At 42.9% G+C, this 72,089-nt stretch overlaps 4 protein-coding genes across 9 annotated transcripts in view; 2 read left to right on the plus strand and 2 right to left on the minus strand.

Moving 5' to 3' along the window:
• dgkza (diacylglycerol kinase, zeta a) overlaps positions 1–8,848 on the plus strand; it is a 90,343-nt gene extending 81,495 nt beyond the window's left edge. For all 4 annotated transcript variants that reach the window (XM_077006170.1, XM_077006005.1, XM_077005913.1 and 1 more), the window contains 3 exons: positions 983–1,019; positions 2,120–2,219; positions 4,162–8,848. In XM_077006170.1, coding sequence (XP_076862285.1) covers positions 983–1,019; positions 2,120–2,219; positions 4,162–4,278 — 254 coding nt within the window. In that variant the 3' untranslated portion in view covers positions 4,279–8,848. The remainder of the gene's footprint in view (positions 1–982; positions 1,020–2,119; positions 2,220–4,161) is intronic.
• A 7,434-nt stretch (positions 8,849–16,282) lies between these two features.
• mdka (midkine a) lies at positions 16,283–27,373 on the plus strand. Of its 2 annotated transcripts, none has more exons than XM_077006287.1 (5): positions 16,283–16,441; positions 22,428–22,510; positions 22,773–22,940; positions 25,572–25,727; positions 27,019–27,365. In XM_077006287.1, exons 2-5 carry the CDS (start codon positions 22,429–22,431, stop codon positions 27,045–27,047), a joined length of 435 nt encoding a protein of 144 aa, XP_076862402.1. In that variant the 5' UTR covers positions 16,283–16,441; position 22,428; the 3' UTR covers positions 27,048–27,365. The 2 variants fall into 2 exon arrangements, with proteins under 2 accessions (XP_076862402.1, XP_076862485.1); XM_077006370.1 differs by having other exon boundaries at positions 16,309–16,352; positions 27,019–27,373.
• Positions 27,374–28,995: 1,622 nt separating this feature from the next.
• chrm4a (cholinergic receptor, muscarinic 4a) lies at positions 28,996–56,967 on the minus strand. The gene is made up of 2 exons (XM_077006504.1): positions 56,361–56,967; positions 28,996–36,881 (listed from the first exon to the last, which is right to left on the minus strand). Exons 1-2 carry the CDS (start codon positions 56,413–56,415, stop codon positions 35,398–35,400), a joined length of 1,539 nt encoding a protein of 512 aa, XP_076862619.1. The 5' UTR covers positions 56,416–56,967; the 3' UTR covers positions 28,996–35,397.
• Positions 56,968–60,765: 3,798 nt separating this feature from the next.
• LOC143526112 (uncharacterized) lies at positions 60,766–64,072 on the minus strand. 2 transcript variants are annotated; one of them, XM_077020779.1, is made up of 3 exons: positions 63,882–64,072; positions 62,415–62,837; positions 60,766–62,279 (listed from the first exon to the last, which is right to left on the minus strand). In XM_077020779.1, exons 1-3 carry the CDS (start codon positions 63,969–63,971, stop codon positions 60,888–60,890), a joined length of 1,905 nt encoding a protein of 634 aa, XP_076876894.1. In that variant the 5' UTR covers positions 63,972–64,072; the 3' UTR covers positions 60,766–60,887. The 2 variants fall into 2 exon arrangements, with proteins under 2 accessions (XP_076876894.1, XP_076876888.1); XM_077020773.1 differs by having other exon boundaries at positions 60,766–62,837.
• Between the last annotated feature and the right edge of the window lie 8,017 nt (positions 64,073–72,089).

A 72,089-nucleotide genomic window follows, 5' to 3' on the forward strand; every position in this document is an offset into this window, starting at 1 on the left:
CTGCCTGGAATGATACTCCAACAGTCCAGTATTCCCAACCCTCTCGACAACTCCGCAGTGTTGGATGTCAGCATTACAGTGACCTTTGTGGCTTTGTGTTGTTTTTCACATGAAGGATCAATTAACTTGACTGCTGCAATCTAAACTTCCTTATTGCACATTGAAGCAGAGAAGGTTAGAACTTATTGAGAAAACCATTTTCTTTTGTCAAAGTCAAACCTGTTGTGTGCCATAATGTGTTGTTTTTTTATTGCTAAACTGCAGTTATGCACAAGATATGTCTTTCATACTGTGCACTGCACCATGCCTGTATGTATTCTGTGCACTGCACCATGCCTGTATGTATTCTGCCCATAGGTTCCCAAATACAATGACCGCATTCCCAATTGTAGACTGTTCATAGTTTAACTTCCTGACTATGAATAATTAATACTATATATAATTCAGGTTTTATAAATTTTCTGTAAAATTCTGAAATGTTTAAATAATATTTATTGTATAAATGTTTTTTTATGTTTTGAATGTTTTAACTGGCCATTTATTGAATTATAGAATTTCACATAATTAAGATGCTATCCTGAATTATCACACTCTTAAATATGGCTTTGGTTTTAAATAGTGAAACATTATAACCACTCACTTTGAAATTATAATGGCAAGTTTGTTTTTTGGTATTTTTTTGTATCTGTAAAATTTCAAATTTTGACATTTTGGTTTTAAAAGACCCCCTGCATTCCATGGCATACAGGGAGCTCTCTCTTTCTCTTTCTCTCTTTTTCTCTATCTCTGTCCCTTCTTAGTGTTCTAAGCAGCCCATGTTGTTTGTAAATAGTGCCTCTTAAGGTAGTTTTATGTCTGCTCCTCTTTTCCCCTAGCTGAATATTTACAGTTACTTCTACACAAATCCTCTGTTACCATGTGGACACCATGTTTACTACTTACTAACAACACTTTGTTTTGTTGATTTTCTCGTCTACAACAGCCCCCACTGACATATTGGATGTGGCAGAGACAGAAAAGTAAGAAGTTCATGTTTTGGTTTCATCCTCTCATTTGTTAAGGTTCTGTTTGCCGCTTCGATTTTGAGCGTTCTGGCGTTGGCGTGCTGCTCTCTCGCCACATAGCCTGTCTCTCTCTCTTCTATCGCCACATAGCCTGTCTCTCTCTCTTCTCTCGCCACAGAACCTGTCTCTCTCTCTTCTATCGCCACAGAGCCTGTCTCTCTCTCTTCTCTCGCCACAGAGCCTGTCTCTCTCTCTTCTCTCGCCACAGAGCCTGTCTCTCTCTCTTCTCTCGCCACAGAGCCTGTCTCTCTCTCTTCTCTCGCCACAGAGCCTGTCTCTCTCTCTTCTCTCGCCACAGAGCCTGTCTCTCTCTCTTCTCTCGCCACAGAGCCTGTCTCTCTCTCTTCTCTCGCCACAGAGCCTGTCTCTCTCTCTTCTATCGCCACAGAACCTGTCTCTCTCTCTTCTCTCGCCACAGAGCCTGTCTCTCTCTCTTCTCTCGCCACAGAGCCTGTCTCTCTCTCTTCTCTCGCCACAGAGCCTGTCTCTCTCTCTTCTCTCGCCACAGAGCCTGTCTCTCTCTCTTCTCTCGCCACAGAGCCTGTCTCTCTCTTCTCTCGCCACAGAGCCTGTCTCTCTCTCTTCTCTCGCCCTCTCTCTTCTCTCGCCACAGAGCCTGTCTCTCTCTCTTCTCTCGCCACAGAGCCTGTCTCTCTCTCTTCTCTCGCCACAGAGCCTGTCTCTCTCTTTTCTCTCGCCACAGAGCCTGTCTCTCTCTCTTCTCTCGCCACAGAGCCTGTCTCTCTCTCTTCTCTCGCCACAGAACCTGTCTCTCTCTCTTCTCTCGCCACAGAGCCTGTCTCTCTCTCTTCTCTCGCCACAGAGCCTGTCTCTCTCTCTTCTCTCGCCACAGAGCCTGTCTCTCTCTCTTCTCTCGCCACAGAGCCTGTCTCTCTCTCTTCTCTCGCCACAGAACCTGTCTCTCTCTCTTCTCTCGCCACAGAGCCTGTCTCTCTCTCTTCTCTCGCCACAGAGCCTGTCTCTCTCTTCTCTCTATGGCAGTGATCCTCATGGCTGTGTAGCCAACCTCTCTGGCCGTTCTTTGTCTCTTGCAGTGGGGAGACCGTGTTGCACACAGCGGCTTCACTGTGCCAGAGGACCATCTGCCATTACCTGGTGGAGGCAGGAGCGTCGCTTATGAAAACAGACTTACAGGTGAGAGACTCCACATCCATCTTAGCAGCACCATCACCCACACCCACCCACAACGCAACACCACTTATCGTAAAATAAGACATGCTGTCTCATTCAAATGTGACTGATTTTCCATAGCTACACTTTATATAACCTGAGGAACTAAGCAAGCCTAGTCTACAGGCCTTGATTGAAGCGATTGTCTAATTGTCCACTTTCCTACATGCGTCACTGGTGGCGAACGCAGTGGTGCTGATGCCAACGTTTTCCCACAGTGAGGGCTTTGATCAGAGCTGGTGGCTCTCTGAGTCAGCTCCACATGACAGCTAACAGCTAGCATCACATTCCTTTGCTTGCCCCAACAGCTCTTTTTTTCCCCTGGGCATGACTGGCCATCTCTGGCTGTCTCATTCACCTTCCCTCCCAATCCCGCCTTCAAATGGCTTTACCATACACAGCAGTGGTTCTTGTGGAACTATTCATTACCACATCAAATCATTAAAACTACATCATTACTGTCTCTCTTTTTTATCTGCTCTACCCAGCAAGAGATTATTCTTGCTGTCCCCCTGTTCTCTGGAAGGCTTTCTCTCTCTTTTCATCTCCTCTTTGTCTCATTCATTTTTGCTATCTGTCTCTTCTTGCACTCAGACTAATGAACATTTCCCATGTTTTCATGTCTTGCCATTGTTGTGTTGGTCTATATATTTTTTTCTACCCTCAAGGTCTTTTTGAGTTACAGTTTAATACAGTGAAAAAGTCTAATAAGACAATATGGGCAAAATTGTGTTCTGAGAGGTTCTTCTATCAGAACTCTCACCATAACGTTGAACGTTTCTCCTCCATCAGAATGAAACATTTTTTTTCTTTGATGACATTGTGAACATTTCCCATGTTCCTTATTTTCTATTCTTTTTGCTTTATGCTCAAACACTAATGAGCACTTTCTTATTTAAAAATAAGTGTGGCAAAAATAAATAAACAAGCAAATAAATTAACTGTAGCCCCACGCAGGACGAGTACCTCTTGCTGACATTTTGACATTAGTACCTCCCTGTGTAGTGCCTCCCTGTGTAGTGCCTCCCTGTGTAGTGCCTCCCTGTGTAGTGCCTCCCCGTGTAGTGCCTCCCCGTGTAGTGCCTCCCTGTGTAGTGTCTCCCTGTGTAGTGCCTCCCCGTGTAGTGCCTCCCCGTGTAGTGCCTCCCTGTGTAGTGTCTCCCTGTGTAGTGCCTCCCCGTGTAGTGCCTCCCTGTGTAGTGTCTCCCCGTGTAGTGCCTCCCCGTGTAGTGCCTCCCCGTGTAGTACCTCCCTGTGTAGTGCCTCCCCGTGTAGTGCCTCCCCGTGTAGTACCTCCCTGTGGTCCTGGAGTCCAGGGAAGCTATGGATGCATCGGGATCCAACAAGCACCATGGCAGCTCAGGTCTAGGACCTTTGTCGAAACCAGTATGTAGGGTTATTACGTTTAATAATGGTTAAAGTGGTTCACAGATCATGTTGAAGGAAGTCGGGCAGACTGGGGCTGTATGCAACAATGTGTGGCAGAAGAATGCAAAGGTTCCAGGTTCTGGGCTGCCGGATGAGACTCATTACTAAAGAGTTTCTGGCTAGCAGCAGGAACTAATTAAATGTGATGTGCAGGGGAGAATAACAGGACGACTGGATAATGGAGGAGTAGAAACTTCACCAGAAAGTGAATCACGCATTTTCAGTAAGCCTCGAAACTTGCCAGACAGCATGTTTTTACTCAGAAAATGACTCTGATGGGACAGACTGTGTTTTTTGTAAAAACTCAATTTTATTGCCATCAAATCTTGTACAAGTAGTGTGCCTTTTTTGTCTAAAAAACAACAGAAACAGTGTCTGTCTTTTTTCCCAGGCAGCAACAAAAGTTTCAATCATTGAACTTTTGATCTAGGATGTGAGCCACTTTAGTGTGTTTAACACGTCCACTTTGCGTTTTCAGGGTGAGACACCTAAGCACCGTGCAGAAAAAGCAGAGGACCCAGAGCTGGCAGCGTACCTGGGGAACAGGCAGCACTATCAGATGATCCAGCGCGAAGACCAGGAGACTGCTGTCTGACCTCTCACCTCTCACCTCATAGCACCTGGAGCCCTCTCCTTGTGCCAGACCAACAAACAAGCCGATAAGCATTGACTGCCGTACACAGGAGGGCTTTGTAGGCACATTCCTAACGCCTAACCACCTTCAGACCCAACAGCAGACATGTGTGCACATTTTGAACTGAACCCCACACATACACACGTTAACAGACCACCTCACACATACACACGTTAACAGACCACCTCACACATACAGACGTTGACAGACCACCTCACACATACAGACGGTGACAGACCACCCCACACATACAGACGTTGACAGACCACCCCACACATACACACGTTAACAGACCACCTCACACATACACACGTTAACAGACCACCTCACACATACACACGTTAACAGACCACCTCACACATACACACGTTAACAGACCACCTCACACATACACATGTTAACAGACCACCCCACACATACACATGTTAACAGACCACCCCACACATACAGACGTTGACAGACCACCCCACACATACAGACGTTGACAGACCACCTCACACATACAGACGTTGACAGACCACCCCACACATACAGACGTTAATAGACCACCCCACACACACATGGTAACAGACCACCCCACACATACACATGTTAACAGACCAACCCATACATACACATTAACAGACCACCCAACACATACACACATTAACATACCACCCCACAAATACACACATTAAGAGACCACCACACACATACACACATTAACAGACCACCCCACACTTACACACATTAACAGACCACCTCACACATACACACGTTAACAGACCACCCCAAACATACACACGTTAACAGACCACCCCACACATACACACGTTAACAGACCGTAACAGACCACCCCACACATACACAGGTTAACAGACCAACCCATACATACACACATTAACAGACCACCCAACACATACACACGTTAACATATCACCCAACACATACACACGTTAACAGACTTCCACACACACACACATTAACAGACCACCCCAAACATACACACGTTAACAGACCACCCCAAACATACACGTTAACAGACCACCCCACACATACACACATTAATAGACCACCCCACCCATACACACATTAACAGACCACCCCATACATACACATGTTAACAGACCACCCCACACATACAGACGTTAACAGACCACCCCACACATACAGACGTTAACAGACCACCTCACACATACACACGTTAACAGACCACCTCACACATACACACGTTAACAGACCACCTCACACATACACACGTTAACAGACCACCTCACACATACACATGTTAACAGACCACCCCACACATACACATGTTAACAGACCACCCCACACATACAGACATTGACAGACCACCTCACACATACAGACGTTGACAGACCACCCCACACATACAGACATTAACAGACCACCCCACACACACATGGTAACAGACCACCCCACACATGTTAACAGACCAACCCATACATACACATTAACAGACCACCCAACACATACACACATTAACATACCACCCCACAAATACACACATTAACAGACCACCACACACATACACACATTAACAGACCACCCCACACTTACACACATTAACAGACCACCTCACACATACACACGTTAACAGACCACCCCAAACATACACACGTTAACAGACCACCCCACACATACACACGTTAACAGACCGTAACAGACCACCCCACACATACACAGGTTAACAGACCAACCCATACATACACACGTTAACATATCACCCAACACATACACACGTTAACAGACTTCCACACACATACACACATTAACAGACCACCCCAAACATACACACGTTAACAGACCACCCCAAACATACACGTTAACAGACCACCCCACAGATACACACATTAATAGACCACCCCACCCATACACACATTAACAGACCACCCCATACATACACATGTTAACAGACCAACCCACACATACAGGTGTTAAGAGACCATCTCATACATACACACATTAACAGACCACCCCACACATACACATGTTAACAGACCAACCCACACATACAGACGTTAACAGACCATTTCACACATACACACACGTTAACAGACCATTTCACACATACACACGTTAACAGACCACCCCACACATACAGACGTTGACAGACCACCTCACATATACACACGTTAACAGACCACCTCACACATACACACGTTAACAGACCACCCCACACATACACACGGTATGAACAGATCACCCCTCACATACACAAGTTGAGACCACCTCACACATACACACATTAATAGACCACCCCACCCATACACACGTTAACAGACCACCCCACAGATACACACATTAATAGACCACCCCACCCATACACACATTAACAGACCACCCCATACATACACATGTTAACAGACCAACCCACACATACAGGTGTTAAGAGACCATCTCATACATACACACATTAACAGACCACCCCACACATACACATGTTAACAGACCAACCCACACATACAGACGTTAACAGACCATTTCACACATACACACACGTTAACAGACCATTTCACACATACACACGTTAACAGACCACCCCACACATACAGACGTTGACAGACCACCTCACATATACACACGTTAACAGACCACCTCACACATACACACGTTAACAGACCACCCCACACATACACACGGTATGAACAGATCACCCCTCACATACACAAGTTGAGACCACCTCACACATACACACATTAATAGACCACCCCACCCATACACACGTTAACAGACCACCTCACACATACAGATGTTAACAGACCACCCCACACATACAGACGTTAACAGACCACCCCACACACACATGGTAACAGACCACCCCACACACACATGGTAACAGACCACCCCACACACACATGGTAACAGACCACCCCACACACACATGGTAACAGACCACCCCACACATACACATGTTAACAGACCAACCCATACATACACACATTAACAGACCACCCCACAAATACACATGTTAACAGACCAACCCACACATACAGACGTTAACAGACCATCTCACACATACACACGTTAACAGACCACCCCACACATTCAGACGTTGACAGACCACCTCACACATACAGATGTTGACAGACCATCCCTCACATACACACGTTAACAGACCACCCCACACATACACACGGTATGAACAGATCACCCCTCACATACACAAGTTGAGACCACCTCACACATACACACATTAATAGACCACCCCACCCATACACACGTTAACAGACCAACCCACCCATACACATGTTATTAACAGACCTGCAGCCCACACATAATGAACAGATCACCCCACACATACGCATGTTATTAACAGACCACCATACATGGTCCACAGGCATTAGAATCCCAGACTAAAGCCCCGCTGATCAACATGACTAAATGTACGTCCGTTACACTGCCAAAAATGTTTATTTGTGTGTGTCAGAATGCATGCAGAAAGGTGGGGGCCCTTTTCATTACTGCATTCACTGATCGGAGCTGCTTTTACAAAGTGGCACAGTAACAGAGTGTGTTGAAAGGCACCCAGAGCACGACTGAAGGGGACTGATGTGAGCAGGAGAGCTCGCAGTGTTGGTCATATGACCAAGAATCTCCATTTCAATTTAATTTGTTGTTGTTGTTTGTAATGAGGCTAGTATAAACAGTAAGATATGCTGTAACTAGCAGTCGTCATTATTGCTTTATTGGTTAGTGGTAGGGACCCCACTGTAGAGCAAAAGGACATTTCAGACATTTAAAGACATTGACAGAGTTTGTTTACTCAAAGAGGCGCGCTCGAGGCTTCCATTAGCAAACGGGGCCCTCGTTTTGAGCTTTCGCTGCACTGAAAAAAATTTGGGTGAATCAAGAAAGCTTTTGACTATGGTAGCTGTTCCATAAGAGGGTGTAGCTTCTGTCTTTGAATTTTTTTTGTCTACAAAGGTTTGCTTCTAACAAGAATTTTTGGTACTGTAAATGTATGTTGGTAGGTTTCGGTCGGAGCTGTTATTGCCTTCTTTCCACTCTTAATGTTTTTGGATTTCCAGACTACCTGTTGTGTATTACATTTGCTTATTTCCTGTTACTTTTTAAAAGTAAATAGATGTTTATATAATATGTAGTTAAAACAGTTGTGTGTATTTGACTTATTGTATTATATAAAACACTGTATATTTGATTTTTGTTTCTTCATAATACAGCTTTGATTTTGTTGTTCACAACTCCCTGCTGTTGTTTTATTCTGAAAGGTCATTTTATAACCCAAAGTGTTTATTATTCTGATTGATTGAGCGTGTTAATGCACCAACTATTTAAAGTTGATATTTATTCTCCGTAATCTGTTCAAATTAAATTGGGTTTGAAACCAAGCAATTCATTATTGAAATATTTAATTTACAATGAATGGATTTTGGTAAATTGTCAAAAGAAAACGTTCTTTGGACTCAGCCACTATTTTTACTGCAGTAATTTATAATGTATTCATTCTGTTTTATTCTTTTTTGTTCTATGTCCATAAACAAATATATTTTGTCTTTTCTCATGGTTAGCTCTTTTGAATGTTTACATATACACCTTCAAAAAGTAAAAAAAGAAACTGTTGTACATTTATTTTCAGTTGAAAGTCTCATCTCAGTGCCACAAAAAGATTTTTCAGATACAGGTTAGGGAGATATTAAATTCACATTCTATAGGACAAGATACTGATTGCCTTTTATTGTTATTGTATTGTTAGGGCTTATTTATAAATCTTTTATAACTATATTATTGTTGTAAAGTGGTGCTGTATCTCTTCTGATAACATGCCAAGTTGTATCATGGGTTAATTTTTCTTTATTCTTTTTGACAGTCTATGTAGATGATCAATATGGCATGGTATGAAGCTACACTTGTTCTCTGCTTGGGGTTCAGAGAAAATCAGCAGAGAAGGGACTGTATCACCTGCTGGTTGAATGACAGCCGATAGTGGTTGTGAGGTTCAGGAGACTCGGTTAAGTACTCCAGGTGATGTCTGTCCTTTTACAGTGATTTGTTTTGAAGAGGTTAGCGCTATGACTGAAAATGCTTTTGTTGTGGATTTATGGTGAACATTCCAGTTTTTTTTCCCACAGCAGAGGAAAATATATTACTGCAGTTAATCTGCCAAATCTATGAAATGACTCCAGGTTCTCCTGATAATGCATCATTACAGCAGTTTTAGAGACAGCATTGACACATTTGCCTTAATGTTGTGTGTGAGAGAATTCTTCCCCATGCATTACAGACAGATCCATTATAGCAGTGGCGATATCATTAATTTAATATATCAAAGACATTTACAACATTTACAAAAAGCTTATGACATGTCATCTGTAGTATGAGCTTTCAGCAGGACAGAGCATACAACATAATGGCATTTGTAATATCTTAAAATATGAAGGTTAGATGTGTACATCAAGCTTTGCTATTGTTTCTGTAAGGTCTGACATTGACAATTTAAAACTTCATCCTTCCTACAAAGCAAAGCAGTCACTACTGCTGTGGTCTGATTGTAATTATTTTAGCCATATATGGTTTATAATGCCAGTACTGGCTGTGGTGCCTGTGTTCGTGTGAATGTGCTCTCAGGTACAGTAGTACGAATATCAGCAGATAGAGCTGCACACAGTGCCTTTGTAGAAAGTGGGTTTTTAAAAATAATTACATTCATATATCTGGTGTGTTGCTTGCTGTTTTCAAGCTCGACTCTATTGAATGGCTTGTTCAGACATAATCTAATGACATTTTGTGCAGTTGACAATCCACCTGGCACATATACAACTAATGTTTGAACCCCCCCGAGGAAAGAATACCTCACTTCCTGACACACATTTGTTGGTCATTGTTATCTTCATCACTTAATGTTATCTTCATTTGTCATGTGTTCTCTTCTGTATATATCCTTTGAAATTAAATTGTAGTATTTGTATATCTGTTGAGAACTGTTGAGAATGCTGGTCTGTTTTCTAGGCCACGTTAGCAGAGGATGAGCTTACAGAGAGGTCACAGAGAGGTCATTCAGCAGCCTGGGAGTGGAGCGAGAGATTTACAAACCATGGGGATAAGTCAGCTGCCTCTCGCGATTACTGAGGAACTCCGTACATTTTCATTTAGTTTTGTGATGCATATATATATATATACATACATATCACCCAACATATCAGTGGGGAACCGTCAGGGCCCTCTACGCCCTCTCAGAGGGCCTAAAAATATTCTTAAAACATAAATATATATAATATAATTTATCCAATTTTATTTTATCTACTTACAATTTGACAATCGACATCTAAACAATTACAAAAATAGATGCAAATAAATTATTCACCCGTGTCTATTCAATCTGTGTTGGAAGGTGAGGGGTTAAGTGGAAGCCTGTGAGCCTGTGTCTCCCCCTATCAGCACTGTGATGCCCGCTGTTCGTTTACAGAGGGCCTTGCAGTTATAATTCAGTGTAATACCAGTTTCAAATGACAGCCAAATTGACCAATCATATCTTCCCTCTTAGTGGGCGGGCTTAACTGTATGATAATTTCCGCCCGTTGTGGTGATGCTAGCTGTCATTAGCGTACCACTGCTAGCTAGTTTCGATTCATTCCTTTGATGTCCTCGTGCGCGTTGTTTACATATTCCGCTCCCGAAGAACACGGAGCTGTGAACCTTATTTTGCTGTACTGTCATCTCAGTTTTTTTTTCTTTTCTTTATTGCAGTTAATTAGGAGAGGAAACAAATTTTTTTCGGGGGGGGGGGGGGGGGGGGGGGGAGCAGTGATGGGAGCGGGCCCAGGTTTAATGGACACGGTTCGCTACTGAGATATATATATACACACACAGAAGGTCCTCGGGTTACGTCAGTCCTAAGATACGATGTTTCATGGTTATGACTCATCTCCCATTTACTGTATTAAGCCTTGTAACGATTTAACCAACTTGGCTGTTACTATCAATATACTGAGAACCAATAAGGAGAGTATAAACCATGCAAGTGCCAGTACGATACCAAGGTTGCACATGATAAGTTTTTATTCAGCCCAGCCCAGCCCTCACCCCTTGCAGCAACATCTAAACACCCAGAGCCACAATGAATTTAAGCTCAGTCAAAAGTCAATGTATCGTCCTTTGAATCCCAACAACAAAAAAGAAAAAAGGAAGGAGTAGTATAAAAAAGGAGTATATCATGTCCTCAAAGAGAAAAATCCAAAAAACCAACCCCAGCAGCACAATGGTTCAAGCCAAAGTCCAAAAAACAAAAACATGGGCCCAGCCATACAAAAATTAAAAATATCCCAAAAGGTAAAAAAAAGAAAAATTGGAATGAGCTCACCCAGTTCCTTGCGATTCCTGGCTTTCAACAAAAAAGGGTAATCCGCTTTCTTCTTTTGAAGGATAATCCAGAGGACAAGGACAAGGTTGTGAGAAGGTCGATACTCATTCGTGGCTGCGCAGCCTGCCTCCCCAGGCCTTCCTTCTTACACATTACCCTCCCCTCTTTAAGATGGCTGCCATACTTCCTTTTCCTGTCCTCACATCAGGGTTCACATTCATAATAAAAGTCTTACCCTCTAGGAACTAACAGGAAGTGATATATTCTGAAATACACCCACCCCCAATACCAAAGAAACATCAGGAAGCTACACCTCCTCCCACCACATTCCAATGAACAGTCTAGGGTACTGAAGGACTTATTCCATGGGGTCACCCATATAATCCTACCAGGAATGTAAGCATTAATACTTAACGATAGGGATCCCATGGGTCTCCTTTATGTGGCGGAGTCACAGCCTTGTTTCGACTTAAGCGCTGTACATTGTGTCAACTGATGTAAGTTACGAACTGCCGTCCAGAAAGACAATGTCAAAGAAAATCCAGCAGCTGTATGATGAGGAAAGGGAAGTAAAACAGGTTATTGTGAAGAGCGCCACAAATGTGGCTCTGACTGGGAATCACGGGACCTCTGTTAGCAACAAGAATGATCTTGGTGTGACAGCTCATATTATAGATGATGAATCTATAGATGATGAAGAACCAGTCATTTGCTTTGAGCATGCAGAAGACCACTTCTAGGCACTATGGAGATGCCTGTGGCAGAGGCCTGGGAAATTAAAGAAAAATATACCATCTAAAATGGTATTAAAAAACATCTTCTGATTTACTTCAATTTTCCAATATCCTGAGCGAAACTCCCAAAATTAAAAAACATTTTTGGTCAGAATTTCCAGTGTTCTGAACTGTTTTCTGCACTCATCTATTGGTCTGTGTAGTAGACTGGTGGAAAAATAAACAAGATGTTGAAGTTTATGATTATGTTCATTGATTCATTCATCATTCAAACTTAAATTAATATTTCTCATGTTAAATACTGAAATACGATTAAAATGCGATTAATTTCGATTAATTACAAAGCTTCCGATTAATTCGATTAATTTTTTTTATCGCCTCCCACCCCTACTAACACATGTCATATCACTACTCATAACATAGACCAACGTCCCCCGACGCTACAATACTCTTTCAAATAAGAGTTTCTCCAAAATACACTGTATTTAATTGCTGGTGCCAAATCAGCCATACTTGCGCTATGAATCTGGCCTTATGATGTGTGTTACTATGGAAATGTGAATCTGGCCTTATGATGTGTGTTACTATGGAAATGTGAATCTGGCCTTATGATGTGTGTTACTATGGAAATGTGAATCTGGCCTTATAATGCTTTATTATGGAGCTGCTTGTGACTTAATTATTTTTTCCTTGTTATTTTGAGTTAATGAAATTTCTGGAATCTGTTGGAGAACAACCCAAACACTCTACTTCTCTTTTAAAGCCAACTTTTTGGGGATTGTAATTAAGATATAGCTTACAGTATTTATGGCATGCATGGACGTGTGTACTCTGTAAGAGTATTGTCCTTGAATGTGCCAGACAGTGTAATTGATAATGGTCCTAATCCATTCCAAAGCCACGTACCCCAGTGAAAGTATACTAAACGGCTTTTGTGTGGCTTTCTGCAGATAAACAGATGGATCCGTGTGTTTGCGCAGTGCCTACAAGCCTGTATAATGGATCGCCTATACATGTGGATACAGGGTATCCATGTAGCTTACATGTAAGCTAAGACTTTCTGAAAAAAGAACTAGTGATATTGGCTGTGTTTCCGAACTGATCTGGGGTGCGTTTCCCAATAACAATCTTACGAACAAATTTACGAACAACAAAGCCAACCTCCAATTGACATAAATTTTATTAATTGGCAAAATGACAATCATAAAAACTAACAACTAATAATAAGTGTTGAAATTTCAAGTATAAGAAAAAAAATGAGTAGAACTGTGACGGTGGGTGCGGAGTGAAGGACGAGACACAGAATCCTCCAGTTACAGCAAACGTCACTTTACTGATGCGCGAGAAACAGATACACTTAACACGAAACGTGTAGACTCAGACAACGACGAGCACAGGACACTGCGCGAGCGCACATTAAATAGACAAACCACATTAGCCCCGCGTGATTACGAGACGATGCACAGGTGAAACGGATATTCACAAGACATAACCGCACCCACAGATATCCACAGACGCAGACGAGTACACGTGGACAACGTAGACACACGCTCAAAAGGGAGGGGCCGGGGTCCTCAACGTGACAGACGCCCCCTCCAAGGGCACTACCCGTCCCGGGGTGCCAACAGGACCGAGTGCCCCGAACCCACGACGATGGGCGGATCCGACGCGCTCAGTCCTGCGTCTGGGAGGTGACCACCCACGGCGAAGCGTCCGCCACGAACCGCCTATAACACCCTCCCTGGGAATACCAGGGATTATTCCCATTATCCGTATTAGTCCGTATTTCACATCCTGTCCCGGGTGTCCCAGGTCTTTTTTTTTAAGTGAGGAAATGTCCCCCCATCCCGGCACCGACTCCAAGGTGTCCTGGTTTTCCCAAATGTCACGCTAGTGCATGTCCACCATCAAATGCACCGTCCCTAGCCATCTGACACACTCCAGAATTGGCCCAGATGAAGGAGTCATGAGTACTCCCAGGCCACTTGGCCACAATGTCCATAAAGAGGCCTTGGTGGTTGCATATTACTTGGATATTCAAAGCAGAGAAGCCTTTACGGCAGATGTAGATTGGGCTCAAGAGGCTGGGAGTGTGTATGGGGATCAGAGTGCCGTCCACTGCACCAATAACTCCAGGAATGTTTACAATTGCATAAAACCAATTTTAGCTCCATGTAATACATCCCTAGTCCTTGGAGATTTGATGTATGTTGCTGCATGGTGAAGCAATGCTTTGGTAACAGCTTGCACACATTTACGGCATTTGGCAGATGCCCTTATCCAGAGTGACTTACATTTTTATCTCTTTTTTTTTATACAAGTGAGCAATTGAGGGTTAAGGTGCCTTGCTCAGGGGCACCTCAGTCATGGCCTCGGGTTTGGGGATCGAACCCACGACTCTCCGGTCACAAGACCAGTTCCCTAACCACCAGCCCATGACTGCCCCGTTTAGATACTGCAGCTTTGCTTAGTCTGTGTGCATCACCAACAGTCTGCAGAAACACACCTGTGGCATAAAATCGGAGGGCGGTCAGTAACTGCATCGTGGAGCTAAGGGCAACATTCTTCATTCAGGCTACATGGCTTCGTGTATTACGTCATCTTCTTAAATTATGTCTTCTATTCAAAGCCAATACTCTTTGAAGAGCTACCATGTTCATCACACAAGCACAATTGCTAGCCTTAATGAATAGCCTTACGTAATTGTGGATTAATTAATATGTTCTACTGATTAATCAATCAATTTTATTGGTTAAGTTAAAGCAAGCTTAATAGACCAACTTGTAGCCATTTCTTTGCAAAGAATACATTAATTGTGAAAGTCTGAAACGCTATTAACTGCACAATGATGAGCGGAGAGATTAAATAAAATATTGGGAACATATCAGCTAATGCTAAATAACTCAAAGTAGTATATTTGATTTTTGTTGAATGTGGTATATGCGATGTAATTTCAGTACTGACTGTGTGAGTTCTACACCACCCACACATGCACTCAGAACACACACTATTCCTTCCTGCCTTTTTTTCTCTTTGTGCCCTATTCTGTCTTTTTCGTACAAATGAGAGTCGTTGTTTACTTCATCTTTTCTGACTCTGGTTGCTTGTTTTCTAGAGTAATACATGATTCCACAGAATGACACTTCAAACTGTGAATAAACATGACTGGTTTTGCCAGAGTATTTTGCTTTCTTCAGATACGACAGGCTTCTGCCTGAGAGCAGGTAATTCCCTCTCAGAGTCACACAGGTTTTCCTCAGAAGAATTAAAATATATGATAACATTTATTAAAGGGATAAAAACAGCTTTTCATCAAGAATATTTTATTAAGGTACAGAAACTACGTTATGGGCATCTTACATGATACTTGAGTGTCAATTGTTGTACTTTTTCAAAGCAACTGCACATATATTTTGCTTTTAATGTGAATAATTATATACATTATATTTTGTAAATCTTAGGAGACAGGTTCCAGCCAAACCTGTGTGGAACTTTTAAATCCAAAAGCAGGGAGAATCATCACCGTGGTCTTCCTTATCAGTCAAGTCCAGTCACCTGGTTTAATGCTATGCTCACACAGTGTGTGCTCCAAATATGATTCATGTCATCAAGCTTCTGTTAGGTTTCTTAGTCACACTCATGAATAATAGACAACCTGTCATATACAGATAATAACACAAGATAAATGGGATAGCCACTTCAGTGTCGGTCTGGTGGCATATGTAAGCGGGTTGTTACAAGTATATAAAAAGAAAAATACATTAAACACATGAAAATAAAATAAGATGTGGCGTGCACCAGTCGCATTCGCTAGGTAGTTCGTGTGATAATCCCAAAGTTGCGCTCATGTTCTTAGAACATCAATAGGAACCTGGACACGTGGCATGTGATGTCACTAGGTGACTGGTTTAAATGTGGCCCTAAGGGGACAAGATCAAACTAGTTGGTTTTTGTGGAAACAAAGACCCAGCGCGATCAGGGTAAGCAGAGATTGGATGTCGGAAAATAACTCACGGACATACGTTTTCTGAGTGCTGTTACTGTGTGTGGACGTGGACCGAGTGATCGAGTAAGTTTTAAAAAGTTCGGTTCGTTTTCCCCATAAGAAGTAACGAAGAAACCGTGTTGGAGTTTTCTGTTGTGCCATATTGCAGGCTAATTTCCGACCTCTGCTTCGCGAAAGCGAATTGCAATGAAAAACTATTATGGGAAATTCTAAAAATAGTTTACATTTTTTAGAGAAGCCTATGGCATATTGTTATCCATATTTTGATTTTCGCTCCCCAAACATCGATTCTACGAAATCAATAAACAAATTTACATGCGTTACGTTTCTATGTTTTGATTAAGTTTACGTTTTTGCTTAGAGAAAAGTGTATTTTTATTTATATTGTGAGACATTAAGGAAGACACAAGTCAAAATTAAGTACTCCATTAAACACATTGAGAGAATGCGGTATATAATGACGTTAGGCGATTACTGGCGTTTGGGCCAGATTTGTTCGAGACTATGAGAGAAGGAGAGAAAGTTCAGGTCAGTCCCGCCAACCCTTTTATTGTAAGGACAAGGTTTAAAACTTTTAGGTCTGTAATCACCACCATCTGTGGTTTTGCTGCTGAGATTCAGTTTTTGAAATAACCTTAATCACATTCAATTCTAAACTGCCCTGATATAAAATCACTCCAATTAATGAATATGACACATTTTACACATTTGACTAGTGATAAACACCAGTGCATTTGTATGCCCTGGTAGCCTACTGTAGTTTGGGATTAGTTTATCTCTGAAGCTGCCCGTAAGCTCTCTCCAAAGACTCGTGAAATTGTAGTTCTCGTGTGGGCGTTTTGATGAACAAACACAAAGAAGCTTTTTTAAGGTACTTCACACACTGAACATAATGGCAACATGTGTGTGTAAGAGAGCGAATGCGATGGGGCTTGTGTGAATAATGCTTTTGGCTGTGTTCACTCCGTCTTAACTCGAATGGAGTGTTTAGGCAAACTAAGTCAAAGGGTCAGAGTGTAGAGAGAGTGTAGCTCTCCCATTTTTTTTTTCTTTCTTTCTTTCTTTCTTTCTTTCTTTCTTTTTGAGAGCAACGCTGGTGTGGCTCAGTCCCCATGAGCGGTTACTTGTCTCGCTGAGTGCAAAAGGAAAACCTCAAAGGTGCGCTCACTTACAAAAGATGAACAGTTCAGCCCAACACGGCGTCACGTGAGCAGAGCTGGCGGGACGAGACGCTTTAAAAGTTACTTTTCTTTATTCGGTTAAGTGTCCGTGTTTCCTTTCACTCGCCTTTGCGTGGGATCGCTAAGAGACCAGAGGATCTCGTTGAGCGCAGAATCACACAGAAAGCTGGTATAAAGAACCAGAAAAATGCAGATCATAAAAATATGCAGATCATCAGTCATAAAAGACTAGGGTTAGGGTCTTTTATGGCATTATGCATCTCAAAGGCCTTGTTGTTATACTGACACTAGTTTAATAAATTCAGTAACGTTGTTATTAACTGTTAATATCGCATACGAAGAGACAATGTAGTGATATAAACCGTGACTATTATGAGAAGTTGAAATGAGCACGAGTGGTACTGAAACTACAGGGTTTGATGTCTTAGAGGTGGAGCAACATTTGTTACATTAGTACTTAAGCTTATAGTTAGCATAAGGGAGAGAACGATATTTCCAGTTAATGTATGGGTCTTTCTTGGTGTCTCTATGGTGGCTTCATTGTCTTTCCTGAGATAAGACTTGATACGTTTGGTTGTGTGTGTGTGTGTGTGTGTGTGTGTGTGTGTGTGTGTGTGAGTGAGTGAGAGAGAGAGAGAGAAGACAGCTGATTCACAAAGACCTTTTGCCAGAGAACATTTACACAAACATGCCAAGCCATATGTATGTGTTTGCGTGTGAGAGTGTGTGTACATGTATGTGCGCACACACACACACACATGCGCATAAACGTGTGTTTACATTTTTGTGTGTACTCTGGACAAAATACATGGAGGAATGGGGCAAGTCAATCACAGCATCTGTGAACTGTGGTATTAAGATTGCGGTACCAGCTGGTTTCTGTCTGCAGCATGTTCCCCACCGCCCAGACTCATTCCTCTCTGTCTGTGTCCCCACCGCCCAGACTCATTCCTCTCTGTCTGTGTCCCCACCGCCCAGACTCATTCCTCTCTGTGTCCCCACCGCCCAGACTCATTCCTCTCTGTCTGTGTCCCCACCGCCCAGACTCATTCCTCTCTGTCTGTGTCCCCACCGCCCAGACTCATTCCTCTCTGTCTGTGTCCCCACCGCCCAGACTCATTCCTCTCTGTCTGTGTCCCCACCGCCCAGACTCATTCCTCTCTGTCTGTGTCCCCACCGCCCAGACTCATTCCTCTCTGTCTGTGTCCCCACCGCCCAGACTCATTCCTCTCTGTCTGTGTCCCCACCGCCCAGACTCATTCCTCTCTGTCTGTGTCCCCACCGCCCAGACTCATTCCTCTCTGTGTCCACACCGCCCAGACTCATTCCTCTCTGTCTGTGTCCCCACTGCCCAGACTCATTCCTCTCTGTCTGTGTCCCTGCTCATCATTTCTTACAGCAGTGAGCAGACAGGGACAGCAGTCTGCAGATGTGGGGCAGTCTGCAGATGGGGGCAGTCTGCAGACAATCTGCTCTCTGGTTGAAAAGGCCTTTTTAGAAGATGCTGTATCAAGCTTTTTTTCCTTTTGAGTTGCAGCAAATCTACAATTCTAACACTTTACTGCCATCACTATGCATCCTTGTCTTAGTAAGTTGTCAAATTAAGTAGAGTCTTGACATAAGTTAAAATGAGGTCTCGGGACTGTTGGCAGTAACATAGGGTTTAGTGCATCTAATGGTCTTTCCTGAGACCCTAAGCCATCCCGAAGAGCATATAACAGTGCAGTCTAGCCCGCTAGCTATGCATAAAGTGCAGTACACACTCGGTGCTCTGAACTGGAGGAGAGAGCAATTAGGGAAAGTAGGTTAGAGAGAAGAGAACGAATTAGCCATGGATGCACGTGTCTATCTCAGTTTGTGTGAGAAGAGTATATATCCAGTAGGCTTGCATTCCTCTGTGTGTATGATAATAGCTACCCTCTACGTGTGTGTGTGTGTGTGTGTGTGTGTGTTTGAGTGTTTTGTTATACATTGTACAAAAATTTAGTGGATGAGAACTCGTTGAGCTTTTGCCATCTCGTACTGAATGGAACACACACACAGCTATTTTTTCTTCCAGCAAAGATGGAGTTAATGGTGTATGAAGAAAAAGAGAGAAATAATGATTGGTGTTTCTTATTTAAAATGCAGGAAGTGAGAGAGATAGAGAGGGAGAGAGAGAGGGTCTGAAGAGAGGACAGCAGTGGCTTGGGATACATTTAGGAAAAAGACTGAAAAAAGAAAAGAGAATAAGAGGCATTTTGAGGCTTATAAAGGAGGAGGAGCAGCAGAATGCTGGGGCAGATTTAGTCACGCTCCAGTGAACAAGCAATACTTCATTAGTGTTGTGACGGCAACTACTATATTTATTGGGTCAATAGAATATATTTATGGACTCTTCTAAAAGAGCACTAACTATTAGCCCTGACAAAGCCTCAAGCTAGCATAAGCCAAAAAGGTTTGGTGCCACAGTGATTAGAGCGGTGATGGAGCATCTCCTGGTGTGGGCCTTTCATCAGACTGGGAAAGCGCTGAACATCCTGCTGGCTGAGGTCAGAGGTGGCGAGAATGCCGCTATTGAAAAAGGACAAGCCTGCTACACCGAATGACCTTTAGGGTCATCCACGACCGGCAGCAAGAAAAGTGCTTGGCAGGTTTGCGTAAATGTTCACTGGCAGACGGCCTGTGTGAAAGTGAAGAGCTGGACGGGCTTGATGGAGAGGGAGAGAGACTGAGTTCACGTTAGTCTTTCAGTACTTCTTCTCAGTACTTTCAGTACTTCTTGGAGTCTCATGTAGAACTCAGGACTTATGCAATACTTACGTGTACACTTAAGAACATTCACCTAATATTTACATGATACATATGTAGAACAAATTTAGTTTCACTGCAATTTACTCTAGAGTAACCTGTAGTGTTATTTAGAGATGCTACTAAACATTAGTGAACATTTTTGGTTGATATGGGTTTGGTTTGGAGATGATGATGTCCTGGGTGCAGGACTGTGGTGTAGTGTCCTGGGTGCAGGACTGTGGTGTAGTGTCCTGGGTGCAGGAATCTGGTGTAGTGTCCTGGGTGCAGGACTCTGGTGTAGTGTCTTGGGTGCAGGACTCTGGTGTAGTGTCCTGGGTGCTGGACTGTGGTGTAGTGTCCTGGGTGCAGGACTATGGTGTAGTGTCCTGGGTGCAGGACTGTGGTGTAGTGTCCTGGGTGCTGGACTGTGGTGTAGTGTCCTGGGTGCAGGACTCTGGTGTAGTGTCCTGGGTGCTGGACTGTGGTGTAGTGTCTTGGGTGCAGGAATCTGGTGTAGTGTCCTGGGTGCAGGACTCTGGTGTAGTGTCCTGGGTGCAGGACTGTGGTGTAGTGTCCTGGGTGCAGGACTCTGGTGTAGTGTCCTGGGTGCAGGAATCTGGTGTAGTGTCCTGGGTGCAGGACTGTGGTGTAGTGTCCTGGGTGCAGGACTGTGGTGTAGTGTCTTGGGTGCAGGAATCTGGTGTAGTGTCCTGGGTGCAGGACTCTGGTGTAGTGTCCTGGGTGCAGGACTGTGGTGTAGTGTCCTGGGTGCAGGACTCTGGTGTAGTGTCCTGGGTGCAGGACTCTGGTGTAGTGTCCTGGGTGCAGGACTCTGGTGTAGTGTCCTGGGTGCAGGACTGTGGTGTAGTGCCCTGGGTGCAGGACTCTGGTGTTGTGTCCTGGGTGCAGGACTCTGGTGTAGTGTCCTGGGTGCAGGACTCTGGTGTAGTGTCCTGGGTGCAGGACTCTGGTGTAGTGTCCTTTGTGCTGTTCAGCTTCTGTGATGCGCTCATCTGCCATCACATGATCTGGTCAATGCCATGGAGATATAAGTCATCGCTATAAACAACTGAACAACACAGTTCTGAATAGCAGCAATATGGGAGTGATTTTTAATCTGGAACACAGTGACTGTGAGCTCAGGGAAAACATAATAGTTCAGGCAGCTACATTATGCCTACGTAATCCCTTCATGATACTTGACAAATATACAAGACATGATAATTGACAAACACTTCTAAATGCTCATTCCAAAAAGCATGTTATAAAAGCATCTGTGGCCAGTTTAAAACTTTCAAGTTGAAAAACAAAAAGGTTTGCTGAACAAATGATGTGAATGGGTGTAGTCCAGACCTGGAAGTCTATTAGCTAGCTTCCTACATGATTAATGATTGACCAGTTATTGATTGAGTTATTTTACCAGTCACTTATCAATAACAAATAATGAAAAGGCCCGTTACTATTTGATAATGACACCTAAGCAATGTGAAATGTGTATATATAACCTATTGATAGCTGTATAAGATATTGATAGCTGTATGTTGTCATAACGACCTGCCATTTCACATTGTGACGCATCTTAATGTCGGCAAACATTTGTATCACCTGACAGTTGTTATGGCAAATTGACATTAAATTTGTGAAAAGTAGCTTCTGACAGCTGTTGCTTGTTATAAAACTCATTTATGAACAAATATGTTTGTGTCTGTTGTCAGTAAAAATTTACTGTTTATTCCTCCTCAACTATCTAAATGATTTTGTTTTGCCTCCATTCGGGAGGACAGAAGTCTATGACATGAATGTCAGGATATGATCCCAGTCTGGGTGAGGAAGCATAGTCCTGTGGTTTTATTACTAACACCATGAGAGTCACAAAAACATTAACTCAGAAAATCAATAATGCTTGCGTGTGTCTATGTTTGTGTGTATGTGTGTGTGTATGTTTGTGTGTGTGTGTGTGTGTGTGTGTGTGTATGTGTGTGTGTTTGTGTGTGTGTGTGTGTGTGTGTGTGTCTGTGTGTGTGTGTGTTTGTGTGTGTGTGTGTGTGTGTCTGTGTGTGTGTGTGTGTGTGTGTGTGTGTGTGTGTGTCCTCCAGGATGCGGGGCTTGTGTTCCTCCCTTTTCCTGCTGCTAGTGGTATTAATGATTGTCACTACGGAAGCTGGTAAACACAAGAAAGGTGACTGCATATTTTAATGTCATGTGGTCACCTCATATTAAAGCAGTTATAACACCAAATCTTACCATAAATGTAGCACACAATGAGATTCTGAAGTGCATTTTAACTAAGACAAGGTGCTGATAACTTTCTGTGGCACTGTACTGTTAGAGCAGGTTAAACAATTACAAAAAGATTATATCAGATAAAACTATTATGCTACATATTAAATGATGTTTAACAAGTCTGAATAATCTGACATTATAACCATGTGCTGTGCTAGACAAAGGGAAACGACCCAGGAACAAGTCTGACTGCACAGAATGGCACTATGGCAACTGTGTGGCCAATAATGGGGACTGTGGTGTTGGCATGAGGGAAGGAACCTGTGAGGGTCGGACCAAGAAGTTAAAGTGCAGAGTGCCCTGCAACTGGAGGAAGGACTTTGGTGGTGAGTTCACTTACCTCAGTGAGTTCACTTATCTCAGTGAGGTCACTTATCTCAGTGAGTTCCCTTATCTCAGTGAGGTCACTTATCTCAGTGAGTTCCCTTATCTCAGTGAGGTCACTTATCTCAGTGAGTTCCCTTATCTCAGTGAGGTCACTTATCTCAGTGAGGTCACTTATCTCAGTGAGGTCACTTATCTCAGTGAGGTCACTTACCTCAGTGAGGTCACTTATCTCAGTGAGGTCACTTATCTCAGTGAGTTCCCTTATCTCAGTGAGGTCACTTATCTCAGTGAGTTCCCTTATCTCAGTGAGGTCACTTATCTCAGTGAGGTCACTTATCTCAGTGAGTTCCCTTACCTCAGTGAGGTCACTTATCTCAGTGAGGTCACTTACCTCAGTGAGGTCACTAACCTCAGTGAGTTCACTTATCTCAGTGAGGTCACTTATCTCAGTGAGTTCCCTTATCTCAGTGAGGTCACTTATCTCAGTGAGGTCACTTATCTCAGTGAGGTCACTTACCTCAGTGAGGTCACTTATCTCAGTGAGGTCACTTACCTCAGTGAGGTCACTTATCTCAGTGAGTTCACTTACCTCAGTGAGTTCACTAACCTCAGTGAGGTCACTTATCTCAGTGAGGTCACTTATCTCAGTGAGGTCACTTACCTCAGTGAGGTCACTTATCTCAGTGAGGTCACTTACCTCAGTGAGGTCACTTATCTCAGTGAGTTCACTTACCTCAGTGAGGTCACTTATCTCAGTGAGTTCACTAACCTCAGTGAGGTCACTTATCTCAGTGAGTTCACTTACCTCAGTGAGGTCACTTATCTCAGTGAGTTCACTTACCTCAGTGAGTTCACTAACCTCAGTGAGGTCACTTATCTCAGTGAGGTCACTTATCTCAGTGAGTTCACTTACCTCAGTGAGGTCACTTATCTCAGTGAGTTCACTTACCTCAGTGAGTTCACTAACCTCAGTGAGTTCACTAATCTCAGTGAGTTCACTTATCTCAGTGAGTTCACTTACCTCAGTGAGGTCACTTACCTCAGTGAGGTCACTTATCTCAGTGAGTTCACTTACCTCAGTGAGTTCACTAACCTCAGTGAGGTCACTTATCTCAGTGAGTTCACTTACCTCAGTGAGGTCACTTATCTCAGTGAGGTCACTTATCTCAGTGAGTTCACTTACCTCAGTGAGGTCACTTATCTCAGTGAGGTCACTTATCTCAGTGAGTTCACTTACCTCAGTGAGGTCACTTATCTCAGTGAGGTCACTTACCTCAGTGAGGTCACTTATCTCAGTGAGTTCACTTACCTCAGTGAGGTCACTTATCTCAGTGAGGTCACTTATCTCAGTGAGGTCACTTACCTCAGTGAGGTCACTTATCTCAGTGAGTTCACTTACCTCAGTGAGGTCACTTATCTCAGTGAGGTCACTTATCTCAGTGAGTTCACTTACCTCAGTGAAGTCACTTATCTCAGTGAGTTCACTTACCTCAGTGAGTTCACTAACCTCAGTGAGGTCACTTATCTCAGTGAGGTCACTTATCTCAGTGAGTTCACTTACCTCAGTGAGGTCACTTATCTCAGTGAGTTCACTTACCTCAGTGAGTTCACTAACCTCAGTGAGGTCACTTATCTCAGTGAGTTCACTTACCTCAGTGAGGTCACTTATCTCAGTGAGTTCACTTACCTCAGTGAGTTCACTAACCTCAGTGAGGTCACTTATCTCAGTGAGTTCACTTACCTCAGTGAGGTCACTTACCTCAGTGAGGTCACTTATCTCAGTGAGTTCACTTACCTCAGTGAGTTCACTAACCTCAGTGAGGTCACTTATCTCAGTGAGGTCACTTATCTCAGTGAGTTCACTTACCTCAGTGAGCTCACTTATCTCAGTGAGGTCACTTATCTCAGTGAGTTCACTTACCTCAGTGAGGTCACTTATCTCAGTGAGGTCACTTATCTCAGTGAGTTCACTTACCTCAGTGAGGTCACTTATCTCAGTGAGTTCACTTACCTCAGTGAGGTCACTTATCTCAGTGAGGTCACTTATCTCAGTGAGGTCACTTACCTCAGTGAGGTCACGTATCTCAGTGAGGTCACTTATCTCAGTGAGGTCACTTACCTCAGTGAGGTCACGTATCTCAGTGAGGTCACTTATCTCAGTGAGGTCACTTACCTCAGTGAGGTCACTTATCTCAGTGAGGTCACTTACCTCAGTGAGTTCACTTACCTCAGTGAGGTCACTTACCTCAGTGAGGTCACTTATCTCAGTGAGGTCACTTACCTCAGTGAGTTCATTTATCTCAGTGAGGTCACTTATCTCAGTGAGTTCATTTATCTCAGTGAGGTCACTTATCTCAGTGAGGTCACTTATCTCAGTGAGGTCACTTACCTCAGTGAGGTCACTTACCTCAGTGAGTTCATTTATCTCAGTGAGGTCACTTATCTCAGTGAGTTCATTTATCTCAGTGAGGTCACTTACCCCAATGAGTTCCCTTACCTAATTGAGCACTGACAGCTTCCCTTATATATTTATGTATATAATGTATTTGTGTGTGTGTGTGTGTGTGTGTGTGTGTGTGTGTGTGTGTGTGTGTGTGTGTGTGTGTGTGTGTGTAAATGCCTACTTGCAGCTGACTGCAAGTATAAGTTTGGCCGCTGGGGTGAGTGTGCTGCTGCTACCCAAACCAAGACCCGCTCGGGCTCCCTGAAGAAGGCTCTCTTCAACGCCGACTGCCAGATCACCGTCACGGTCTCCAAACCCTGCTCACCTAAGACCAAGAGCAAAGGTGAGACCGAGAAAACACGACTGCTGACGGTGTGGCTATGTTCTCCAAATTGCAAATTTGAGACATCCCAGTCCAGTATCACTACCATGTTACTCTTCTAGGACTCCTTCCTGTTTAGCATTCTTTCTAATTGCTTTTGGTTGGTTTTGAAGAGTTTCCTGTGTTATTGTAAGACTTATCAAGACTAGCTGGGGTTTCAGAATGAACATAAAGCAATGAAGCACTCTCACTCTGTCCAAGTACACACTCACAGCGACCAGATGTTTTATATCAGCCTGTGCAAGCTAATTCGGCCTGTGCTAGAGGCTTTTACACATGAGTAAAGTGAGCTTGTTGTCTTTGTGGGATCACAAGGTCCTTGGTGGGTGTTTTGAGTAGGCCGATGAATCGATGATGAGCTGGAGGAGTGATGAAGCTCAAAAGCTCTACATGCACACAGTTGCTTTGGCAGCAGAATGCCAGATTGGTGCTGAGTTTAAGAACGACAGTTTGGTGCTGATTTTAAGAACGACAGTTTGGTGCTGAGTTTAAGAACGACAGTTTGGTGCTGAGTTTAAGAACGACAGTTTGGTGCTGATTTTAAGAACGACAGTTTGGTGCTGAGTTTAAGAACGACAGTTTGGTGCTGATTTTAAGAGAGGTTTCTTTGGTATCTCAGACCTGAAACAAACATAGACACACATTTCTGGTTATTCCATAGGCTTTCTAATCTCTCCAGATTAGAAATGTGTTACTATAAATTGTCTGGTTTATTTAAAATGGGGAAAATCTAAATTGTCTACAACTCCTAGCAATTATCATGCTGCAGGAGAGTATATATGCAATTGTATTTGACAACCTTATACTCAAAACATAAACAAAGCATGTTATCAATTTTCTGCTACATGCTAATTCAAGCTGTGAGATAATGAGAGCCTGCACTTCCTTCAAACACAGTAGTCTAGTCCTGCACACATAACTGGGTGTTTATGAACTCCACAATGGCTCCATGTTGAGAAGAATTTGCAATGCATTATTCAGTCCATTACTGAAATTAATATAATTCCACAGATAAGATATAAAAAGCACTTTGGTTATTTGAAAACACTCAATGTTTTCTGAATATTTTCTGTGTTTACTGAATGAATGAACACGGAGGAAGAATTTGAATCCAGTTGCACACAGATTGGTAGCAGGGCCTGCCGTTATTCTTATCTGTGGTCTCAGACACCGTGTGCTAGTAAGTATAACTGAGGCATCAATATCAGAGTTGTGAGTTATACTGATTCTTTGTGATCTGCCTTCTCCCCAGGGAATAAAGGGAAAGGAAGAAGAAATTAGAGAAGAGGAGGATGCAGGAGAGGAGGGAGGAGTTGCCAAGCGAAACCCAGCCATCCAACCCCTAACGCTCCAAACCCACAAACCCCTAACCCTCCTCCCCTAACCCTCCTCCTCTAACCCTCCTCCTCTAACCCTCCTCCCCTAACCCTCCTCCCCTAACCCTCCTCCCCTAACCCTCCTCCCCTAACCTTCCTCCTCTAACCCTCCTCCTCTAACCCTCCTCCCCTAACCTTCCTCCTCTAACCCTCCTCCTCTAACCCTCCTCCCCTAACCCTCCTCCCCTAACCCTCCTCCCCTAACCCTCCTCCTCTAACCCTCCTCCCCTAACCCTCCTCCCCTAACCCTCCTCCCCTAACCCTCCTCCCCTAACCCTCCTCCCCTAACCCTCCTCCTCTAACCCTCCTCCCCTAACCCTCCTCCCCTAACCCTCCTCCTCTAACCCTCCTCCTCTAACCCTCCTCCCCTAACCCTCCTCCCCTAACCCTCCTCCCCTAACCCTCCTCCTCTAACCCTCCTCCCCTAACCCTCCTCCCCTAACCCTCCTCCCCTAACCCTCCTCCTCTAACCCTCCTCCCCTAACCCTCCTCCTCTAACCCTCCTCCCCTAACCCTCCTCCTCTAACCCTCCTCCCCTAACCCTCCTCCCCTAACCCTCCTCCTCTAACCCTCCTCCCCTAACCCTCCTCCCCTAACCCTCCTCCTCTAACCCTCCTCCTCTAACCCTCCTCCCCTAACCCTCCTCCTCTAACCCTCCTCCCCTAACCCTCCTCCCCTAACCCTCCTCCCCTAACCCTCCTCCTCTAACCCTCCTCCTCTAACCCTCCTCCCCTAACCCTCCTCCTCTAACCCTCCTCCCCTAACCCTCCTCCTCTAACCCTCCTCCTCTAACCCTCCTCCTCTAACCCTCCTCCTCTAACCCTCCTCCCCTAACCCTCCTCCTCTAACCCTCCTCCCCTAACCCTCCTCCTCTAACCCTCCTCCCCTAACCCTCCTCCCCTAACCCTCCTCCTCTAACCCTCCTCCTCTAACCCTCCTCCCCTAACCCTCCTCCTCTAACCATGAATCTCTACCTTTCCAAACCCAACCCACAAACCCATAACTCTCCAACCCCTAATTCTCCAAACTCAACCCTCCTAAGCCATTCATTCATCCCTCTCTAGTGTTGTCACACAGTTTCACACAATGAGAACATTGGTCTTCACCTGTAAACTTGCACAATTCTTATGATTCTAGAACACAGAGAAATGTGTCTAGAAGTGTGACAGCGGTGATGTAGCTTACATGTGCTGTATGTTCCCTAGAGAGTGAATTGCTGACCTACCCCTAGGACACTCTATGATTACACTGCCACTATCTGACAAACCTCATGTCTTGTATATGATGCAAGAAACATTTGATCACTGACGTATACACACGCACACACACACCAATCTGTATCTTTTACTTTTGTCATATAAATCCACGTTTGTAATACGTTTGTGTGCTCATGCAGTTACCTAAATAGCAGAGTTTATGATAATGTCTGTTTTGGAAAATCTTACTGCTCTTTTTTGTAGGTTGAAAGTAAGAATTATGGAGTTGCCATTTGAAATAAAAGCTATATTGAAAAGTAACTGTAGTACTGCTTTCATTGTCATTCATATAACAGTGTGCCTTTGTTACAGTTCAGGTTTTAGTGGGCAGATAACATTAAAACTGTACGAGCGCTGACAACAGGCAGCACTGGCATAATAAATTACATGGGTTCAACGGCTTCCAAGGAAATCAGTGTGTGTGTGAGGGAGGGAGAGAGAGTGAGCAAGAGAGAGGGAAACACTTTACCATTTAAGAATATAAAGTGTTTGAAAAACATATTTGCATGTATAAGTCCTAGAGCAGTCAAAGTGCTTCATTTATGTGTAACCGTAGTGATGTATTTGAAATATTTTAACATTTCCTCATTCACTCTGTCTTCCTCTTCCTCTGTCTGTACCACACCAGTTCAGACATTTCAGTACTGAAAGACTGACCTATTATTCAATTCAGGTTGACCTTACATGAGAAAGTAAATAGTAAATTGTGAACTTGCAGTCAAATTTATGGAAATTACAGAAAAAGTTACAAACACAATTATTGGCATTATTTTAACAAATCTACATAGCTACATTGCATTAATAATGTTCATTATCATGTCATCTAACAATTTTAGAATCTACTAAATTAAACATCGTTGATCACATCTCTGAGGGTGTGCGTCAATTATACAGATGCCAGCTTACCATAACTGCTCTGTAGGAACAAGACCTTTATTAAGGATTATGCATTAGAAAAAAGGAAAACATTTAACATTCAGGGGTTGGTGTCTTTCTTTTCTGTTCATAGTCCTTCATGACTAAATATGAATACCATCAATTTTCCTATGGGAATTCAGGACCATTAAATATCCTGCAGCAAATCGACTACTTACTGGCCATATATCCTGTCTTTTACAATTTAAACATGCTCCACTACAGCAGAGAATAACACATTCACTTTAAGGGATGATTCATCACAGAGATAAACATCTGCTGAATATATAGTGTCATACATCAGGGGATGACCCCATTTTATGGCAAAAGGTTAGAATCTGTGTAATGATCTAGCTAGAAAAAGGCCAGATGCAATATGAAATATGAAAGATGCAATATGAAAAAAAGGAAAACTGGTCTTTGACATTCTTTCTGCATGAGAGTCCGTTTTTATGAGGAGTATTTTGTGGCCAACAACAGCCTAGTGATCCACCATAAGTGAACAGGAGTCATGGAGAACACGGTGGAGAACGTACATTTATATTGGTGTCTTCACTCACCACAACCCAAAATCCCAGCGGAAGAAAGAAAAAAAAGAAAAAGATTTTCGAATGTCAGGAAAAGTGCATTATGATGGATTATAAGGGAAGGACTCCTTGTGACAGCATACTGTACACGAGCGTGTCCTGGATGATGCGGTTCAATGAGAGAAACAGATGTAATATTCCCAAGTCTTTCCACTTTCTAGACACCACCATGTGGTCCCTGTCTCACAACGATTTGAACAAATATACAATGCCTCCCATGTTTCTCACTATTTCGCTTGGTTTTTTCACTAATTAGAAACTATAGTAAATACATTTGCTTACAGACATCAATACATCTCATAAACCACATACAGATCACCAATTAAACACTAAAGAAGTATAAACATCCACATTTGAAATGCAGGAAGGAAAGTGGACTTTTCATGAGCATATATTCAACATATTATATACTATTTACACTGTGGGCACCAAAGACATACCTCACTCTAGTTAATGTCAAGGATTGGTCCTACAGAATTTGTCCTTACAGGTGAACATCTCTTCCATTGAGAAGACATCTCATCTCATCAGTGTCCTTTAGTGAAAACCACAGTTGTCTGTGTCACCAGGTGATGGGGTCAGCCTTTTGGACTACCTACAATGTTGAGAAGCAGGACGGTCTAAAGAAGGTCAAACCTTTAGTGTGTTTGTGTTTGACATAAGAGCAATATTCTTGTTATTCTTGGAGAGTCTTTGAGCAGTGATTGGAGTAGTCACAGCTCTGGGGTGCGTTCTCTGAAAACAATCAGTTATAGCGAATGAGAGAATGTAAGAAAGAGAGAGAGTTCTGCACGTGTTTCCCAAAGGCCTTCGTAACCGAAAATTTTGAGTTTAAAGTATCCCTTAGTCCAGTTGGGGGTTAGCTATACTAAACTGATCCACAATTTCACATAGTCCAATATACCATGTATATTTCTCGAGTTACACCGAGAAAAATCTTTAGACCTTTTTATATTGTTTTACATTCGAAGCTACTATAAAAAAATAAAACATGTGCACATGAGATTATAAGTCAACTTTATATTAATGCACAACCATTAAAACCAATCAACAACAGAGAACAAATTGCCACCCTTACACACACACACACACACACACACACACACACACACACAGAAATCCCTTAAGTCAATTCATCATATAGTAACATAAATGAGGAAGAATAACCAACACATGTCTGGATTTACAAGGGTGCAAAAACATACTGAAGCGGGTTCGAGGAGTAGTAGTCGCTACAATACCCCCCAGTTTGAATCTCTGCATCTTCAGTGAGATGCTAGAGAAAATGCAGTTAAGAAGTTTATAAAACAGAAATCATGCATGAGAAATGAAGGTAAGCAGTGTACCCAACTGGGTGCATGATGATATTTGAAGTGCCTCTGACAGGTAAAGTCTAAATTATTAGCCCCCAGGATATATGCACAGGATAATATTACATAATAATGCTGTCCAGTGTTAACATCACACATCAAACTTTACAGAGTGAAACATTAAAGTAATCAACATAAAGGCCCCCATTTTAGTACATTTAAAATTAAATGAAATTTGAAATCAAGTTTGTTGTATAAAAATGTTAATTTAAAAATGAAGTGGATAACATGATTAGACCCCATATGAATTATTCAATAAAATGTAGCAAATTGACATTTTTAGCTTTCAAACCACACCTGAGCCCCATGTGACTTGATTGGCACAATCAATTAGCACTGAACTCTCCTAAATGAAAATGAACAGTAGTAGCACATGAAGGCTAGATAGAGAGCAAACATTCATATATCCTATATGAAATAAAGAAATAAGACTGGGATCAAAACACTGATAGTGGATCAAAACACTGATAGTGGATCAGAACATTGATAGTGGATGCTCATCTTAAGGGGCACATCTGTCATTTCCAAGCAATTCATGGCATCCAGGACAGGTGTGTATTGCATCATTGCAAAGTATAAGGAGAACAACTCTGTTAGAAACAAACTTGGGTGTGGTCATAAGTGCAAGACTATCAAAGACAGGCTGAATTAAATATGTCAACAAGAACCACCAGATTTCTGTGAAGATGTGTTGCTGAAGGTTCTTAATCATGGTGGGCTTTGGGGCCATCATCTAAGGTAAGCTGAATTGGTCACACAGTGACATATCAAATAATTTTAACCATTTGAAACATGAGTTTTGGAAGTCTGTCCTTTGGTGTGATGAGATTAAACAAAGGTGCTGTTCAGGCACATGGATGCTGCTTTAGTTTCTGGGAAGGGAGAATCCTTCAACACTAAAAACACAGTTCCCACATGTGGTGGTGGAAGTATAATGCAGTGGGACTGTTTTTCTGTGTCAAGCAAAGCAAACCTTGTTCACATGCATGAGATCATTAGGAAAGAAAATGATGTTGACATTCTGAAGGATAATGAGAAGGAATGTGCAGCCAGTCTGGCTTTAGGTCACCTCTGGGTCTTCAAGCAAAATGATGACCTGAAGCACACATTCATATTCAAGGATCCTGGAATGGCCCTCTTAAAGCTCAGATCCTACTGACAATCTATTCAAGGTTAAGGTTCATGCTTGAAAACCTTGTAAATTGGATGAGCTGGAACAATTTTCCATTTCCACTGGAGAAATTGTTCCCCCCAAGAGACACTGACAACCTAATAATAGGAACAAAAGTAAGAGCTGCCAGGTGTGAGAAAAGTTACCCTATTGACTATCAATTATCAATTATTGTCACATTTGTTTATTTTGGTTTCAACTCAGCACAAATTTTTAGTTTTTGTTATTTTTAAAGGAATTATACTGTAAAGGCACCAGTCATTTTCTTGGAAAAGCTAAGGCTTTTGTTGAATGTCATGAAGTGAGCTAATCGTTTTGGCCTTAACTGTTGTCATGAAAACCGAATGAGGTGTGAATATGTGCCTGTCATTCTGCCCTGTTAAACCATGCTGCTGTTTTGAATAATTTATGGGTTTCCCATTTACTCACTACTTACTAGTGAGTATTGAGGTGAAGATGCATAAGAAAGGAAAAAGCCAAACACACCTTTGCTTCTCAGTGAAAATATGTAAGTGCAAACTAATGTGTGTTTGCATTTTATGCCATTTCTTTTTGAGTTAATCGGTGCTTTCAAATTCATTTCAAATAAGTTTACCCCCCTTTATTTCCTGGACTATTCTCTAAAGCTTAGCTTTATAAACAGTGGCTTGGAGTATACAGTAGTTGGGTTACAGCTACATTCTTGGTTTCACACTTGCACTATATGCTATATGGATAATAGTGTGAGATTGACACCCTGTCAAGTACAGCAGCCACCATAATTATTGGCACCCCTGGTTAAAATGTTAAAAGCCTTACATTAAATTTTTTTATTGCAGAAGCATAATCTCATTCTGAAAAAAAAAACTGAAAAAAGCAACCTTCAACTCAAGTGCAAAAAAAAGAAAAAATCCTGACTAAGAAATAATTATTTCCCTGTTACACATTGGCACCCTTAACAATTTCTTGGAAATAAATGTATTTGAACCATTTATCTAATTTCTACTGTAGTTTATAAATTGGATCAAAGTATCAAGGAAACTTTGTTTAGTAATTCATCACTTCCTGTTTCCCTGGGTTATAAATATGTCATTAAACAGAGGCCTAATTCTCTTACTCTTAAACATGGGAAAAACAAGATAACACCTTACTCAACTGTGTCGACCTTCATGAATTATGCAGTGGCTACAAGAAAATAGCCACTCACCTGCAGAGGCCCTTATTTACAGTCAGAGCAATCATCAAAACGTTCAGAACATCTGGAACTGTGACACACAAGCCTTGAGGAGGATGCAAGTGTACCACACACAGTGAGGAAGATGATGTGGGAAGTGTACCACACACAGTGAGGAAGATGATGTGGGAAGTAAAACACTCTCCAATGCTCACTGTAAGAGAATTGAATCAAATGATAACATCTTGGGGTGATGAGGTCTCCCAAACAACCATCAGGCGCTATCTACCAACAAGCTGTTTGGGAGGCATGCACAGAGAAAGCCTTTCCTGAATTATACTCATAAGCGTAAATGGGTGGAGTTTGCCAAGCGGTACTGGGATTATAACTGGGACCGTGTGCTTTGGTCAGATCAGACCAAGATGGAGCTTTTTGGCAACAAACACTCTAAGTGGGTGTGGCGTAACACCAAGGATGAGTACGCAGAAAAACACCTCATTTCCACTGTTAAGTATGGAAGTATGGGATGTGTAGTACTTTAATTAGGAAGTATGGGATGTGTAGTACTTTAATTAGGAAGTATGGGATGTGTAGTACTTTAATTAGGAAGTGTGGGATGTGTAGTACTTTAATTAGGAAGTATGGGATGTGTAGTACTTTAATTAGGAAGTATGGGACGTGTAGTACTTTAATTAGGAAGTATGGGACGTGTAGTACTTTAATTAGGAAGTGTGGGATGTGTAGTACTTTAATTAGGAAGTATGGGATGTGTAGTACTTTAATTAGGAAGTGTGGGATGTGTAGTACTTTAATTAGGAAGTATGGGACGTGTAGTACTTTAATTAGGAAGTATGGGACGTGTAGTACTTTAATTAGGAAGTATGGGATGTGTAGTACTTTAATTAGGAAGTGTGGGATGTGTAGTACTTTAATTAGGAAGTATGGGATGTGTAGTACTTTAATTAGGAAGTATGGGATGTGTAGTACTTTAATTAGGAAGTATGGGATGTGTAGTACTTTAATTAGGAAGTGTGGGACGTGTAGTACTTTAATTAGGAAGTGTGGGACGTGTAGTACTTTAATTAGGAAGTGTGGGACGTGTAGTACTTTAATTAGGAAGTGTGGGACGTGTAGTACTTTAATTAGGAAGTATGGGACGTGTAGTACTTTAATTAGGAAGTATGGGATGTGTAGTACTTTAATTGGGAAGTATGGGATGTGTAGTACTTTAATTAGGAAGTATGGGATGTGTAGTACTTTAATTAGGAAGTATGGGATGTGTAGTACTTTAATTAGGAAGGCTTTCAGGAAACACTTGCTGATTGACTATCATTCTTAAGATCAAGTTAACACATTTCTTTGGGAAATGCATCCCTGAATAATAAATTAAGATGTCTGTTTACGTGAAATACAAGGAAAATACTCAAAATAATAGCCATATCATAATTGTCCAATAATTAGGTTATTTCATTTATCTTTCTCGTCCCATTGAAGAATATAAGCAAATGATGATCTGCTAAGTTGAGTGGCAGTGCATTAAACAAAATTTCATATAAACCTGCAGAATAACTGCAGACCAATCCACTGTCTGATGTCCATTTCACCAAGTACACTTTGAGGACTGTAGACTCAGACTTCCAGTTCTTCTTTAGAGTTTCTTATTGTTTCTTAACGATGCAATTGCTTCTTCAACATGGAGTTATAAAGCTCCATGAGAGTTTGAGAGATAAATTCCAGTGCATTATAAACATGCTAGACTCCCTGTAAGGCCTGTGCATCCCTGACCTCCACAGGCTCTCCAACTCACCTAGTCCCAATGTTTTTGTACTGGCACATCAGAAGGTTTTTGAAGGTCTTTTTGAAAGTGGCATTGCAAAGTGCATAGCAAGCTGGATTTATGGTGCTGTTGACATAGCAGAGCCAATAACCAATGGCCCATACAGTGTCTGGGACACAGGATTGGCAGAATGTGCTGATGAGGACCATCACATTGTATGGTGTCCACGTGATGATGAAGGCCAGGAGGATGGCAAAGATTGTCTTTGTCACTTTTTTCTCACGTGCCGCCATCTGACGTTTCCTTTTGACCTGACTTCGGGCGATACTGGCAAACTTGCGTGCCACCGTTCGTGGCCTGTTGATAGGGATGGAGCGTCCTTCCGTGCCACTCTCTGGTGGGACAATTTCAATTGCGGTGATGCACTCATCTCCCGCCTGCTTGGTGACGATCTTTATCTTTGACCATTTGGAGGACGGATTGAGCTTTGTCACTGGGGCTGAAGCTGAAGCCAGGCCTTTCTCAGACATGGTCTTACTATTGGCCCTCTCCTTGGGATCTTTGGGTGCAATACTGGCTGTGCTGGAGTCATTGGAACTTTCCTTCTCTTCTGGCTGCATACTGGAATCAGCTTTTGTGGACACCACTGACTCATCCAGCTTTCCATTCTTCAGCGTCTCAGCAGCACTGCAGGTGTCTGGGCTAGGCTTGGCTGGAAACTGGTTGTTGTTGTTCTGTTTGAGGATGTGGCCCTTCAGCAGTCCGGGTGACTTCAGGCCCTTCTTCTCCTTCTTGTCCTCAGGCTTCTGCTTAGCCACACGGCTGCGGCTGGCCAATGAAATATGAACATACAGCACCGTCATGATTACTACAGGAAGGTAGAATGCAGCAATTGCTGTTCCGAACGTGACTACAGGGTTAGAGAGAAACTGGATATAGCACTCTCCAGGCTCCACAGTGCGCTCACCCACAATGAACTGCCAGAAGAGGATGGCAGGAGCCCACAGGATGAAGGAGAGAATCCACGCCGAGGCAATCATTAGGCCCGCCATCTTGGTCGTGCGACGTGTAGGGTAGGTCAGAGGCTTGGTCACACAGAAGTAACGGTCAAAGCTGATAATCAGCAGATTCATGACTGAGGCATTACTGACCACATAGTCCAGAGACAACCAAAGGTCGCACACCACAGGGCCCAGTGGCCATTTGCCCTTAATGATATAGACAGTATAGAGGTTCATAGAGAATACACCAATGATGAGGTCTGCACATGCCAAGCTGAAAAGGAAGTAGTTGTTGACAGTCTGCAAGTGCCGGTTGACTTTGATTGACACCATGACCAGAATGTTTCCCACTACGGTGACAAAACTGAGTGATCCAGTAACCAAGGCAATGAAGACCATCTCCACAGTCTTATATGGGCTCCCGGTCGCCTCAGCAACACCACATGAGCCGTTTCCGCTGCCTCGGTCACAGCTGATGGCAGCATCAGTTGACACATTGCTCAGTGAGCCTGAAACAGACAGGCACAAACTAAATTATGAAAGGTAAGCATGTTTCAACATGTCAAATTCCCACTATGAGCATTAATAAAAAGATTAGTACAATAGTGTTGCATGCATGTTTTCTAACACCATGTTGTATTGAATACCCACTGCCAAAATAATATTTGACAAGATCATCTTGAAATTGTCAGAATACCAACTGACCAGCACAATACTCACCACATACTCCAATCTGAAGGCTCACATAAAGTCACATAGTACTATTAGTCTCAGGAGAACAATGCATTAATAATATTCCCCAGATGAATAACAGAGAGTTAGATGCCATTCTTTAACAATAAGTGATTCAACTCCCAAGATTCTCCATTTACATGTTTCTTGGGAAATCAGAGCAATATCCTTTAGGCCACATTTGTTAATAGACACACCAGTGCTAAGACAAAACAAGCACTCAGAGCTAGCAAAACAGACATGTATGGGCAGTCCAACTGGACCAAGACTCTATTAGACAAACAGAACAGTGTTCACATTTAGGCAACTTAATATGGGCAGTCATGGCCTGGTGGTTAGGGAACTGGTCTTGTGACTGGAGGGTCGTGGGTTCGATTCCCAGACCTGAGGTGCCCCTGAGCAAGGCCCTTAATCCTCAATTGCTCACTTGTATAAAAATGTAAGTCGCTCTGGATAAGGGCGTCTGCCAAATGCCATAAATGTAAACTTAATATCTATCAAACCTTATCTCAACAACACCATGATGCAAAAACAAATCTATGGAACTGCACAAAAACAGAAGAGTCCTGTGGAAATAAATAAATAGATAAAATACAATCAAATAATATTTGTTCTTGGCTATATATAGATTCTATTCTGGTACATATGCATTTTAAATGCCTATACTTTTCTCTTTGATTATCTATAGATCAGCATGAACTTGAACTGTTGACATGAAAAGTGACAAAACCAAAACACAGAATCTCACAGTAGATCAGGGATGGGCAACCGTGTGTGTGTGTATATATATATATATATATATATATATATATATATATATATATATATATATATATATATATATATATATATATATATATATATATCAGGGATGGGCAACCGTGTGTGTGTGTGTATATATATATATATATCAGGGATGGGCAACCGTGTGTGTGTGTGTATATATATATATATATATATATATATATATATATATATATATATATATATATATATATATCAGGGATGGGCAACCGTGTGTGTGTGTATATATATATATATATATCAGGGATGGGCAACCGTGTGTGTGTGTATATATATATATATATCAGGGATGGGCAACCGTGTGTGTGTGTATATATATATATATATCAGGGATGGGCAACCGTGTGTGTGTGTGTATATATATATATATATCAGGGATGGGCAACCGTGTGTGTGTGTATATATATATATATATATATATATATATATATATATATATATATATATATATATATATATATATATATATATATATATATAATATATATATATATATATATATATCAGGGATGGGCAACCGTGTGTGTGTGTATATGAATATATATATATCAGGGATGGGCAACCGTGTGTGTGTGTATATATATATATATATATATATATATATATATATATATATATATATATATATATATATATATATCAGGGATGGGCAACTTCCATGACAAAGGAGGCCAAAATTTTTTCAGCACTATTATTGGAGGGCCACATGACCACGCACTTCAAATAATTGGATATGAAAGACACTACAAATTATTCTCAATAAGAACACATTTTAAATGAATTCAGATCTGTATGTTTATTGCACCAACATACATCTATTTTCTGCATATAAATGCATTAACATGTCCTTAATAAGCAACAAAGACAAAACATTTACTTAATAAAAAAGTGCAAAAAGGAATTTGAACTCCTTCATATCAAAGAACTGTAACGCGTAGCGCGCTGCGGAGCGAAGAGGCGGACACAAACGCTGAGAAGAGCGAGATTTAATAAGGGGAATTCCATAGGCGAAGTCGTTTGTACACGGGTCAAAACGGGAGAGTCGTCCAAGTGGTCAACAGGACAGGCAGGAGTCGTAACAGGAGAGCCATTCACAACGGAGAAACACAACGGAGACGGAAAATACCAGAACAGCGATGACAGATAATCCACAAAACCGAACAAACCACAAATAACCGACAACGGGTTATACAAGAGATACAAGTACACAGGACTAAACTAGACACAACTGAACACAATGATGACACCTGCGTGGCAGACAGAGGGAAACCAGGGCAACAGATACGCAGGGCGGGATAACCGGGCAAGGAACAACACCGACACGGGAGAAGGGGCGTAGCCCTACGTGACGAGAACAAAAAAGTCCTGCTCTATCGGTTTTTTTTCTTTTAATTATTAAATTATTATTGATCTATTTGCGTCCTCGTCCTCACTCAGTGCGGCCCGCGGGCCGTGTGCGAATTTTTGTTTCTACCCTACATTTCTTACTGAAGACATATTTCTTTTGAAGTTTGCCCTCTAGTGGTAATAATCTAGATTACTATACCCATTATAGGGATTACATAACAGGAGGTTTAATCACCTACAGCCCTGATTTCAGTACCTGAAAGACACTGTAAAGGCAGCTCATGCAAGTCTGTCAAAGAACTCCAGCTAATCTTAAAGTGAAAAATCACTAAGTCCGAAAGATGAAATTTAATCTCAAATTCAATATGACTTCTTCGCTCTCCTTTTATTCTCCTCTGTTCTTCTTCACAGAGTGTCAGCATGCACCCAAATCATCCCTGGCTAGTTCTGTCCAGTCTAGTCCTTTTGAATCCTCGCTGACAGACTCATGGTGAACACAATGATTACACCTCCACATTTATATACCTTTATGTTCAAGTTTCACTCTCCCTGATTCATAACGGATGTGGCCAAGTAATTCGGCAGAGGGAATGGGAGAATCTTGACTCCTTATTAAATATGAACCTGCAGTTACTGAGCTACGAATTTCTGAGCTGAATGTGTTGATAGGTGCTAAACCTCATTAAATATCCAACAGAAATGGACCTGCATAGAGGAAGGGGGAAGGAAATACTGTGGAACAAAGCCCAAGTGTTTATATAAACACTGTTGTAATAGGTCTAAGTGTTTATTTAAATACTGTGGTACTAACCCTAAATGTTTTTTTAAATAATACTGTGGACGTAAGCCTAAGTGCTTAATCTCCCTTATTTGTAATGGATGTGGCCAAGTAATTTAGCCCAGGGAACAGGAGAATCATACTCATCTCAGGTAGAAGCATGCAAAAAGCCATAACTAAAACACTAAGCCTTAGTGTTTATAAATACTCCAGAACTAAGCCTTAGTGTTTATAAATACTCCAGAACTAAGCCTAAGCATTTATATAATTTGTTTTGTCTTTCTTGATGCATTATGTTTAGGTATAAAATATTTGCCTTAATGATGGACTTCTCAATGATAATGAGACACAGTAGCACCCAGCTGTCTGTGTTCGAGGGTTGTATAGATAGCAAACTGTTGCAAAACGATAGTCCATTTATTTATCAGAAGTCGGACTGTCAACACGTGCACAGTGAGGAACCCTAACTGGACTGTCAACACGTGCACAGTGAGGAACCCTAACCGGACTGTCAACACGTGCACAGTGAGGAACCCTAACCGGACTGTCAACACGTGCACAGTGAGGAACCCTAACCGGACTGTCAACATGTGCACAGTGAGGAACCCTAACCGGACTGTCAACACGTGCACAGTGAGGAACCCTAACCGGACTGTCAACATGTGCACAGTGAGGAACCCTAACCGGACTGTCAACACGTGCACAGTGAGGAACCCTAACCGGACTGTCAACACGTGCACAGTGAGGAACCCTAACCGGACTGTCAACACGTGCACAGTGAGGAACCCTAACCGGACTGTCAACACGTGCACAGTGAGGAACCCTAACCGGACTGTCAACACGTGCACAGTGAGGAACCCTAACCGGACTGTCAACATGTGCACAGTGAGGAACCCTAACCGGACTGTCAACACGTGCACAGTGAGGAACCCTAACCGGACTGTCAACACGTGCACAGTGAGGAACCCTAACCGGACTGTCAACACGTGCACAGTGAGGAACCCTAACCGGACTGTCAACACGTGCACAGTGAGGAACCCTAACCGGACTGTCAACACGTGCACAGTGAGGAACCCTAACCGGACTGTCAACACGTGCACAGTGAGGAACCCTAACCGGACTGTCAACACGTGCACAGTGAGGAACCCTAACCGGACTGTCAACACGTGCACAGTGAGGAACCCTAACCGGACTGTCAACACGTGCACAGTGAGGAACCCTAACCGGACTGTCAACAGGTGCACAGTGAGGAACCCTAACCGGACTGTCAACATGTGCACAGTGAGGAACCCTAACCGGACTGTCAACACGTGCACAGTGAGGAACCCTAACCGGACTGTCAACACGTGCACAGTGAGGAACCCTAACCGGACTGTCAACACGTGCACAGTGAGGAACCCTAACCGGACTGTCAACACGTGCACAGTGAGGAACCCTAACCGGACTGTCAACACGTGCACAGTGAGGAACCCTAACCGGACTGTCAACACGTGCACAGTGAGGAACCCTAACCGGACTGTCAACACGTGCACAGTGAGGAACCCTAACCGGACTGTCAACATGTGCACAGTGAGGAACCCTAACCGGACTGTCAACACGTGCACAGTGAGGAACCCTAACCGGACTGTCAACACGTGCACAGTGAGGAACCCTAACCGGACTGTCAACACGTGCACAGTGAGGAACCCTAACCGGACTGTCAACATGTGCACAGTGAGGAACCCTAACCGGACTGTCAACATGTGCACAGTGAGGAACCCTAACCAGACTGTCAACACGTGCACAGTGAGGCTGGTTGACCAAATGTGATCTTGTCTGACAGCATTCGCTGCTTTAGTCATCTGGCATGTTTTTGCTCCTTTACTTTCATTTCCTTTACAATGCTGGATTTCTCCAAGTTCCAAAAATTAGTAAAACTACAGCCGGAGGCAGAGCTTTCTCTTTTAAAGCCCCTCAATTATGGAATAGCCTTCCAGCTCCAATCCGAGATTCTGACACAGTTCCAATCTTTAAATCTAGACTTAAGACTCACCTGTTTAGTCAAGCCTTCAGCTAATATTCCCCTTGTAAGGTTTGGGGCTCGGGGGGCTCCAGACGTTCAGATTTCTGGTGATCTGAGATGTTGATGCTGTCATCCAGCTGTGTCATGGCATCACTCTACTTGTGACAATGACTTGACTGGAAAGCAATGTCTCAGTGAGCCCTCATGCCTGTGGTCACCTCTGAACCCCTCCCTTTAGTTATGCTGCTATAGATTAGTCTGCCAGAGCCACATGCTAATCACTGGCACATGAGCAATGTATCAATGGTGGTTTAAATTGATGTCCACACACTCAGTCTGTATTGTCTATCTTTTTGCATGCTTCTACCCAAGACAATTGGATACAGGTGGATGTGCTGATGCCGGATTGGATGTGCCATTACCACAAGAGGATGTGCTGATGCTCCTACCTGAGGCTCACCACCTACACTGAAGGGACTGTGACTACTTGGCCGGGGAACAAGAACCTTTTAACTGTAGAACCACCTTTTGTCCACAAATACGGACTTGTGTTTACGGGCCGCCCAATGGAGGATGGGTTCCCTTTTGAGTCTTGGTCCTCCCAAGGTTTCCTCCTAATCCACACCATCATAGGGAGTTTTTCCTTGCCAATGTCACCTTTGGCTTGCTCATTAGGGATCTGGACCCATACGATTGTAAAGCTGCTTTGTGACAACATGTGTTGTAAACTTTTATTATGTGTTACTTGGAAGAGTTAATGTTCTCTTTTCAGCCATGTTATACAGGTATTCCTTGTTTGTGCACTGTATGTCTACCAAAATAGCTCACAGTGGCCTCTATTCATGCAGGTCAGCCAACTACAGTTATTACTGTCTATCAGTCCAGCACTCACAACGCCTGTGGCTCCAGCACAAACACAACATTATCCATTATTACCTCTGCAGCTCACGCTCCAAACACAGGGGCTGCACTGCCTCTGAGCAGCTTGCTTGTGGTTTGTTTGAGGGGTTTTCCCCACTTCAAAAGTCTGGTTAGTGTGGGATTACAGAGTGTGGCAGCGAGCACACTCTTTGAGGCCATTGTGACATTTATGGGTAGTGCAGGAGTCCGAGCTTTGAACCCACTCATGACAGATTGTGGAAGAGGGATCATTTCACCTCCCCTCAGTGCCTGTAGATAAGGCTGACTGAATTGATCAATATAATACTTTTAAAGGTTTGTCAAAATTTTTTTAATGATTTTCTCCATTTGACTGAAACAATCTACAGAACTGGTGGAGGAAAATTAGTGGAGGGGGTCTTTTACATTACCCTAGAAATCAATTTCCAACACAAGATGTAAAAAATACAAAAGGTTAAATAGTAAATACAGTATGTATAGTATATTTCCCTATATTCTCTACCACATTACAAAGGACTTAGATTGATAATATATTGCAATAAATACACATCATATAACTGACATTCTACTGGCCATAAAAAACTTCCTAGAGAACCATTACTACACCTGTGAAGCCAGGTGTTCAACTGTGCCATTTCCTGTGCATGGTGGAGGGCTTCTCAGAACACCAACCAGGACGGTAGAACACCACACAACACTACATCTTACGATACATACAGTATACAGTATATCTTATACTGTGTAACATTAGCAGAAGAGTCAAGACTGTCTCCATTTCATTGGTCAAAAATGAAACATGTATGTTGTGTTTTTTGTGATACAAGATGCAAATTTGATATTAAGTAAATGTTTTTGATGTACTATATACACTATATATGCCTGAAGAAAAAAATTCATTACATGGTTCTTAGTTCATTCTTATTAGCATTTAATCAGTAGCAGTCAGTTTCTTGCCTGTATATATTTTCTCTGCACTAAGGCAGCATTGGTGCTGTTTTATCGATGGCTCCAGTTCTGCCCTGCTCCAGTTCTGTCCTGCTCCAGTTCTGCCCTGTTCCAGTTCTGCCCTGTTCCAGTTCTGCCCTGCTCCAGTTCTGCCCCTGTTCCAGTTCTGTCCTGCTCCAGTTCTGCCCCTGTTCCAGTTCTGCCCTGTTCCAGTTCTGCCCCTGTTCCAGTTCTGTCCTGCTCCAGTTCTGCCCTGTTCCAGTTCTGTCCTGCTCCAGTTCTGCCCTGTTCCAGTTCTGCCCTGTTCCAGTTCTGTCCTGCTCCAGTTCTGTCCTGCTCCAGTTCTGCCCTGTTCCAGTTCTGCCTTGTTCCAGTTCTGCCCTGTTCCAGTTCTGCCTTGTTCCAGTTCTGCCCTGTTCCAGTTCTGTCCTGCTCCAGTTCTGCCCCTGTTCCAGTTCTGCCCTGTTCCAGTTCTGCCCTGCTCCAGTTCTGCCCCTGTTCCAGTTCTGCCCTGTTCCAGTTCTGCCCTGTTCCAGTTCTGCCCTGCTCCAGTTCTGCCCTGCTCCAGTTCTGCCCTGTTCCAGTTCTGTCCTGCTCCAGTTCTGCCCCTGTTCCAGTTCTGCCCTGCTCTAGTTCTGCCTTGTTCCAGTTCTGCCCTGTTCCAGTTCTGTCCTGCTCCAGTTCTGCCCTGTTCCAGTTCTGTCCTGCTCCAGTTCTGCCCTGCTCCAGTTCTGATTTTATCGGGACACTTTGTCATTAGCGTGTGACAGGAGGAAATGCTTTTCAGTAGCAGAGCGAGACTACATATCCAATTAACGGGAGACGCCCGTATTTCAACGCCCATGCTTGTTAGTGACACACTGTGACCAAACCACACACACACACACACACACACACACACACACACACACACACACACACACAAACACACACACACACACACACACACACACACACACACACACACACACAGTTATAGGCAGAGTATTGTCTCAGTAACTGATGTTACCTTCCAATGAGTCCTCAAATAGATTTTCAGTTTGATGAATGAGTTTGATGAACCTGCACTTTTCAGTCTTCTTAATTTCACTTCAATTCAGAATTGAACAAGACTAAGCAGATATTTTCAGAACCTACAGTACAGCAGTCTTCGGTGTAGCTGTAGTTCATAACAGAAATTTGCATTAGGACTTCATTACAGCTATAGACTTTAACTTTATATTTAATTTAACCAACATTCATACTATCGGGAGGTCATAGGCACCATTTGTGCCCTAACACTGAACTGAAGTTCAGCACAAGAGAGGAGTATTAAGAGGAGTATTAAGAGGAGTATTATCAGCAGTAAAGCTAATCCTCATCTTCCTTGCATCAGCTCTCCAAGCACACAGTCATTAGCATATGACACGCTTCACAATTGTGCAACAGTGATGCTATTTTCACTGTGTGAAGTCATGTAGGCCTTCAGGTGGGCACGAGCAGGCAGACCAGGGTTAGGTTTGTGGGGTGAAATCTGTGGGGTAACTGGAGTGAGCTCTGTGGCATGTCCAGGGTGTAATCAACGGGGTGACTGGTGTGAGGTCATTGGGGTAACTGTGCTAAGGTCTGTGGGGTGATGGGATGAGTCTGTGAGTAATAACGGTCAGGTTTGTTGAGTGACCAGAGTGAGGTGTGTGGGCTGACCAGGGTGAGGTGTATGGAGTGATCAGGGTGAAGTGTGTGGGCTGTCTGGGCATGAGTGTGGGGTGACTGGGATCAGGTCTGTGGGGTAACTATGCTGATGTCTATGGGGTGACTGCTGTGAGGTCTATGGGGTAACTGTGGTGAGGTATATGGGGTAATGTGGTGAGGTCTGTGAGGTGACTGTGGTGAGGTATATGGGGTAATGTGGTGAGGTCTGTGAGGTAACTGTGGTGAGGTCTATGGGGTAATGTGGTGAGGTCTGTGAGGTGACTGCTGTGAGGTATGTGGGGTAACTGGTGAGGTCTATAGGGTAATGTGGTGAGGTCTATAGGGTAATGTGGTGAGGTCTATGGGGTAATGTGGTGAGGTCTATAGGGTAATGTGGTGAGGTCTATGGGGTAATGTGGTGAGGTCTATGGGGTAATGTGGTGAGGTCTATGGGGTAATGTGGTAAGGTCTATAGGGTAATGTGGTGAGGTCTATAGGGTAATGTGGTGAGGTCTATGGGGTAATGTGGTGAGGTCTATAGGGTAATGTGGTGAGGTCTATGGGGTAATGTGGTGAGGTCTATAGGGTAATGTGGTGAGGTCTATAGGGTGATGTGGTGAGGTCTATGGGGTAATATGGTAAGGTCTATAAGGTAATGTGGTGAGGTCTATGGGGTAATGTGGTAAGGTCTATAGGGTAATGTGGTGAGGTCTATGGGGTAATATGGTAAGGTCTATAGGGTAATGTGGTGAGGTCTATGGGGTAATGTGGTAAGGTCTATAGGGTAATGTGGTGAGGTCTATGGGGTAATGTGGTGAGGTTTGTGGGGTGATGGGCACGATGTCTGTGAACACTGGCTCAGTGCTATGTTGATTTATAGGTCTTTTCTGCTTGCATACTGCACTTTTTGACCTACTGTAAATTATCTGTATTTACAGTTTTATATGACTGCTAAAATGCGTTTGTCCAATCTGTAGTCACATTTTCAAAACTCTAAACACAGTAGACACAACTGTCAGTCTTCAGTTCAGTCTATACAATTAGTACAATTCATGTTGTTTTGGCACAAAATGCAGTCATTTTACATGTTTCTATAATTATTAAATTTTCTATACACACAAGGTTATCCAATAACAAAAATCTGGATCATTTTTGTCTTATTTACAATTGCTTGTACACAGCATGTCAAAAATGAAAACCTAAGGTTCAAACTGGCTCACTGATGGTGTTCCACTGGTTCACTCTTCCAATTGTAGGCTGCATCGTTCGTTTAGGAGCTAACTCTGGTCATGTCTGTTTTTAATGCCATAGAGGAGCATTACCCATGTTACCCATGACCAGATAACAAGTACAGTCTGGCAGCCATGACAGATAAGCAGCTCAGTACAATAGATACAAAAGTGTGGGAGAAACAGGCTTGAACAAATGCCATATAAAAACATATAAAAACACTATAAATTGCCTGTTTAATAAAATGTTTAAAATGTTACATTTTTGTCAATTGTGATTTTAACATCAATCTAAACAATCCTCCACATTTACACATCTGTGCAGTGAGAAGACACACACACTAATGATTAACTAGGGGCTGTGGTGCACACATGCCCAGAGCGGCGGGGAGCAGTTGGGGTTAGATGCCTTGCTCAAGGGCACCTCAGTCATGGCCTCAGGCCTGGGAATCAAACCCACGACTCTCTGGTCACAAGACCAGTTCCCTTCCACCAGTACCATGACTGCCCCAGTACCATGACCGCCCCAGTACCATGACCGCCCCAGTACCATGACCGTCCCAGTACCATGACTATCCCAGTACCATGACCGCCCCAGTACCATGACCGTCCCAGTACCATGACCGCCCCAGTACCATGACTGCCCCAGTACCATGACCGCCCCAATACCATGACTGTCCCAGTACCATGACTGCCCCTAATAGGGCATCCATCCAATATTCATCCAATATCTTAATATTCTAATAAGTTAATTTTGTATTAGTATAATTTTCCAGAATTCCTCCCACGCCATTCAGAAATGTGATCTTGGGTGAGATAATTACTGAATTATGATGATTTTATCCTTATGAGAGAGGACAAATAAGTTGCCCAGCTACTCAAGTAGTGTGTGCTGCAGAATGCTTCTGCGGACATTGTTCTCATTTTGCATGAAAAGAATCTGAAGAAGGTATTTGAGGGTTCATGTAACATGTGGTATATATGTGGTGATGTTAAGATTTTTAGGGGTGGGTGTAGTGTGCCGGTGGCCTGGCTGCTGGAGTGACTGTATTCAGGGTATTCAGTCACAGCACTTGTGCTCAACCTTACAATCCATTTAACTTCCTAGGCCAACATTAGAATAAAGGTTCACAAAGACATTTCTTTGAGAGCATTTGCAATGATAAGTCAACATTCACATTGAGTTTGTTCAGTAACAGCACTAATGCTTATGAAGGACTCATCAAAACATGACAAAACATGGACAATATGGAAGATGTAGCTGACAAGGTGCAGCAGGTTTAACTGTGCCGACTCCTTCTGTTTGTGCACAACTCACTGTTGCCCTCTATGAATAATGTTTACATTTGGCACACTCTGTGTTTGCATATTGAGCATGGTGCCAATTACTCTAAGCTAGTGTTGCAGGAGTCAGAACAGCAGCTGAACTGCCATTGAGAAATCTGCAACACATGTCTGCTAACTGGAGTGGATCAGAGCTTTAGAGACTCAGGGCTGTGATGGTCTATCTAGGGGAGACGGGATGGTTCCGGAGAGGCCTGTGGTGATACAGGGTGAATCTGTTGGATGTCATGGATTTCCTTCCCAAGTTTCCTTCAAGGGGTGTTGGAATGAAAAAAACAGCAGCAGTTGGTTACACAGAGCTGACAAACACATATTTGGAAGAGAAGAACACACAAGAAACACCAGGTATACGTGCAGAAGACCAAACACTCACAAAACACTCTTTTTTTCCCCTCTTCTCTCTCCCTTCTACACACACAGGCATTTACCTGCATTCTATTCTCTTCAGAGAACACTGCATCCTAAGAGCTACACCCACACAGAGTACGCTTTTACAGACAACACACTCGCTCAACTGTATATATAAGTTGTATACTTATACTTATTACTCGCACGTTCAACCCAATCCAGTTTGGTCTATGGAGAACATTTGACATGAGTCCTGCTGGGACTCATTCTCAGGTGAAATGAGACTCGCACTCCTGAGGTGTAATGAGACTGACCATCAGGTGAACTGAGACTCACCGTCCTCTGGTATACTGGGACTCACACTCAGGTGAACTGAGACCCACCGTCCTCTGGTATACTGGGACTCACACTCAGGTGAACTGAGACCCACTGTCCTCTGGTATACTGGGACTCACACTCAGGTGAACTGAGACCCACCGTCCTCTGGTATACTGGGACTCACACTCAGGTGAACTGAGACTCACCGTCCTCTGGTATACTGGGACTCACACTCAGGTGAACTGAGACTCACCGTCCTCTGGTATACTGGGACTCACACTCAGGTGAACTGAGACCCACCGTCCTCTGGTATACTGGGACTCACACTCAGGTGAACTGAGACTCACCGTCCTCTGGTATACTGTCTGGGACTCACACTCAGGTGAACTGAGACTCACCGTCCTCTGGTATACTGGGTCTCACACTCAGGTGAACTGAGACTCACCGTCCTCTGGTATACTGGGACTCACACTCAGGTGAACTGAGACTCACCGTCCTCTGGTATACTGGGACTCACACTCAGCTGACACCCACCCTGCAGCAGACTGTGCTGAACCATCTGTGAGAGACCACACATTCCACTGGAACTGCACTACCCAAGCGGAATTAATTAGGAAACACTGATGCACGGAGTGTGCATTCACCAGGTGATCGCAGAGTGGCTGCCATGCTGCTTTTGTTTGAAGTACTTTCCTAAAGAACCAGCCTCACACTGGAGTCTCTGGGGTCAACACTGGCAGAGTTTTGTGACTGACTCGAGCTGTTTTCTATTAATAAGGCTGCTGGAACATATACTGCGGAGGAACATGACCGACAACTGGGTGTGTGCGGGTAGGTTGGTATGAATATGCCTGCGAGTTTACAGCCTCCTCCTCTGATTCCATGTCCGTATTACTGACTCCATTGTGCTGCAGTTGTGCAAAACACACACACGCACGCACGCATACGCACACACACACACACACACTTGCACAATTGTGCACATATGCACATGCAAACATTCATGTACAAAGACAGCCATAATTATATTTTCATTTTCTTTCTCTCATCAACTCCTGATGTCATGTGGCTAGAGATTTACACTGTATACTTGTATATCTGCTCTGTTCACATAGAGGTAAGAGGTAGGGAATCAAGTTAATCCGAGTAAAAGGAATAATAATAATAATAATAATAATAATAATAATAATAATAATAATAACAGGCATAAGGACACAACCCAAAACAAGAGATAAAGTGTACAAATAACTCAGAAACATATGCTAGGTTAAACGAAACAAATAGAAGACAAGATGATCAATATACTAACAAGAATCAAGGTAACTAAGAACAGGTGCAATTAGACAGGTGCAGTTGGGAATGCCCCAGAGGTTTCTGGGAAATGTAGACCTTGGTGTGTCCAGAGCGGATGGTGTGACATGTTACTGCTGTTTAAAAGTGAGAGAGAGAGAGAGAGAGAGAGAGAGAGAGAGAGAGAGAGAAGCACACAAAGATAGACAGGGTGCGATAGTTGCCTGGTTACTGTGTTCTGGTAAACGGCATGCAGGGAGTTTTAATATGCTCAGTCCACCTAATTATACAGGAAATCAAAGAAAACATCCCACACCAACAATTATCACCGTAATTCTCTCCAACCGTCATTACTAAGGTGTGAGCTTGTGTGTGCCTGCTTTCCTATGGGCTACAACAGATTTCAGCTGTGTAGGCAGTCTTCATTACAATGAGGGTCTGATGTTTCTTCTGAAGTCAGTCAACCTGTGTGTGTGTGGAGTCAGTCCAACTGTGTGTGTGTGGAGTCAGTCCAAGTGTGTGTGTGTGGAGTCAGTCCAAGTGTGTGTGTGTGGAGTCAGTCCAACTGTGTGTGTGTGGAGTCAGTCCAAGTGTGTGTGTGTGGAGTCAGTCCAACTGTGTGTGTGTGTGGAGTCAGTCCAAGTGTGTGTGTGTGGAGTCAGTCAACCTGTGTGTGTGTGGAGTCAGTCCAAGTGTGTGTGTGTGGAGTCAGTCCAAGTGTGTGTGTGTGGAGTCAGTCCAACTGTGTGTGTGTGGAGTCAGTCCAAGTGTGTGTGTGTGGAGTCAGTCCAAGTGTGTGTGTGTGGAGTCAGTCCAACTGTGTGTGTGTGGAGTCAGTCCAAGTGTGTGTGTGTGGAGTCAGTCCAAGTGTGTGTGTGTGGAGTCTGTCCAACTGTGTGTGTGTGGAGTCAGTCCAAGTGTGTGTGTGTGGAGTCAGTCCAAGTGTGTGTGTGTGGAGTCAGTCCAACTGTGTGTGTGTGTGGAGTCAGTCCAACTGTGTGTGTGTGGAGTCAGTCCAACTGTGTGTGTGTGGAGTCAGTCCAACTGTGTGTGTGTGTGGAGTCAGTCCAACTGTGTGTGTGTGTGTGGAGTCAGTCCAACTGTGTGTGTGTGGAGTCAGTCCAAGTGTGTGTGTGTGTGGAGTCAGTCCAACTGTGTGTGTGTGTGGAGTCAGTCCAACTGTGTGTGTGTGTGGAGTCAGTCCAACTGTGTGTGTGTGTGGAGTCAGTCCAAGTGTGTGTGTGTGGAGTCAGTCCAACTGTGTGTGTGTGTGTGGAGTCAGTCCAAGTGTGTGTGTGGAGTCAGTCCAAGTGTGTGTGTGTGGAGTCAGTCCAACTGTGTGTGTGTGGAGTCAGTCCAACTGTGTGTGTGTGGAGTCAGTCCAAGTGTGTGTGTGGAGTCATTGAATTTTTTATTTAAATGATAGGACTCTTAAAAATGCATAGAGTTACTAATGAGTAATGTGTTTCACATTTTCTAGAAATGTATGATATCAGGTGAATGTGAATATGTATGTGTGTGTGTGTGTGTGTGTGTGTGTGTGTGTGTGTTATAGTGCATGTCCTGTTTTGCCAGGTTAATGCTTTTCAGCTTCTCTCACCCCTCTGGTTGATACAGTCTCTGATTTACAGCCCTGATGTGGGGGAGGGTCTGTTGTGGGGAGGGTCTGTTGTGGGGAGGGTCTGTTGTGGGGGAGGGTCTGTTGCGGGGGAGGGTCTGTTGTGGGGAGGGTCTGTTGTGGGGGAGGGTCTGTTGCGGGGAGGGTCTGTTGTGGGGAGGGTCTGTTGTGGGGGAGGGTCTGTTGCGGGGAGGGTCTGTTGTGGGGAGGGTCTGTTGCGGGGGAGGGTCTGTTGTGGGGGAGGGTCTGTTGTGGGGAGGGTCTGTTGTGGGGGAGGGTCTGTTGCGGGGAGGGTCTGTTGTGGGGAGGGTCTGTTGCGGGGGAGGGTCTGTTGCGGGGGAGGGTCTGTTGTGGGGGAGGGTCTGTTGTGGGGAGGGTCTGTTGCGGGGGAGGGTCTGTTGCGGGGGAGGGTCTGTTGCGGGGAGGGTCTGTTGCGAGGAAGGGTCTGTTGCGGGGAAGGGTCTGTTGTGGGGGAGGGTCTGTTGCGGGGGAGGGTCTGTTGCGGGGAGGGTCTGTTGTGGGGAGGGTCTGTTGCGGGGGAGGGTCTGTTGTGGGGAGGGTCTGTTGCGGGGGAGGGTCTGTTGCGGGGAGGGTCTGTTGTGGGGAGGGTCTGTTGCGGGGGAGGGTCTGTTGTGGGGGAGGGTCTGTTGTGGGGGAGGGTCTGTTGTGGGGGAGGGTCTGTTGTGGGGAGGGTCTGTTGCGGGGGAGGGTCTGTTGCGGGGAAGGGTCTGTTGCGGGGAGGGTCTGTTGTGGGGAGGGTCTGTTGTGGGGAGGGTCTGTTGCGGGGGAGGGTCTGTTGTGGGGAGGCTCTGTTGCGGGGGAGGGTCTGTTGCGGGGGAGGGTCTGTTGCGGGGAGGGTCTGTTGTGAGGAGGGTCTGTTGCGGGGGAGGGTCTGTTGCGGGGGAGGGTCTGTTGCGGGGGAGGGTCTGTTGTGGGGAGGGTCTGTTGCGGGGGAGGGTCTGTTGTGGGGAGGGTCTGTTGTGGGGAGGGTCTGTTGTGGGGGAGGGTCTGTTGTGGGGAGGGTCTGTTGTGGGGAGGGTCTGTTGTGGGGAGGGTCTGTTGCGGGGAAGGGTCTGTTGTGGGGAGGGTCTGTTGTGGGGAGGGTCTGTTGCGGGGGAGGGTCTGTTGTGGGGAGGGTCTGTTGCGGGGGAGGGTCTGTTGTGGGGGAGGGTCTGTTGTGGGGGAGGGTCTGTTGTGGGCAGGGTCTGTTGCGGGGGAGGGTCTGTTGTGGGGGAGGGTCTGTTGTGGGGGAGGGTCTGTTGTGGGGAGGGTCTGTTGTGGGGGAGGGTCTGTTGTGGGGGAGGGTCTGTTGTGTTTCTTTGTTACTGTTACAAATAATCCTACATGAGACCAGTGACTCAGTCTAGCTGGAATATTCCATATCTGCAGGGTTGTTCCCTCACGTGTCTGCTAATAAAGGCTCAACAATTGAGTAGATTTCATTGGCTGGAGATAATTCCTTAAACAATAATCAGTCAACGCTCCTGTTCTCCCTGGTCTATCCCATATCCCATGCCTTGGGCTTTTTTCATTCCTATTTTCTATCTACATGCACTGTGTATTTTCTCGTGTTTACAGTAGGCCTAGGCTCTTTGTCTAGGGTACTGAAGTAGTCACAATGGCAATAACAGTACTTCTGAATCCAGTCTATAAGTCCCAAGACATTTTTGATCTGTTCCTCCTCAACCAAGCCATTAGGAATTCTGATGACCTGATACAGGTTTAATGGGAGCTGGGTCATCATTCACCACTGCTTTTAGAAACACTGCTGCAATACTCTATTGAAAGAGTGGAAGTAGACAGATCACAGCTCACTCAGGACGGTGGGTCACACACAGATCACAGCTCACTCAGGACGGTGGGTCACACACAGATCACAGCTCACTCAGGACGGTGGGTCACACACAGATCACAGCTCACTCAGGACGGTGGGTCACACACAGATCACAGCTCACTCAGGACGGTGGGTCACACACAGATCACAGCTCACTCAGGACGGTGGGTCACACACAGATCACAGCTCACTCAGGACGGTGGGTCACACACAGATCACAGCTCACTCAGGACGGTGGGTTCTCACCAGCAGGAGAAAACTCAGGAAGATTCCAAGCAATTTCTGCCAGCTGCTAGGAGTGTTTCATTTAATACAAGAGATGCTCCAAAAGAGAATTCTGGAGCATATATTCTCTCTCTATGTGTGTGTGTGTGTGTGTGTGTGTGTGTGTGTGTGTGTGTGTGTGTGTGTGTGTGTGTGTGTGTGTGTGTGAGCACGTTTGTGTGTATGTGTATGTGTGTCTTGGCTCATGTTGGCAGGATAAAACAGGTACTTTGCTTTGTAAAACTGGGTTAACAATTGGGGAGAGGAAAGAGGGAAAAGGACAGAAAGCGGGATAGATAAAGAGAGAGAGACATGGCATGGGGTTTTATCCAGTGTGTCTCTCGACATGAGTGAAGACTAAAAACCAGGACCAGCAGACACACACACACACACACACACACACACACACACACACACACACACACACTGGAGCAGTCTCAAACCAGGACCAGCAGACACACGCACACACACACACACACACACACACACACACACACACACACACACACACACACACACACACACACACACACACACACACTGGAGCAGTCTCAAACCAGGACCAGCACACACACACACACACACTCACTCACTGGAGCAGTCTCAAACCAGGACCAGCAGACACACACACACACACACACACACACACTCACTCACTGGAGCAGTCTCAAACCAGGACCAGCAGACACATACACACACACTCACTGGAGCAGTCTCAAACCAGGACCAGCAGAGACACACACACACACACACACACACACACACACACACACACACACACACACACACACACACACACACACACACACACACACACACACACACACACTCACTGGAGCATACTGGAACCAGAACCAGCTGCCTCACACACAGGGCCACAGCTCTGTATGTTAATGAACCCAGAGCCCCTCACACACAGGGCCACAGCTCTGTATGTTAATGAACCCAGAGCCCCTCTCTCCTGTCCACACTCTATCTCAATCCCAGCTGTCCTTCTCAACACAGCAAACAAGCCTGAGATCCTTGTCTAGCAAGCACTCCATTAATTCCCTTAGAAACATTAGGAAATTAAAATTATGTTAAGAAAAAAGGCAGCAATAATGAATGTGGTTGTGTAGGAGTCCCAAAGGGACTAGTGATCATATTTGCATTTATTGTATATTAACATGGATGGGCTAGAGAACAGTGTGTCCGATCATGAAGAGACACAACTGTTACATTATATTAATATTAATATCGGTCTGTTCAGTTTCAATTGGACATTGAATTACCTATAATCCTCTTCCTCCAGACTTGTACTACTGTGAATTTCTCAGGCTAAATCAAGAGTAAACCTAATAAAACATTAACAACATTACATTTGTCTTCCTCAGAATTCAAGCATTTTTCAAAACATAGAAATGTTAAGTGACCTCCATTATAATATTTGTTATACTTTGAAGACCATCATGGACTTTGCAAACACACAAGCATGCACGCACACACACACACCTTTACACAAAGACTATACAACTATACACAGTGTATTGATGCCATTTTTAATGCCATAACCAAAGTGAATAGCACATCAGCCCTACTGTTGGAATGTAAAAACACCCCCCCCCACACACACACACACACATACACACACAAACATCTGCTATTAAATTACTCATTAAACCTACACATAGTCTGTTCAATTGTTCAGGCACGTGCCACATTGTCATGAGTATATAATATGGCAACACTGAAGTCATCTAATGTGTAATTCCTTAAAATATTTACCAATCCCAAGTAGTTATAGTAACTTTGCCGTTTTTACAAGGGAAGATTATTCAGAATCTCATAATACTCTCATTACCAAGGGGTTGGCCCAGCTAAAATGTTCTTTTAATGACCACTGGATTCATAATAATTTAAATTTTAAAATATTAGTTCACTGTTATATTTTAAATAATAAATAAATAAATTGTGCTGTTCCGTTTTAAGAGTGGATGTTCTAAATATGTAAATTAGATTTGAAAAGATACAACAAAAAGTCAAAAGGCATCACCTAGATCTTTATTCCCCAGACACCTATAACACACTTCAATATGACAAACCTTTATACCAAAACATGACAAAACTTTATACCAAAACATGACAAACCTTTATACCAAAACGTGACAAACCTTTATACCAAAACATGACAAACCTTTATACCAAAACATGACAAACCTTTATACCACTACATGACAAACCTTTATACCAAAACATGACAAACCTTTATACCAAAACATGACAAACCTTTATACCACTACATGACAAACCTTTATACCAAAACATGACAAACCTTTATACCACTACATAACAAATACCACTACATGACAAACCTTTATACCACAGACTTCTATACCACGGACCCATATAAGACAAACCTTGATACTACAGAGCTTTATACTACAAAGCTTTGTCCCGCAAACCTTTATCCTCCAGACATTTATGCCTTTATGCCAAAAGACCTAAATCCCACATACTTTTCCCCCACAAACCTCTATACTTTAATACCTTTACGGGAATTTGTGCAAACATAAGGTGAAACTTACCGTTATAGTTCCAGGGTGTAAGTCCGTCCGTCCCAGTGCAATTAGTTACATTCATGTTGCATGACTTTAAAGACGCTAATCAGGGCAAAATAAAACACTTCCCCCTGTTTCACTCTAATGTGTTTTTCCTGGTGGTTATTAAACGTGTTGTCCTCATTTTTTGCGAAATCAGTAACAAGAGTACTTTGCTTTCCACATCACCGTCTTCAAATGCACGCTTTTCCCGCCAGTGATGATAGGCTCACTGTAACAGTGGTCATTCTATCTGACTTCAAATGAAACGCCTCGCGCAGAAAAGCAAGCCCTTTTTCGACGGATTTTGGAATCCACCAGATGTGGCTCTCATCTGCGCCAGAGACTACGACGTCTTTCCAGGAGTTTAGCGCGGCTGAGGATAAGGGCGTGTCAGTGATGTCATCCAGCACTAACCAATCATTATACCTGCAGGCTCGCGCGCTACTGCTTTCGGTACCTTTTTAATAAAGCAGGCGACTCTCCTAACTTGGGAAAAAACACTAAATTTATTTTTGACAGCATCTCGACGTGCAACATTTAAATAAGTGTTATTCAAATGACGCGTTCAATAATCAATTCCCAAAGTCTAGCAATAGACAAATTAAGACGCATTTTAAACTAGTTGATTATTCATAATAAAATAATAATTTCTAGAAAATAATGTATCGAGTTGTTTCCCAGTGTCGCTGCTGTAGTGAGATTCTAGCTTTTGGGTGGAACATAGTTCTCTTTATGCGAAACGAGTCGTGCAACCGCGCAGCTAGGGAACGGGTTCAGCACCCCCACAAGTGGACAGCTCCGACAGTGGAGCATTCTGATCAACAGCTCCGCTTATCCTGAAAACATCGCGTATATTATTACACGCGTATAGATATTATTACACGTATATATTTGGAAATATGACGCAGATAGACCATATAGTGAATCAGGGTGAGGGAATATAACATATTTCTGTCATCTCACATCTCAACACACTGTTAAAATATATCTAAATATCTAAAGGGCTGCACTGGATAAGCGCAAAATAAACCGCGAGCGCAAGTTCAAACATTCATATGTAGCAAGCATAGCGAAAATAAGAGAAAATAAAAAAGAAAAAGAACAACAAACTCGATAAGGCGTTCAATGGTCAGGAGAACACCAAACTGGATATGTGGAGACACCTTGGTGACTGACCGCATGCTATCTGGGAGTTATATTCATCAAGACATCAGCTGTTCGTGACGGCTTGAAAAACTCTCATTTTGAAATGTATAGATTAATCTCGCTTTGTGGCAGGGGAAATAAACGGAAATGATTCCAAACAAAACGAAGTTTAGCGATGTTGAATGATTTAAAATGGCAGGGTAAAACGGAAACCTTCCTAAGAGCTGTCAGCTGTTGACAACCCGGAACACTTCAGTACGGTCCGGGCGGAACATTCCTTCGGTCAGTTTGCCTCGCACGCCAGATGAGCGCCGCCTATAATTGAAGTATACAAACGTCAATCACCGACTAATAAAATACGCTATCTGCACGACCCATTTTTCTTTTTATAATTTTAGACAACCAGTAATTTCTAATTACTTTTTACACAGTAATCTGATACCATTTTACGCGAGTAAACTTTAAATATTCTGTTTTCTTTGCGATTTCCTCCCACTGATTTACGTTGCATGCTTCACTGATCTGCAAAAGCGCATTGACAGCTTTGTTGTATACACGTTTCATCCCAACAACCGATCTAGCCGTACACCTGCAGTTTACAATCTAAGAGTCAAAAATACAGCATGAACAGTCCAGACTACGCACAAAGAGTTTAGAGAAACACAGAGAGCGGAGTTCAGGAGAAGATGAAACCTTCCGATCCGACTGAGAAGCGAGACACGTGACAAAAATATTTCATTACTCATGTTCCTTTTAATGTAATATATTTTATTTAAATACGTATTTAGTTATTAAGTACGGAAACTCAGAGCTGCCAAGCCCTAATATATATTTGGCTCAGTATCATGTAATTACGTGAAAAGTTTTATGTTATAACGTGATATTTATCATGTTATAACGTGATACTTATCACGTTATTTCATGATATGGAATTATCATGTTATTTCATTATGTGGTATTTTCACGTTATAACGAGAAATTATCACGTTATTTCGTGATATGAAATTATCACGTTATTCTGAGATAAGCAACTATCACGTTATTCTGAGATAAGAAATTATCAAGTTATTCTGAGATATGGTACTATCACGTTATTTCATGTTAAACATTTATCATGTTATTTCATGATATTAGGCCATTTAGCACTTCAACACTTCCCAGGTTCAGTCAAGGAACATGGCTTGTCTGCATGACTTAATTCAGTTCTATTTCAAACTTGGTTTAAGGCATGGTGACATTCTACAGTTGTTGAGCACTGTAGATGGTATTGTTGTCAGTATGCGTACTCTCCGAAGGATTTTGAAAAGCATGGGGTTGTACCGAAGAAAAAATGAATCCGACCCTCTAGACGTTGCATCATTTCTCATTGATCAACAGGGTGGACACGGGAGGCTGCACGGATACAAGTTCCACCATCTCAACTGCATCCAAGCTGGATATGTTGTCACACAAAGTACGGTGAGACATTTGCTAAAGTTTCTCGACCCCAATGGTGTTGAAAGAAGACGAAGAAATCGCTTGATGCGTCGCGTGTACATGAATCCTGGGCCTAATTATATGTGGCACGTTGATTCTTATGATAAATTAAAGCCGTTTGGGGTATGCATAAATGGAGCTATTGATGGATTTTCAAGACTTATTATATGGCTTCATGCCTATTCAACAAACAGCAATCCCAAAATCATCGCTGGTTATTTCATGAGGGAAGTTGAGAGGAGGATGGGGACGCCTTCCAGAATTCGCGCAGATCTGGGAACAGAAAATGTCACAATGGCCGAGATGCAGAGGTTCCTACGATGGAGTACCAATCGCAGCATCGTCAGAAACTGCTATATCGCTGGGTCCAGTAATCACAATCAGCGGATTGAAAGCTGGTGGGCGTTTTTAAGAAGTCATCATGCCCAGTACTGGATGAATCGTTTTCAGGAACTTAAGGCTAAAGACTGTTTCTCTGGAGACTTCTTGGACAAGCAGCTTATCTTGTTTACTTGCCTGTCCATCATCCAGGTGTGTTTTGCTGATTTGATGTTCAACTTAATAATAATAGTAATAATAGTAATAATAATAATAATAATAATAATAATATCAATAATAGTAATAATCATAGAAGTCATCATCATTTCCTATTACAGGAAGTAGCATAACGTCAGTCAAAAGAAGGCCTGCATTGAATGTGCTTTAGAAAGATAAAATAGAAAAATATCTAAGTAACAATTTTGCATATTGTTTTTTAATAGGAGGAACTGCAGCAAGTTGCACAGTTGTGGAATACCCATGTCGTCCGAAAGAGCAGGAATGCAATAGCTCCAAGCGGACGTCCAATTCTGATGTACACCCTGCCTCATCTATTTGGAGGACAAGATTACTTGAAACAGGTCCCCCAGGAAGCAGTGGAGGCTTGCAAAGAAGAATGCCAACAGAGAGGACCGTGTCCTTGTGATGAAACAGTGTTTGACATGTGCTGCCTTATAATGGCAGATAACTTTTTACACTCACCTACCACAGCTGATGAAGCTATAGAGCTGTATCTTTTCCTGAGAGCATGCATCCTTAAAGACTTGGACATTATCCCATGATAGCTGTATCTTTAGTGCTATGAATAATGAATGGTGAACATCTAAAGCACAATGATCATGTTTTTGTTTTGTTCTTTACTTGATCAATTCTTTCATGAATTCCTGCCCTAAATCTGCAGTTAAAATACTTGACATGTCTCTAGTATTAAATACTGTTGCATACGATGTAGTGTGCATGCAGTGCTGTGACCTGAATACATATATGAAATAAGTGTTGTTAGACAGGTAAATAGTCAAATGTATAGGTGATAGGGCATTGTTTAACATGGTAGTGTTAGACTCAAGGAGTGGTTATGTTTCTCAGCACAAGGGGGTATGCATCAACATAACATGGAGGTTTATTCTTGTGTTTGCTTCCATCAACCTCATCACTTTTGTGTTCATAAAAGTGAAATAAACCTAGGCACAAAAAGCTGTTGTGTTTCTCAGCATATAGTATTAGGGTCTGTCAGTAATCAATGAAAAAATGAGACTGTATATAAGTCAGTCCAATTTACTTTTGTAGTAACACAGTGCTCATGAACTCATGAACATAAGACAACAGGCTTGCTTTGTTTAAATTTGACAGATTATAAAATGCTCTGCTCCAGTGTCTAAAAATGTTTTCAACAAAAGCTTTCAAGCCGATAAGACACTTTATGACTGGCATCACTATAAGAGTAAAAAAATAATACAGTAAAATGCTGATAGAACTGTTAACTTTTAAACCATCTCTGTTCAGATGTTCAAACATACCCGGATACCTCCTGCTTCTGCTACTATCAGTTGAGATAACTATATCATAGTAAACTTACATAATGCTAAATTCATACGAGGTATTATGGATCAGTATGCTGTCAAATTCGGTGCGTAGTTCAGGATAGGAGGCATATGTCCATGGCAGTTCCAGAACTGGGCCACAGGTGTGTGCTACAGGCCGGCGTGCAAGTCCATCTGCAGATGTAAACATGATGTCAATCTTGTCAACACAGACAACATCAGATCCTGTCATGAACCTTAGCATCCTTCTCAGACCAATATCATCCAATCCCCTGATGTACTGTTTCAGGAAACGAAAACTCTGGTTTTCTGCTTGAGTGGAAGGAGAAGCTTCTAATAATTTCAAAAGCTTTTTGGTTGTTGGCTTTTTGTCTTCGTACATAAGCAGAACATGTTGTGTGTTCACGAAAGCTTCTTTCAGGGATGCACCAGCAATTAAGGACATCTTCTCGCATGCATACCTTGGCTTTTGGATCAGCTGTTTGTGTGCCACCTTTAGAAGGATGCCTTTCAAATTGTTTCGTGTTGGAAAGGCTGTCACATCCAAGCGGTCCAGCAGATCAATCAGCTCATCCTGGTCGTCCTCTGAAAGATCTTCTTTTAAAGCAGTAGTGATTAACTTCCTATCTGATTGACTAACAAACTGAAGAAGACTTTCAAAAAGCACATCATCTGAGACCTCATTCTCACCAAAAATGAGTGAAACTGTGAAAGCGGGGGATAAGCGACAGGGAAAATAGCCATGGTCTTGAAATCCTTTGAGGAGGATTCGGCCAATGGATTTCCATTCTTTCTCTTGCCATTTAGGACACAGAGATGGAACTCTCAGGTCCTCCCCTTCAGCTGTGTGATCCAGAAGTTGTGTCCAAAATGCAGCATACACGTCCCTTGACACACCATTGTGGTCGGCTCCTCTTTCATCAATGAAAGTGTATCGAAGGGAGTGCTTGAGAAGTGCTGAATCCTTGAACTGGGCTATCATCTCTTCCAGAAGATTGACCCTGTGTAGTTTAACTGTTATATTCATAACAGATGAATTTGTAGAGGTACCTGCTGCATCTTCTATAGCTGCTGACTCTGGAGCAATGTTTGCTGCACTTGTGGAGTGAGACATGTTGGATGAGTTGTCACTTGCTGTGTCTGGAATGATGAATGCTGAGCTTGCACTGGGGAATAGGACTGATATGATGGCAGTGTCCTCGTTGATCTGCAGGTCAGGTTGATATAACAACGTGTCATCCAGTTGGCCAGCCATGGGTTCTCCGAGAAAAGGGCCAATCATCACCTCAGATGTGTCTAGAAATGGTTCTGTATCGACAGTTTGAAGAGGCTGCTCTTCCTCTTCATGCATGCTATTCTGTATTTGTTGGTTAATTGTTGATTCTTCTGCGACACATTCTTCAGCATCCTCATCTTTTGGAACCTTTGTGCACAGGTAGAATCTCAACACTCCCATTCTTAGTACGCTGTAGAGTTCCCCAACTGTAATAGCGTCATCAAAAATAGCTTCTTCCTGATAATCTACTATGTCATAGCTAAATGTGTCAAACTTTCCTACCTTATTTTTTCCATTTGGGAAGAAAATATCCTTGGCATACTGCAGTATATCCGCCTTCTTTGATTCTTTGGGTACATCAAGGGTCCTTGTCCCTCCTCCTTTGCGTTTTCTGACTTGCTTGCCTTCGTGAATCCAGCCCAACTCCACTTTTCTTGTCTTCTTTTCTGCAAATGTGTTGCATTTTGCATAATGTCTTTTCTGTCTTTTGGTAGATGTCTCCTGGTTATTGTTCTCATCATCACTCACAGTAATGCCCATTTTTTTCTTCAGTTTTTCCAGCATCGAATGTTTTGCAGATTCTTTTGTTCTTGCTGTGGCACTGTGTTGCAAACAGAAGCGTCTTGCTGCAATCCTGTCTCCATAAGTTGGGATGTATTCAGCCAGAGTGTTGTCGTCCATATAATCAAGGACTGTGGCATCAATCTGTCAAGACATAATAATAATAATTACAACTCAAGAACAAGACTACATAACATACTGTATGTACACACAAAGGAATCATAGAAGGGGCATAGTATGATACCATTATCTTTATGAACTGAGACTAAGTGCTTATAATAAGTAAACAATGCACACAGTAACTAAATTAATTAAGACAAACACAATCAAGTATCATCAACTTCTCACTATAGCCGATATAGCTAATGAGACAACTAAACTCAGATCACTAATATTCCAATCAAGCTAAAAAAAAAGGTGCAACAAAAACAAATTGCAATAGTAATGGTTCCTTGTATTGATCCTTAACCCCAATTGTATCACATATTCAAAATCTACATTCATCTACCTTCACCTTCAAAAAGTCTGTTCTACTTCATTGATGAAGGTAGATCCAGTCTTTTTCTCCAGGACTGAACTGCGATGTTTGCTTGCTTGTATTGCATTCTGCATTAAAGTGCAGTATTCTTGTAGCAGTTCTGATTTATCCAAAACAATGCACTTACAGCACTAATAGGCCTACAGGTATATAGGCTACAGCGGTATATGCAGTGATACTACAACTGCAATTTTAAAACTGCGCAATGTCGTAGTTTCCCCTCATTTAGTTTCTGATTTTACAAAACTATATATTGGGCATACTCAGGTTCATGTGCAGTGTTGTGCCCGAAGTGTTGTACCATATTTTGATGTTTGTTAGAGAGAGCGTTTTACCGAAGTTCCCGGGTAAAGTGTCCAAAGTCCAAACAGAGCAGCGATTTGGAGCAACCTTTACTGGAGAAGCCAAATAGCTAGCAACTAGTGCTAAACCCCATTTAAGACTGGGGTGCATGCCGTCAACAATATTGGTATTTATCCATGCAAATCGAGAAACACAGACATGTGTCAAGAGCTTAAGGCCACATAGTTGCCGAATTTCAGCAGAGTTGTGCACTGCCACTGCCATCACTCGCTAGGCACCTAGCAGCCATATTCAGCAGTTCTATGGCAAACTACCAATTGAGGACGTAAACAGTAAAATACACTTACATGATCTTGCTCCATTCGAAGGAGACAGTCCTCTGGAACACCCCGACCTCGAAGAAATCTCGAGAGTGGAGAATCCACTTTTTCAGCCATCCTCAAGTGAAATGGAAGCGCGCTTGGCCGTGTATCAAAGTAAAACCATAGCCTATTGATGTTTTCACGTTATACCGTTAAAATATCATGAAATAACGTGATAAATGTTTATCACAAAATAACATGATAATTTCATAATTCGAAATAACGTGATAATTTCATATTATGAAATAACGTGATGGATTCATATCTCGGAATAACATGATAATTTCTTATCACGAAATAACATGATAATTTCACGATATAACGTGAAAATATAATATCATGAAATAACATGCTAGTTTTGTATCACGAAATAACGTGATAGATATCACGTTATAACGTAATAAATATCACGTTATAACATGAAACCTTTCACGTTATTTCATGTTACTGAGTCAAATTATATTTATATGGCTGGCAGCTCTACGTCGCCGTAATTAAGAAAAGGAGGAAAGTAAATACATAACATTGTCTCATTTAGTAGTGCCTTACTTGTATGATCCACACCAAACACACACACTGTCAATAACTGCATTTATTGATGATTGAGACAGGAGGTAATTTGATTAAATCATGTGACCTGACCGAGGTAGACACAGTGCAGTCAACATGACGATGTATAAACTGTAAAACCAGTGTATACAGTGTATCTTAATATATCACAAACACTGTAATGTTGTCTAATATCTCCCAAATGCTATGTTCTTTTCTAATCTCCCAAACACTATACTGTACTGTTATCTAATATCTCAAACACGGTACTATACAGTAGTTAACCAATGTCTCCCAAACACTGTACTGTACTGTTATCTAACATCTCCCAGACACTATACTGTTACCTAATATCTCCCAAACACTATACTGTTATCTAGTGTACATCTTTAAAATAATATACAGTATTTTGTACACAAAGCCAAAATGTTTTGCCTTTGTAGTCTCATTCTGATAAAAATGTTAGATCTTTGTCACCCTAGACACATAACCATGAATATGCATTTCCATCCCACATATCTTAACCAGGTTGTTCAAATGTGTTTAAAACATGACTCATAGTGCTGCTGCTCCCTCTTTACCAGATGAGCACCCAATCTATTTCCATTAGCTGAACAGGTACAGGGTGCAGTTAGAACAGATAAAAACACCAGGCAGTTAGTGGCCTAGCTGATTTGGTACATTATTAAGATAATGTGTGTTTGGTGGCATTAGCAATCTTGTGAGTCTTGTGATTTCCCTCAGTCAGTCTGCCATCAGTGGAGAGTGAGGGAGAATGAGAGAGAATATCAAATACCAGGACCCAGATGCATACAATATATTATGCAATTACTGTTATGCTTTATTTTATCAGACACTTTATCAGACAGTAAAAACTAAATTTTTTTATGTATTTCTTTATCACCTCTACGTATCCGATATTTAAGGGATCAAACAGATACAGCCCTCATTGGCCTTGTGCACAATCCAATATCATGCACACTGAATAAATAGACCAGGGACGTCAAACTCTTTCACTGTGGGCCACATCAGCATAATCGTTGGCCACAGCCAGCCATATGTAATTACACACACACACACACACACACATGCCCTTAGTATATTTTATATATATATATATATATATATATATATATATATATATATATATATATATATATATTGTTACGGCTGTGCTCTGTGTGTGTTTGCTGTCTTGTTGTTGTGTCTGCCTGTTTGTTCCTCCGTGTCCCTAGGTGGTGCTGTCCTGGAGGTAACACCCTGCCATCCAGGAAGTCCATCCAGGAAGTCCCCAGAAGGGCGTGGCAAGAGGCCAGAAGAGTAGAGCGAGAGGAAGGGGGAGAGGCTCTTTGTGTTTGTTGACTGGTTGTATCCAGGTTGTGTTACTGTGTTACACCCACACACTGAGTGTTCTGTGTGGGTGGCTCAGGGTTGAACTGTGTGTCCTGATTTAGTGTATGTTGCCAGAAGGGGGTAAGTGCCATTTTCTTTGTATGTATGTCTGTTTCCTCCTGTTTTTTTGTGTGGGTTAGGGAGTTAGTGTAGTTGCCTGTTCTTTGGTTGTTTTGTACTTATTTTGTAGTTGTAGCTAGTTTTGGTGTCTGGACTTAGAGTGGGGTTTACTTTGGTTTGTTTGTTGTTTTGGCCTGGCTTACCCCTGGAGAGATGGCTTGGTGTACTTATGTGTTATCCTTGTATATTATATGTGAATGTAAATACACGATTGACTAAAAACCCTTGTGTGTTGGTTCATGTTCTGTTGGAACATTAACTCCTGGTCCGGTTACCTTTGGGGGGGAAACATAACAATTGGGGGCTCGTCCTAGGCCGTTGGTGTGTGGGTCTCTGTCTTCCTTTTTTTTTTTTTTTTGGTGTGGGCAGGTGTGGTGTGTTTTGTCGTGTTTGGTTTGCATTTCCTTTGTTTTAAGATGGAGTTTGATTTGGAGCAGTTTGTGTTGTCTCCATCTGTTGAAGCTCTAGCGCGGTGTAGAAAGGCTGACCTTATGTCAGTGGCTGAGTTTTACAATGTTTCAGTGGCACGTTCTGCCAGAAAGGCAGAGATCAGAGAGACTATACTTGAGAGGCTGCGTGAGGACCAGAGGTTGCCTGTGTCCCCTGATACAAGGATTCCTGCTGTGGCCCAGGTTGCGGGGTTACATGGGTTGGAGAGGGCTAGTGTTGCTGTAGGGGGTGGTGGTTTACTGTCTGCTGGGGTTACAGGGCGTTCACCAGACACTTCCCCAGGTATGGATGTAGTTGATTCTCCACCAGCAGCTGGTTCTCTCAGTGACATTGATTTGAACATGGCTGTAAGGCTGAAGGAGTTGGACCTCGCTATTAAGCAGGAGGAACGGCAGACGCAGTTGTTGCGTGTCCGGGCTCTTGAGTTAGAGGCCAGCAGGAGTGCTTCTTCCAGACAACCTGCCTTGCGCTCTTCTGAGTTTGATGTAAGCAAAAACGTTTCTCTTGTGCCCCCTTTCAGGGAATCAGAGGTTGATTCCTATTTTACCGCTTTTGAGCGTGTAGCAGCCACTCTGCACTGGCCCAAAGACATGTGGTCTTTACTGCTACAATGCAAACTGGTGGGTAAGGCGCAGGAAGTATGCTCTTCCTTAACTATTGAGCAGAGCCTGGATTATGACAGAGTCAAAGCAGCTGTACTACGAGCGTACGAGTTGGTGCCTGAGGCTTATAGGCAACGTTTTCGGACTCACCAGAGATCTGCAGACCAAACGTTTGTTGAGTTTGCTCGTGAGAAAACAGTTTTATTTGAGAAGTGGTGTTCTGCCTCAAAAACAACTAGCTTTCAACAGTTAAAAGAGCTAGTCCTGCTAGAAGATTTTAAACATTCTGTGCCTGAGATGGTGGTAGTACATCTGAATGAACAAAAGGTTGCCACCCTTTCAGAGGCGGCGGTGCTGACGGATGAGTATGTCTTGACCCATAGGACAGTGTTTCCTGTGAAAGCTTCATGTTTGCCTACAGGCAGCATGAGAGGTGAAAGGGACAAAACAGGTCAAGGTGGGTATATGCGTGCTGCTCGCGTATTTGAGAGGTCCCCTAAAAGAGAAAAATCTGTAGCTGAGACTACACAACACTCTCCTGATGCTCGTGTTTGTTTTTACTGTCGGCGCCCAGGCCACTTAATTGCAGACTGCCCTAGGTGGATCAAAAGGAAGGATAAACCCAAGTCTGTAGCTTGCGTGGCTGCTTCTACATCAGTGCCAAGCAAAGATCAATAAATCAATCAATAAAATTTTATTTATATAGCGCTTTTTACAACAGTTGTTGTCACAAAGCAGCTTTACAAGTGCCGAGTCCTAGCCCCCAGTGAGCAAGCCAAGGGCGACAGTGGCAAGGAAAAACTCCCTAGTTTTTTTGCATGAGGAAGAAACCTTGAGAGGAACCAAGACTCAGGGGGGGAACCCATCCTCCTCTGGCCGACACCGGTCACCATGACAACAACAACAACAATTTAAGACAGAAAGAAGAGAAAGAAAAGGAAAAATATGTAATAATGTCCATCATGATGTATGCATCCGGTTAGGCAGGAGGTGGCTGGCTCAGGATGGATCGCTGGTCTCCTCATCTCATTATTCCTCAAGCAGGCGGGCAGCCATGTGGAGAAATTAAACAGGGAAAATTAGCTCTGTATGAGGACATATACAGGACAGGTAAAATTATAAACATTTCCGGAGTGTGGCAGCAACTCCGGCATTTAGTTAAATTATTACAGCCTAGCTAAAAAGGCAGAACCAGAAGGTAACATAGGCTTGGGGGCATTCTGAGACAATGGCATCCGTCCACTGCACTGTCAACAAACTTGAGTGACCACGAGCAGTGACAGGATGACAGCACCAGCGCCCCAGTCTACCATAAAACCCTTCGTCTATGAACCCCTGGATCTGTACCTTTATCTAAGGGGGGATGTTAATTATCAAACGCTAAACCAAATAGGTGGGTTTTCAACCTAGACTTAAAGATTGTGACTGTGTCGGAGTCCCGGACGCATTTAGGAAGATTATTCCAAAGCTGGGGGGCCTTACAAGAAAAGGCTCTTCCCCCTGCTGTTACCTTATTAATTTTTGGAACTAATAAAAGACCAGCACCCTGTGATCTTAGTGGGCGTGGGGGTTCGTAATAGGAAATAAGTTCCTGAAGGTACTCAGGAGCAAGCCCGTGCAATGCTTTATAAGTTAATAAAAGAATTTTAAAGTCAATACGTAATTTAACTGGGAGCCAATGCAGGGCTGATAGGACTGGACTGATATGCTGAAATTTTCTAGTTCTGGTCAGAACCCTGGCTGCAGCATTTTGAACTATTTGAAGTTTATTTAGATTCCTATTTGAACATCCTGACAGTAGTGCATTGCAGTAGTCTAATCTAGAGCTAACAAAGGCGTGCACCAATTTTTCCGCATCATCCTGTGATAATGCATTTCTTAATTTAGCAATGTTACGGAGATGTAGAAAAGCTATCCTAGTAGTATTATCTATAATGATAGGTCAGAGTCGAGTATGACACCTAGGTTTTTGGCTACTGTGCCAGGTGTAATGGGGTAGCCTGCGATATTAAGCATTAGATCTGGAATTTTCTGTTTTGAGGCCTTAGGGCCCAGAAGGAGAACTTCTGTTTTGTCCTCATTAAGTTGGAGGAAGTTTAGAGACATCCAGCATTTAATATCTTTTACACAGGCCTCAATTTTTCTTAAACTGAGTTTGTCATCAGGTTTGGCTGATATGTAAAGTTGAGTGTCATCTGCATAGCAGTGAAAATTGACACCATGTTTGTTTATAACTGTGCCCAATGGTAGCATATATAATGTAAACAATAGTGGTCCTAGAATGGAGCCTTGCGGGACCCCATATTTAACTTTTGTACGTTTGGATGGAATATTATTGAGCTCTACAAACTGATAGTGATTTGTTAAGTAAGAATGAAACCATGAAAGGGCTGTGCCAGAGACTCCAACCCAGCGTTCTAACCTTTCTAGCAAGATCCTATGATCAATTGTGTCGAAAGCTGCACTAAGATCAAGAAGCACTAACAGCGATACATAACCTTGATCTGAAGCAAGGAGGAGGTCATTTGCTACTTTAACCAATGCTGTTTCAGTACTGTGATGGGGCCTAAAACCAGATTGGAACTTTTCAAATATGTGATGCCTATGCAGATATAGGCATAATTGCTGGGCAACAGCTTTTTCTATGATCTTAGATATAAATTATGTGTTTGAAATGGGTCTATAATTAGATAGTACAGTAGGATCAAGATTTGGTTTCTTAATCAGAGGTTTAATAACTGCTAATTTACATGATTTGGGCATGTGACCTATTGTAATGGATGAGTTAACTATAGTTAGAAGAGGTTCAGTTACCGCTGGTAATACCTCTTTTAATAACTTTGATGGAACCGAGTCTAGTGTGCAGGTAGCACAATTTAAGGAAGAAATTATTTTCTCTAATTCTGATTGTGGGAGTGGATGAAAATCATCAAGTTTTTCTCCCAGTATGCGATTTAAATCGATGTCAACCAAACCAGATGACATACCAGTTGTATTGCTAATAAAAGGTTTTATATTTTGTCTAATATTCTCTATTTTATTATCAAAAAAATCTATAAATGCATTACTAGTGAGGTTTACTGGAATCTGAGGTTCTGCGCCTGCTTGATTTTTTGTAAGTTTGGAAATAGTATTAAAAAGAAATCTAGGATTGTTTTTATTTTTCTCTATCAGTGAGGCTAGGTATGCTGAGCGTGCTTTAGCGAGTGCCCGTTTGTAGTCAATGATGCTATCCTTCTAGGCACAGTAGAATACTTCCAACTTAGTAGATCGCCATTTACGCTCTAATTTACATGCTATTTGTTTTAAGTTTCTAGTTTGGTCAGTGTACCACGGAGCGAGTTTTTTAGATCTAGTCTTTTTATATTTGAGTGGAGCTACTATGTCTAGAGCTGATCTGCAGGTATTCTCTATGCAGTTGGTTAGACTATCTAACTCTCCTGGATAGGATGGCGAGTGGGCTAGAGCAGTTAAATCAGGGAGGGCTTCAATAAACTGTGTTGCTGTTAATGAATTTATCGAGCGCTTTATACACTGCCGAGGAGACGGGTGGGTATTTATGTTAAGATGAATCTCAAATTTGACTAAATAGTGATCAGAGATAGCTACGGTTTGCGGGAGTATATTTATATTATCTACGTCAATACCCAACGTTAAGATTAAATCTAGGGTATGATTTTGATAGTGTGTGGGTCCTACAACGTTTTGTGTAATGCCAACAGAGTTCAATATAGAAGTAAAAGCCCTTGTCAGTGGATCCTCCGCATTATCAAAATGTATGTTAGTCTCCTACCATTATTATTTTGTCACTACTAACTGCTAAATTTGCTGTAAAATCTGTGAAATCTTTTAAGAAATCTGAGTAAGGCCCTGGTGGTCTATATACATTTGTTAGATCATTGTGTTGCTGCATTCCGTCCATTTATTTTGGATGGTTTTGTGGCTTTGTCTGAGGAAGAACAGTGTAAAAAGCCAATTAACATCCTGCGAGATACTGGAGCAGCCCAATCGTTTATCTCAAGTAAGGTGCTTGCTTTCACAGCAGACACCTTGTGTGGATCATATGTAGTTGTATGTGGGATCGATCTTGCTCCTATTAGCGTACCCCTACACCACGTTTACTTGCAGTCAGAGTTGATTAGTGGAATGGTGCGGGTAGGTGTACAAGAGAAATTACCGGTTGCTGGTGTGGATTTCATACTTGGTAATGACCTGGCTGGTGGCAAGGTTTTCCCCAGTCTGGAAGTGGTACCCGAACCTTTACCACTTGATGTAGACCTTTTAAGAGAGGAGTTTCCTGTGGTTTTCTCTGTCTGTGTCACAACTAGAGCACAGAAAGCGAAAATGATGGAGCAAAAGGACCTATCCAGTCTGTTTGTTGAGGGTACAGACAGAAAAGATCCTGTAGATGGCCACAGTGGGTTGTTGAAGCAGGCCCAGTGAACTAACTCTCCCAGTAAGTCGTGCTGAGCTGGTGTCTGCTCAAGAGAATGATCAGTCACTTGCCCACTGTAGGTCGGCTGTGATAGACCAGGAGAAGGTTCATGAAGTTCCTGTGGCCTTTTATCAGATAAATGCAGTCTTAATGAGAAAGTGGGCCCCATCGGTAGCTTCAAATGTATGGGACAGTGTGTTTCAAATTGTGGTACCTGAGAAGTACAGGTCCTATGTTTTGAGCCTAGCCCATGGTCATGTCCAACCAATCTGCTGAAGGCTCAGGTGGAGTATAAGTGGACTAGTGACTGCCAGAAGGCTTTTGAAAGCCTGAAAGGTCTCTTGTGTAGCTCGCCAGTTCTAGCTGCTCCTGATTTCACCCTGCCCTTTAAACTGGAGGTGGATGCTTGTGACTCTGGGGCTGGGGCAGTTTTAATCCAGGAGAACCATGAAGGTGTTGATCGTCCTGTGTGTTTTTATTCAAAGAAATTCACCAGCTACCAGCAGAGATACAGTACAATTGAAAAAGAAACTCTTGCTTTGCTCCTAGCGCTACAGCACTTTGAGGTGTATCTAAATTCACATTGCTTGCCCACTATGGTGTATACTGACCACAACCCATTGGTTTTCTTATCCCAGATGTGCA

This window comes from Brachyhypopomus gauderio, chromosome 1 (genome assembly GCF_052324685.1).
Source record: "Brachyhypopomus gauderio isolate BG-103 chromosome 1, BGAUD_0.2, whole genome shotgun sequence".
Taxonomy (NCBI): domain Eukaryota; kingdom Metazoa; phylum Chordata; class Actinopteri; order Gymnotiformes; family Hypopomidae; genus Brachyhypopomus; species Brachyhypopomus gauderio.

Bases quoted from the DNA above. Each gene is read 5' to 3' on its own strand.
- mdka (XM_077006287.1), top strand. From the start codon at position 22,429: ATGCGGGGCTTGTGTTCCTCCCTTTTCCTGCTGCTAGTGGTATTAATG. The intron at 22,511-22,772 runs GTGACTGCATAT...GTGCTGTGCTAG, and splicing joins AGCTGGTAAACACAAGAAAG to ACAAAGGGAAACGACCCAGG. The intron at 22,941-25,571 runs GTGAGTTCACTT...GCCTACTTGCAG, and splicing joins CTGGAGGAAGGACTTTGGTG to CTGACTGCAAGTATAAGTTT.
- chrm4a (XM_077006504.1), bottom strand. From the start codon at position 56,415: ATGAATGTAACTAATTGCACTGGGACGGACGGACTTACACCCTGGAAC. The intron at 36,882-56,360 runs GTAAGTTTCACC...TGTCTGTTTCAG, and splicing joins TACACCCTGGAACTATAACG to GCTCACTGAGCAATGTGTCA.
- LOC143526112 (XM_077020773.1), bottom strand. From the start codon at position 63,971: ATGGCTGAAAAAGTGGATTCTCCACTCTCGAGATTTCTTCGAGGTCGG. The intron at 62,838-63,881 runs GTAAGTGTATTT...ATGTCTTGACAG, and splicing joins TTCGAATGGAGCAAGATCAT to ATTGATGCCACAGTCCTTGA.